Source organism: Microchirus variegatus (genome assembly GCF_963457635.1).
Source record: "Microchirus variegatus genome assembly, chromosome: 17".
Lineage (NCBI taxonomy): Eukaryota > Metazoa > Chordata > Actinopteri > Pleuronectiformes > Soleidae > Microchirus > Microchirus variegatus.
In genome coordinates this window covers 12,745,109-12,807,506 of record NC_139818.1, presented here as the reverse complement: position 1 = coordinate 12,807,506, position 62,398 = coordinate 12,745,109, and the positions used below count along the sequence as shown (strand labels likewise).

The following is a 62,398-nucleotide window of genomic DNA, read 5'->3' as shown; positions in this document are numbered from 1 at the left end:
TGGGTCACTCTCCAACTGCCACTGAGGGTTAGGGACGCCGTCATCTCCTCCCAAGACGAGTCCGCATGACGCGTCAGAGCGGTCTTTAGGCACCAGATGTGCCACAGAAGACGCAGATGTTTGAAAGCAACACCAAAGCCCCATTTCAATCAAGCATTATGCTCCGAGAAAAGTTGTGAAAAGTAACCAAAAAGTGACCCAACACCGTGGTATGGGATGTCAAGGGCAGAGCTGAACAGAGCTGAGTGGAATGAAAGTATCACAACATTTAAATTTTCCTTTAAATGTCATGAGCTTTATGTCAAAAAGTTTCCTTTTTATTTTTTTTCTGCATGTGCAGTTGCTGTCGCAAAAAGCATAACCATGAAAAGCAAGTGTTTTAATGACTTCTACGTCTTTGGAGCCGACATCAGTTCAGCATTACTTTTGAACTCTCTGGGCCTGATGCTATCAGTTTGAGTCGCCGACTATCATGACGTCCCACTCCTCTCTCGGTGCTTTCAGGGTCCACATATTTACGATTAAAAAAGCTATTTTCAAATATTCTACAAGTTCCTATAATCTAATGAATGTAATGCCAATATCCTGATAAAGACAACCCACATGGGGTATTAATATATGTGTTTACTAACCGGGGATGGTTTGAAACAAAGGGAGGGCTGTAACGGCATCACTTTCACCAAATAATGGATAACATTAGAGTCATGTGGTCAATTTCAAGTGTAACCACACCCTCCCTGAACTTGCATGTGAATTTGCATGGCGGTGTGAAGAAGTGTGAAGGTTTTACACAGTATTCAGGTAGGAAAAGTAATCTTTTTTAGTACAGATACTATTGACGTTTGTGGGTATTAGCTGACCTGCCCTGACTGGGATTTGAAACCCAGCCCTCCACACCAAGTTCTGTGGACTATACCACTTAGCTATACCAGTTCATCAGTGCTAATGTCAAGCCATCGTGCTGGTAGGCCAACTGTGAAAGGTTTGGGCAGCCCCTGTCCGAGTGGAAAAGGAACTCGGCATGCGATGTTGACTTCCGCACTCATTGGTACGTCACAAAGCGCTCTACTATTCTTGGCTCCACAGTGCAGCACAGAGTTCCAAATGCTAACTGCTGTTAATGCCCAGTAGACTCTGTGGCTGATGTCATTTCCTGTCCCGTAAGTTTCGTTTGACTTTTTAATTTTTTTAAAGTGATACTACTAAACAGAGCGTTCTGAACAGGGCTGTTTTGGCAGGGTGATTGAACTGCTGTGGTGCTTCATCCTTATGGTATTTTGACCAAAGCATGTCACAGACATGTTCATTAGGACACCAGGGAACTAGGTTAACTTGGAGAAATAGGGTATAATATAACTCCTTTAAGTATCTTCTTACAAAATCATGAACAACCTGTAATAATAATATTAATCTTAACAAATTCATCCCGAAGGCCAGATTTGACCCTCCGTGGGCCTCTAAATTGACCCCAGCCATGAGTGAAGTTCCAAAGCCCAACATGTGGATCACTGAAAAAGCAGGTAACCGAAAGAGGAAGAAAGGAAAAATACTGCAAAAATGTTTGCAAGTGATTTTCCATTTCACAAAGACACACAATAAAGTAACCGTCCTTCAAAAACATAGCATATGGGCTTGAACTTTGCATATAAACAAAACAGTAGGTAATATGAAACTAAATGTTGGCGCTGTCTCTGCTTGGCAGCTCAAATGTGGTCTGGGTGAAAAAGCAATTTAGCAGTACCACCCGCCCACAGAAAACATTTCCAGTCGAGCAAGTGCAGAGCGTGAGGGAGAGCGCAGACTCTTTTTTTTTTTTTTTATACCCTGAGCTTGAAATGAACCTTCACATTCTGCTTTTCGTTTGCTCTGACATTGCATTTGCAGGTAGTGGCCGTGTTGGATGTCACCCACACACACGTTCTTCTTTGTGTTCGATTCATGCCAAAGACAGAACCGCAAACTGTGTGTGAGGTGCAACTGCTGGCATTTTAAAGTGAAGTCAGCGTTAAGTCTGAGGTCTGCACGCACATGAAAAGGACGCATCAAGGTCAAACTAAACTGCTCATGTAAAAAATAATTAATAATACAGCAAAAACATTAATTCTAGGATCTGTGAACACTCCAAACTTACACTGTGCATTGCTTTAAAGTAGACTATTATACCCTATTTCTCCAAGTTAACCAAGTTCCTTAATGTCCTAATGAACATGATTTTGTCAAAATACATTAAAGGTGTATTATGTAATAAATTTAAAGCAACTGGCCATAAAATCCTCCTAAAATGTCACAGAGACTCAGGAATAATGTTCATAACAAACTGAACTCACCAACAAAAATAGTACAACAAAAATATTTGCATTAAAAAAAAATCTTTTGCAGACTGCAAATCATGTTTAGGTTTTGAAATCATGTTTTCGCATGTGGCGCCACCTACGGCCATCTACTAATCATTGCAGTCAGTAGAGTCTCAGCTGCCGAGCAACCATGGGTTGCGAGTCACGTCTGAGCTACAATGGCGGAGAAAATAAAACCTAAAAGACATCTGTATTTTGAATTTTAGTGTACTAACAGTTTTTGGCCACATTCTTACATATGGCGCCTTTAAAATAAGCAAAAAAAGTCCAGGCTTAGGTGTTAAAGGGTTAAATGGAAAATGTCTTTATATCATAATATGATGTAAACTTTGTAAATGAGCATGTACAAGCGGACACCAGTGTGTTTGACAGCTACTCGCAGAGGACGTCTGTGAATTTTCCGGTTTCAAACACCGACGCGGTCGTGGTCAAACCGGGTGAGTGGTCGGTCACCTTTCACAGAAGAAGAAATTCAGAGCGAACGACGAAACAGCTTTACAGCTGAGATGGTCTGTGCTCGCTCAGGCCTTTCGCAGACAGACAGACAGAGGCGGTTTCGTTTACACTGCGTGGTGACATACGACCAGCCCCTTTCACCAGGACTGTACATACGCACGCGCTTTGGGGTATGACATCACTGAGTCATGCTTTGTGTCTGGGGAGCGCAGTCTCTTGAGGCGTCAGTGGACAGTTGAGCAGGGGTCACGTCCCCTCGGGGGGGTGGACAGTGACGGCTGCGACCATGTCAGCGCAGCACAGACTCCTCTGTGTAAGGACTTCTCAGATTGCATTTCAGGACTTGCAGGGGAAGAATAGAAATAAGTTGAGGGCTTTTTTAGAGTCCTCCCATGCCACCGAGTGCTGTCGGCAGTGCTGCCCAGGAGTGTGATGAAATGTGGTGGGAAAACCATGTGCTTTAGTGAGTAAAGTGAGTGTGAGGCCTCCACAAGGGAAGGGAGGGGGGGGGGCTGTCAAAACAAGCGCATGTTTCCACGGATAATGGCACATTCAGAGCCGCAGGTGTGCCGGCGTTGTCTGGTCAGCTGACCCCGCCGTTTCCCGTCAAACAGGAAGAGCCAAACGAGCGGAGACGAGAGTTCAAGGTAGCGCGCGCAGCTGGCAGTCGTTACGGTGAGGCGAAGGCAGGTGTACGCCGACAAGAGCGGCAGTGTGAGCCGAAAAACCCAAACAGATGACATAAATACGTCGTACGCGAATGTTTGCTCAGAGACACACTCCGGGCAGTGTGTGTGTGTGCGTATGTGTGTGTATGTGAAGGGCCAGGATTTTACTTGATAATCAGAACAACAAATAGAGTACATTTGTTTCTTGTGTAAACGAGAGTCAACGCAGCGAAGTATGAATTTAGATCCAAACGAGGAGCTTGGAGATCAGGCGGGACACATTTCGGACACAAAGAGCCACATTCTCCTCTTCCTCCTGACAGACACATGCCGCAGAGTCACGTCACGTCCCGGAGGTGTCGGTCATTACAAGATGAAAATGACATGGGAGTTGTGAGACTGTGTGTAATTGTGTGGCGATAAAAGCCAAGTTTGTCTTTGAAAGCTGTGGCCTTTTACTTCTCGATGAGCTGATTGTAATTTATTGTTTGGTTTAAAAATGTCAGATAAAATACAGATGTTCTCCTCTCCTCTCCCCCCCCCCTCTCCTAAAAGTGTGTCATCTTCCAAAAACACATCTGAAAAACAGAAAAAAAAACACCCCAAAGGCGATTCCGTTCAAAATGATGTGAAACAGAGAAAAGCTTGCGAGGTTTTGTTTGCCAAAGCACAACTACACTGAGCGCTTTGTAGCTGCTGAAGGACCGATCGTCCGTGAACCCGCAGATATTTGGCATTTCCATGTGATAAACGACTTCAGAACTGATTTAAGTCGTTCTGTGTAATTTTCCCCCGCTGACTGACTGAAGCGATTAAGAGGTCAACTGCTTGAGAGACTGAGAAGTGTTTACTCGAGAGGGTACAGCGGACGCATGTCAACAGTTGAGATTAACTATGGACAAATATTACATGATGTCAAAACACGAAAAGTATAAAGGTGACACTTATTTACTATAGGGAAAAAAAAAAAAACCCTGAGTGGAAATTCACAACAACAGCAGCTTGAGTCAGTCAAGGTTTGACAGTGTATTAAGTCAGTCGATAGAATCCTGTGGCAGTGAGGTCATACATGCCCAGACATGTCTCCTGAAAAGAGGTCATCTCTATTATGTGAAAGATAATCTTGTTTCGCAGTCGCGAGGGTGGTCACAGTGAGAAAATCAATGTGCTGCACTCCACGAGGAATATATCAGTGTTTACTGATCAAAAGGGGGGGGGGCATGTCTGTGGAGGCAACACTGCTGATGTCATTTGTAACTTGTGTGAAAAGGGTGGATGACCTCGGGTTGGCCTGAGAGGTGTGGTTAACAACCGACTACTTCTAAGGTGTGTGTGTGCGTGTGTGTGTGAAAAACAACAACCACCTTGTGGAAGCCAAGTGGATTCATGTGGGAGTTGTCAAATGAATGTTTAACAGCTCCATACAAGGCCAATAGGTGATGTTTAAAAAAAAAAGAGAGAGAAAAAAAAGCTACCTTGGTCGCGGTTTGCGCTCTCTGAGTGCTTTTCTAGTTCTGAAAAGTAAACCAAATGTTTTCATACTTCCTCTCTCGCTTGTGCTGAATTTATGCGGCTCTGAGTCCGCAAGTGAGCGGACCCCAGTGTACTTTTGACAAGTATAGATGCCTATCAGCTCCGACGCCACATCAGAAACACGACACAACCAGTGCATCGTCCGTCTCGACAAAAAAAACAAATCAGTTTCTACGTGAAGCGTGTGAATGTCAAACTCGAGAGCTGTGGAGATGACACACAGTGATTTGAAGGGAACACACATGTATTTATATTTATAGTTACTCACTAGCATTTTAGCACGCATTTCCAACTCAGAAAGAGGAATTTGGTACACTCGGCTGTTTCATAATACTTCATAGCATTTCATTACCTTTAATTACCCAATAACATTCAAGCTTGTGTCAGCTAATGGTGAAGTGAACCAGAAAGGCCTCGATGAATCACATGGCAATGGGCTTTTGTTCTTGATGAATCTATTTGGTACACTGAAACCTCAGGGGCAGTGATGGAGAATCATTTGTTTTACGCCCCACTTCCAGAGGCCTCAATAATCCAGTTGGCACACACACACACAAGCCCAATAACCTTTTTTTTTTTTTTTTTTAAAGTCCAATCATTTTATCTAACCACACTGTAGCCACTGAGGTGAACACGCTCCATCTAATTAGCGGGAATCAACAGCGTGACTGTGACAGGACCATCCCCATCGCAGGCAGCACGTACAGTCAAGTAAATAAAGCAGTGTGTATGTGTGATACTTCACTGCAGAGATGGAGAGCTTGTTTTATTTTGTTTACAGACGGGGGGGAGGGGGGGGGTAACATGAGCTCGAGCACCAGCGTAATTCATCACACTCAGCTGAGTTCTGCATTTATCATCTCTGGGACCAGCTCACTTCCCATTTTCAGCGATTTGTTTTCATAAAACAAAAGCTGCTCCAACACTGTGTCCAGTTTCAACCGGAGCCAAGGCCTACAAAGCTTTGAGACCTTGAATCTTGAAAAAAAAAAAAAAAAAAGAGAGAGTCTGTGACAATGGCTGAGCCAATCTGGTGAATGCAGGAAGACAAATGTTTTCAACAGCTCATAGGCAAGTAAAATAGCTTTATTTATATTAGTCACATTGCTGACAACTCCCTGCTACTCTATTAGGACTGTGCATGTGGAGTGAGTGTCAACAGCCTTTTCTACATACAACAGGGTGGATACAATAAAAACAGCATGTTAAATGTTATGGAAAACAGCTTCATTTCACAGTATCGACTGTATGTGTGCAGTCGCTCCAACAGGAATCTCACAGAGCAGCATTGGCAAAGTCTCAGCGACACACAGCTTTACTTTCCCTTACAACTGTCACTCAGCAGCTGGTTACAGACACAGCCATGTCAGCTTGTGGTATCTTATCTATGCCAGTCGTGTACTAACAAACGCGCAGTTGCAGCTCCACAGGGTTCAACTCTATCCCTCTGGGTCACACTTCTGCAAATGTCCGAGGAGTTGGGACAACTACAGCGTCATATACGGTACCATTCAAAAGTGTGGGGTCACCTATACTTTTTTTTTGTGTGATTTCCATTAAAAGTCACACTTTTATTAATCAAAAGCTGTGCTAACATTATTGCACAACGGTTTTCTAATCATCCAATAGCCTTCTAACGCGATTAGCAAACACAATGTACCATTAGAACACTGGAGAGATGGCTGCTGGAAATGGGCTTCTATACACCTGTACACCATGTACATAAACGTAAAAAAACAGACGTTTGCAGCTAGAATAGTCGTTTACCACATTAACAATGTATAAAGTGTATTTCTGATTCATTTAATATTATATTCGTTTGAAAAAAAGTGCTTTTCCTTCAAAAATAAGGACATTTCTAAGTGACCCCAAACTTTTGTTGTCGTGTTTTTGACACACTTTTAATTGCGTAACCTTCACGCCACAAATTCAAACCATGAGAACACAGCACTACCAGTCACAAGCCTGCATCACGCACTGCCACAGTAAGTGGAGCATTCCTGGCGTCCCCTGCCTTGTCCTCAGTGGCCCCTCTGAGCGAGGATCATGTCCACAGCCTGGGCCAGATTGTCCACAGTGCCGTCAGCCGTCACCGTCGGGTGCCTCTCATCGCTGGGCCTGAGGGAGGAAACGGCAGAAAAAAAGGGCCCACACTTAAGGACACGCAACGCAGGAAGAAACAGGAAGAAACAGAGTCTATACAGAAGGGTCAGTAAACACGAAGGGCCCTGCAGTTTGATGCTATCGGCCGCATTCACAATACTGAGCGTCTTCACTGGAACAGAGGAGGACGTGATGGTCTGAGGCGATGCAGGAAAGGCGAAGTATACACAGAAGTACATGACAGCTCACGTTAAAGGGAGGGACTGTAATGATAAATAGTCTCTGTATCCTCTCAGAAGTATTATTATTTTTCATTAAAACTCACTTATGATCAACAGAAATAGACTTAAAACTTTCCCCGGTGAATTATTTGCTGTGATGTTATCTACACACTTCAGAGCAGCTGCTTAACAAAAGCCCCTGCAGGGACGTGATGTTTTCTCTCCTTATCTAAAGCGATCACACACACACACTGTATTATGTAGACGATTATATGAGGACTTTAATGAGAACTGTTACTTGTGAAAACATGATAATTAGGTGGTAAAGGTTAGTATCTTAAGTATCGTTCTCAACAATTGGATGTATAATTCAATAATTCATTAAAATTTATATCTATTCCCATGGATTCTTTGAGGGTCTTCACCTGGTCACAGAAACAACCAACCATTCACACACACATTAAAAACACTATTAACCACCACAGCACAAACCTGCTCCAGGACATAATATAATAGTGGACAATATTAAATGTACACATTATGAAACTACGAGTTTTAGCACGTTTAGCACTTTGTCAGACAACAAACATGGAGGCAACAACGTGGTCCAAGAGCTCCGTGTGAGCTGTGAAGTGTTTTTGCTAAGCGCGTGGACGTGATTTGATTGGCTGAAGCTCGTGCTGCCGCATGGAAAGTTGAACAAAGTCTCAGCTTCTGCCGCACATAATGCAAGCAGAGCATAACAACGGATCCACAAAGCAGTTTGGCAACGCTTGACACAACTCCATTCAATGTGAATTACAAGTGTTTCGGCTGACGCCGCCCTCCACTGACTACGTGTGAGTCGGCCATAGCATTAACGGCATTCAAAAAACCCAAATGAAGGAACATTACCAAGAATCACAGACCAAAAATACAACCAGGAACCACTGACCAAATCCCTAAATATGTTAAATAGAGGAAAGTCTGTTGGAGGTACTGTCCAGTCCTAACCAACCAACTCTTGCTGTTGCTATAGTTTGGCTTTGTGCCCAGTGATGGATACAGATATGGCTGTTTAATCAGCTGGTAAGGGAAATCTGATCTATTTGGTGTGGCACCAGGCCCAGGCCAACACGCAGGACCCTTTTCCTCCCCATTACATCAAAAGAAGGAGACGCCCCCTTCATTCATCTGCAGGACTGCACAGGACTTCTTTTCCTGCTCATTTATGAAGTGGTGCCTATAGATCCTCCCTCTGTGGGCTGCCTTGACCAGGCTCTGTGTGCTGCCTCTGTTCCCCCCCAAGTCACGGGGTTGGTGCTCCAGATGGGGAGGCTTTGTCTGGCTCAGGGTGCGCGGCACACACCACCATTAATCCTGCCCTCTGAGAGCTCGCAGAGGACCGTGGCAAATATTTGTGAGCCGCCCAAGTGTAGCGACAGAAAGAAGAGGCCTGTGGGCAGGGAGGGGCGGTGGAGGAGAGAGGTGCTGAATACTGAAGCTGCACTGAATGCAGGCAAAGCAGTGCCATATGTTTACGCATGTCTGTCAGCCGCCAGTGCTTGGGTTACATGAGCTGGTCTGCTAATGGTTGAGGTGTTATGTCTCCTGTGCTGGATTACTCCCGCACCCTTTTCTGCCCGAGGACTGATTGAGTTCACACAAGCTCACACAGACACGGAACACACACATACACACACACACAAGCGAGTTAGTCACAGGGCTCTTAGGTTTCAAACAGAGCTGCAAACGGCACATCGAACGCATCGTCTCTCCGACCTGATGCACCTGTGAATCTCCTCCTGCCTCAGCACTTTGGATGCGCAGGCATGTGTGCGGCATATTCATTTAGCCGCTTTCCTCCCGTTTCCCATGAATAATGTACGAGTAACCAGGTCAATGTGACCATGCAAAATTCAGCACACCGCAGCTCTGGTTACTGATGAGGTAATAGACAGCTCGCCGCATGTCCTTCAGGTCAACACACTATCGATACACGTGAAGAGATACTGCAGGTTTGGTCCATGAGCCTCATGGACGCTACAGCGCCCTCAGACACAGGGATGAGGTCACTTATGAGGTAGAACGTTGGTAGGAGCCAAAACTTTACTTCAGAACAGCTGCCACCACGTCGTTGAAAGACCTTCAAAAAAAAAAAGTCACCAGGAAAGTTGGTAAATGATCAGAAGGTTTGTGAGTGGGCAGAGAACTTCAGAGGCAGTGGAGAACTTTGGATGGATTACCATAGTAAAGATGTCACCGCGGGAAATCTGGCAACTGTCGATATGCATTTTTTTTTTAGGTTTTTCCAGGTTATAAAAGCTGGACATTTATTACCTCCCCGTGGGAGGTTATGTTTTCAGCTGAGTTTGTTTGTTTCTCTGTGAGAAACATAAGTCAAAATGATGACATTTTTTGGGGGATGTAGGTCACAGCCAAGGAGGAAATGATTAGATTTTATTGGTAATGTGAGACTACAGTGGCGCAGGCCGTCACATATTTAACTCGATAAAACATGGTGAGGCCACACAGTGGGATAGTGGTGAGCGTAGTTGCCGTGTGTGCGTGGGTTTTTTCCGGGTACTTTGGTTTCCTCCCACAGTCCAAAAAAACAGGCAGGGGTTCATTGGACACTCTAAATTACGAGTGTGAGAGCGTATGGTTGTTTGTAGGGATAGACCGATTATCAGTACAGATGTGGCCACAATGGACGCGGTTCTACAGGTCGCGAATAGCCTACTGCTCTCTTCATATTGGTGAAATACCCTGCAATAATGTAGACAATAGCCTACTGGTAACAAAAAATGTTTGTTAATGTATTGACACGCGTCATAGCCTAGCCCGATAGTTTTCATTATATACTATATTAGTTGAACAGTTGAAGATTTTTGAATTCATCTCCGCTTAGCATGCTAAGACCACTACAACGTCTAATGCTAAATCCCCGCTTAGCATGCCAACGTCTGCAACTCCACAAAACATATACTTTTCATAAGGTACGCACACCATCCAGCACATATACACTTCCTACGGGCACTGCACTAGTTTATTAAAATTAAAATTTCAGTTAGATGCTGCCGACCCTGGGAACTCCGTGCACTTGTTGTTTTTGTTTGAACTTAAAACAAAGCTAAGCGAAAGATAAAGCTCAGTTATATTGACATTTTTGAAAACTTTATTTCCTGTAGAAAACTTTAGGGAGCCATTTATTTGTTTAAGTTTTCATTTAACTTTATAAGACATGCTGCTGAGCCTGGCAGCTTCCAGCACGTTTTGTTAGAATTTTAAAACAAAGATTGTCTCAGATAAAAAAAACAAACCTTTACCATGTTGCAAATCTGAAAATGTGTTTAATAAACATGTATAATTCGCAATTTTGACACCAAGATTTTCTCTTCTACTGCAAATGAATATCGGCTCCAGATATCGGTTATCGGCCTCCTTGACTACTAATAATCAATATCGGCCCTGAAAAAAACATATCGGTCTATGTCTAGTTGTGTTGGCCTTGTGATGGACTGACTACTTGTCTCTATCACGCTATGTCAGCAGGGATTGGATAAAGTGGCAGACAAAGAAAGAATGAAAACAAGGTGATACACTTTTATAAGGGACTTGGCTCCTCTGCGTGAAAGTGAATCAGAGTGACTCATGCAGTGAGTGTACTTGTGTGTGTGTGAGAGCATCAGCTGGGCATAAAAGAGAAAAGAGAGCGATGATACAGACGCGAGGCAAAAGAAGTCTTTGTTGTGTTCACAGTCACTACAGCTGACCTCACTGTAAAAAGGCAGCACCACCTTCCCCGTCAGTTAATGCTTAACACTGAGCACATAGAGAAGGACACCAAACTGTCACATACACCTAAATTCAGTTTAAACACTGCGTCTTCTTAACCTCTTCACTTCTGCTGAGCGTGCAGTTTACACTTACACAGCATGCAGGCAAAGCAGCACACATGATGGCAGAGAAGATAAGTCCAGCCCGAGAACAACAGGACATGATACTCAGGACAATGTTTGAAGGCAGTGACAGCAGAGCAAGAAGGACGGGGACATTTTTGGGGGAAATGTGGCTGGAAACTTGTTTCCCAGCAGCTGAATTTCAACACGCAGACACATCTTGTGTTTGCTTTTTTGGAAACTCTGAAGCTTTGAAATAACTCTGCATTCCTGTTGTTGACACTGTTGATCAGTGTATGGGTGTAGCCAAAATACTGCGAAATTCCTCCTGGAAAAATGATTTAAACCCTGAAGTAATTTAAAATTGCTCACTTTTTTTGACAGCCAACACAACAGTAGGTCTGACAATCTGGGTTAATTTCAGGGGACATTGAACAGGTTTCACCATTTTATTTGGGCCTAAATTGCAAGTCAGTGCCCTGGTTGAAGCAGATGTGCTGACGAAAGTCTCCATGACACATGCAAAACAGACAAACTGTGTCAAAAAGAGGACAAGGAGGAAGCGAGAAATGAGCAATGACACCGAGATCATCTTTAAAGCAGCAGTGGGTAACTTTTGGGGATTTCAGCTGTTGATGTTGATAATATTTCGCCTCTCTTTGGTCTCTGTGAACAGAAACGATGCGACGTCATTTGTTTGCCGTGTCAATCTGAAAGCTCTGACTGTAGGCGCTTGTGTGCACACAGTTGCAGAGCAGGGGCAGGTGGGGACAACCTGGAATTTTGGAGCGTTAGACTGTGTAACTAAAACCTTCTTTCTGTTTTGAGTCATCTGGGCTGCAGAAAACAGATCCAGCTGAGAGGCTATTACCATCATCATCATTAGCAATCGGAGTATTCTCATCATTATTATGCTATGATTAAAAATGAAACAATCTACGCTAGTGCATGTATAAATAACCCTGGAGTACTATATGACTCAGAGTGCTTGCTCATTGTGTTAACTGTTCGGTTTCTCCACTCTCTAGAATATTGTGAAAGTTTCTGCCTGGAGATAATGCATGTTGTAATTTAGAACACAAATAAAATCGAGTTGAATCTCACTTTACAAGCGTAATGTTGCACTTGCCTTCATCTGTCTTGACATAAAACAAATCACTTCCTGTGTGCAGCGTGGGAACGTCGTTGGACAACACGAGAGCTCAACACCACCGTGCTGAGAAACACAGAGTGTGGAACTGAAAGGCTTTATCAGCACTGTGTGAACTTGTTTGACAATAGTTTGTGTGATATGTTTATCTATCTAAAAGCTGCACAGCTACAGTTTTAAAGTCATTCTCCCCTCTGCATGAATAAAACTGCAATGTTCACCTGGCTTTAAAAGTTGGGCAAAGATATTTACAAGAGCTGCAACAACGCCGAGAGGAGACGAGTCAGTCTGCCAGTGAGAGACGGAAAAACACTCAGCCCACTTCATTGTGTGGAAGTGCGTTTTTCATACCACACTAGGGAAGGCACCATCAGCCAAAACACTAGCTGTTTTTTTGTTTTTTTTCAAACTAAAGCAGACTATATAACCATGTCCTGGAGCAGAACACAGCCCAAATACAACCACAGCCTTTATGTTCAGCCATGCCTTGTGGGTGACATAAGATACGAACACAAGACAAAGCGTTCTCCCCTCACAAGTGGAGGGTGGAGGAGAAGAAGAAGAAGGTGCGAACCGCATGTGTTTTTTTTACTGCTCCGTGATGTTGCAGGAGTTTTGGCCTTGAGGGTGAGAATGTGATCACAGCTCTGGCTCTAAAGGTCATGGGAGAGATTGATGGCGTATCAGGATCCGTAAAAAGGAGAGCATAAAAATAAAAAAAGTAAGACAACTCAAGCCATCTGAGATGTTCCAGTCTGGTTTTATCATCATCATCATGATCATCTTCCTCTTCAGCTTCTCTTCCCCCCCCCCCGTCTTACTGATCTTCACCGAACTACAAAAAACGCACACATACAGTAACGCGGTTGACACAACAGCAGCTGTTGCCGCTTATAAAAAAAAGGAACGAAAAAGAAAGAAAACAGTCTAACTGAACAGGGGAAACCACCATGTCACATGTGTGCTATGGCAAAAGAAATGACAGATGCTGAGCTGGAGCCTTCACATCCTCTGCTGAGCTCGAGGCCACGTATCAGCCGTTATCTTTTTACCATGCAAACGAGGCTGACTACTGATGAGTCATGATGATGATCGGCAAACAGCTGCAGTGTATATGGTTGTTTGCGCTCGACATGATTCTTTCCAGTGCAGCAGGACACAAAGGGGATTCCCTGGTCGTAGCACAGGTCGAAGAGCAATGAGGCAGGCACAGAAAGAGTGTATACCCGAACTACTGAAAACACCCACTGGAAACTTTCCGTCTTTCCCAACCACAAATACAGCGCAACATGAGCCACGGGCCTCCTTTGCAAAGTGTTTTAGCTGCTTTTACATCTAAATGGTGCAGACAGAGCAGCTCTCCATTTCAAATATTGTATTAGCCATAATCACTCTGCCTGTTCAAGCAGCCATTCATTCCTGTTCCTCATACGAGAGTCACTTACCTGACTTCCCAATTAGTGCTGCAGTATTATGTAGTATTTATCATCTACTAAATGAATCGCCAAGTACATTGATAATCAATTAATCCTTTAAGTGTTTTTAACCAGGTCTCTTGATTTTTCCGTGCTCTCCTATGACGGTAAACATTTTCCACTATTATCTGGATATAATCAAGAAAGTAATTGACAGATTAATTAATAACAAAAATAATCATTAGTTGCAGCCCTATTCTCAATTTTCATCTCTCAAATGAGCTCCTACATCCTTAAGTGTATGTTCTTACTGTGAAAGTGAATTAGATGCCATTTCACACTACAGTTACATGATGTAACTGTGCCATTGCTTTGTTCATTGACCATCAGTACGTAATGCTGTTTCTGCTACTGATTCATCGTCCATGTCAACCATTTATCCATTACATTGGTCTGTTTATTACTTTAAGCTTATTCCGGGGAAACTACTGCTACCTGGAATACAGGAAATGAATGTGGATAAACTGATGGCAGAAGCTGTTATTTAAAAAAACAAACAGTCACTCCTTTTAACCTAACATTACACAAGATTTGGCCAGTTGCTTCTCACATTTAAAGGCGCCACATGTAGGAATGTGGCCAAAAACGGTTACTACACTCAAATTCAAAATACAGAGTTCGTTGAGGTTTCGTTTCCTCCACCATTGCAGCTCAGACATAACTGGCAACCTATGGTTGCTTGGGAGCTGAGACTCTACTGACTGCAATGATTGATAGACGGCGGTAGGTGGCGCCACATGCCAAAACTTAATTTCAAAACATAAACATGATTTGCGGTCTGCAAAAGATTGTTTTTAATGCAAATATTTTGGCTGTACTGTTGTTGTGGGTGAGTTCAGTAATATGAATATTATTCCTGAGCATCTGTGGCATATTATGAGGATTTTATGGCCAGTTGCTTTAGATTTATTACATAATGCACCTTTAAATATAGCATGTGTGCAGAACAGGTACACATTAGGTAGTGTTTTTGATGATTTCTGACAAAAAAGAGCATGTATGGAGTAAAATATTATATCTCTGCTTGTCAGCTCTTTTATCAGCTTTGCAGTGCAAATCCCACAACGTTATACCAGCATAATAAATGTGTTATGTACTGCTTACTTGGGCAACGCTAAAAGAGTTGTATGACACTGGTAGTTAAGAAAATTAAAAGGTAATATTTCACAACTGAAAAGCCATTTCAGTGACGTGATGAGACTATTTATTTGTGGTTGTTTCGCAAGTGTTGTGCTCAATTCGCAGAGCTTCATGTGTCCTTAATCTAGCCACACCCCTCTCTTCTTCAGCATGTTATCATTAGCCGTGCCAGTGATGGCTTGCTGAGCATTCATTTGTGAGCGTGCATCTTCGCATTTCGGGACTGCTGAGTCACCTGCTTCTAATACTGACAATTCAAACATTCTTGTGCAACTGCACACAAACTCTGCTGCTGGGAATAAATATGGCTCAGGAAGAAATCAGGCAAAGCCCCAAGTCCCACCCCCCCCCAGCCAAGGAGCCTAATTGCAAGACGGATTGGATCCCTATTCAAACAGCTAACGACCTGTGTTCATGTATTTAAGAGGCAGTGCTATGTTTCAGTCTGCCATCTGTGAGCTTAAGCTCTCTCACAAATTCTCTCCCACTCTCCGTCCTTTTCTTTCTTTCCTTTTCTTTCCCGTCTCGTGGGAGGAAAAGCACCGTTGAGGGCCTCAGTGGCCGAGGCCCGGCCGGCTCCTTTGTCTCGCTGTGGGAGTATAGACTCACAGAGGGGAAAAAAAAAACCTTTGGTTAATTATTAATATCTCATTGACTTATAACGCACGGCAGGCTTTAGAAGAGCCTGCAGGCAGGGGAAGCTGTCACCCCAGGGTGGTGAGGGATGCCAGGTCAGGCTCAGGCATCCAGTGGAGTCTCATCAAGCTCTTTAACCTCTTCGTGCAGCTACTGACATAGTCATTCAGAGTTTGGGCCCTGCTATGTTATTATCTGTATGGATATACTACAGTATGTTATTAATGGCGCTTTGCCACTATACAGTTGTAGCTCGTTTTTGGGGGGATTTTCCATGAGCGATAACTGGTACCTGGTAACTTTTAAATACCTGCTACTGGCGAGGTTCCAAGCCAGCTGTAACTGAACAATGGCAAACTTTAGATCAGTTAAAAAGACATAAAAATCCTGAAAACGTACCAAGCCAGGTGTTACTGAACAATGGCGAACTGTAGATCAGTTAAAAAGACTTAAAAATCCTGAAAATGTTCCAAGCCATCTGAAACTCCCGAAAAAGTTGCGTTAATGTCCAACATTTAGCAAGGAAATGTCTAAAATCTCAATATTTAACATTTGTCTGGTGCATTTAGCGACAGCACTGCCTAAAGCCGGCGATCGCGAGCCACATCACAACCCGTTCAGCCATATTTTAATTAGTTTTAATTCACTGATTCTAATGATTCAGTTACACCAAATGCAACTGCTCTCACTGTCTGAAGTTTGTGTCGCGTATAAAGTGACGTCGTGGCAGTTTCGTGCAGCCATGTTATGACGACTCTGTCCACGTTTAGGAGATACTATAGTAAGTTGTAGAAAAGCGGCATAAATATACAGTATATCATTTCTGCAACTAGGGGTCTCTTAATCAAAACTTGTTTGGTTCTACTGTACAAAGACAACACAGCGGCGAACTATAAGTACTAAATAGTTCCCTCCTCACTGTGATATTGCTATAGCAGATACGATTTAAAGGTGAAGTAAGTAGTTAATAGTGCCATCTAGAGGAGAGGCTGAAATTTACAACAAAGACCTGCTGCTCTGCTCACCCCCTCCCTTCCCTGAGCGCTACGGTATCCTCAGCCGGTCAAATACCGTCCTCGTTGTCTTTCTCCGTGTCAGCAGATGAGGTTCGTGAGGCGAGGGAGAGGGCGAGCTACCGCGGCCGTAGCAAACAAAGAGGAGAGAGTGGAGACGGGACTTCCGCTACAAATAAAGAGACGCTTGATTTGTTCTCTCGCGTTTGTCCTTACAGGCTCCGGTAGAAACATGGCATCTCGCTGCTAACAGTGGCTATGCAACCGCAGCCCGCGACCATGTTATTTTACATGACTTTTTGAAACACTACGAAAATGAAACAAAAACTATTATACAACGACTAGACAATGCAGGAGCACATAATATGTATAAAAAGTGGATTTTGGGTTATATAAACCCATAAATACTACACAGTGTCCCTTTAAGTGGATGATGTCATTAAAAGGTGACCAAAATGAAATGATCCGTTATCTTCAATAGAAATTTTAGGTAGGAAAAGAACACTACTCAACAAAGTATATAATATCAGTCATGTCATTTCTAGATATTATAATGCTCAAATGTCTTTTCAAACATTCTTATTTTGGTCACCATTGTAACATACTGCAATTGTAATATCATTTTGATCACAGCTGTTGTCCTCCGAGAGTAAAAGGAAACAGCTGAGCCCTGTGCCGCTTACACTGGAAAAGTCTATAAAAAGCACAGACGTATGAAGGTAATATGAGGAAAATTAAGACCAAAGGAGGGAAGAAAAGGCAAAGGAGTGTTTGGTCCGGTGCCAACAGCACAAAAGTGCAGGCTGGATGAAGAACTCATTCCCAGAATTGATTGTGTTTACATTCCCCACTAAGCTGTCATTTCCAATCCATGGAAATTGGATGGAAACATAGATTAGGCACTAAGTTAATTAGCGGGACTGTTGTGTCATGTCATCGTAAATGCTGCCCCTGACAAATAATCTGATGTCATTCAGCCTTTACATAAAATGTACTCGTTCAAGAGACAAAAATGTTCAAGGTGTGAGCGAGCCTGCAAACAGGAAAGATTTCCAACCAATAAAACCAGTTTTTCGTAATATGAAAGACTTAACATTATTATGTTATCTGTTCCAAAATAGGGAAATGGAAATGTGTTTTCTTATATTATCATGTAAATATTATTTAAAAAAAATAGCCAGGCAATATCCTTCATACCTTGAAAACCTTGATTTTGTCATTATGTACAAATATGGTCAATTGACAAACATATTCCTTCTTTTTTGTTAAAAGCTTTAAATATACAGCAACTACATAAATGCTCTTCATGTGCCTTTTGCCATGAAACAAGCAAACAGGACACACAGGTTTTGATTTCAGTTCCTCTTGATGATCTAGAGGACTTGGACACAAAAGTGGTTCCCTGTGGATCCTGTTTTGGTTCAAAGGTCGTGTTGTGCATATAGTGTGATCCACTGGACTGGTGTGAATGGAGTCTGTGAAGGCACATAGGCAAACAGACCTCAACGACACATTTAGAAATGCTGTAGCCTACAGCCTCTGCAAAGAGGAGGGGAACGAAATGACCTCATTTCCTTCCAACAGACACACAAGCACACGCACACAAAGTGTGTGAACAGTGACTGACAAGACAGGACAGGGTGTGAGACTGTGCTGTTGTAGCAGACGCTCTAAAATGCTTACACATTTGTCTTGTGTGGTTCACAAAGGTCAAAACAGAGCAGACGTGCAGAGGAGATGCAACTCAAGCATAACCTGCTCTGGCGCAATGAATCCAGTTCGACAAAAGAGAGTTCCAAAAATAGAAATTAAAGATTTACAAAGAGATTACCTGGGAAATACACAAGCAAGGCCTTGATATGTATTTATACATGTAAAGACTCCCAGTCTGACAGGCACATACCTGAAACCTCACATTATCTAAGCCAGTGAGGCTATAGGACACCAGTGCAAGGCTGAAAGATAAACTGGGCTGAAACAGAGTATGGACCTGAAAGCTAAGGTGCCACCACAGCGGTGCACAGAGGACACAGCTCACCCTGCGTCACAGTTCTGCACAGAACAAAAGCCCAACTATAAATCTAACACTGCTGTGTCGCGTTCATGAAAACTGACATCAGATAGGTCGGTCATGTCCGTGCGGGGGAAACATGATCTTTCTGTAGTTAACCTAGTTCCCTGGTGTCCTAATGAACATGTCTGTGACATGCTTTGGTCAAAATACCATAAGGATGAAGCACCACAGCAGTTTAATCACCCTGGCAAAACAGCCCTGTTCACAACGCTATGTTTAGTAATTAAAAAAAAAAGAAGAAAAAGTAAAACGAAACTTCAGGGACAGGAAATGACATCAGCCACAGAGATTACAGGGAACTAACAGAAGTTACCATTCAGAAAAGTGATCATTTGCAGGCTCTAGCAGACGCATTGCCGTCATATATAACATGTATCCACTGGACCGATAAATCCTCTGAGGCTGGAAGTTTGTGTAGAACTCTGTGCTGCACTGTGGAGCCAAGAATAGAACTTTTCTTGGACTTTGCAGACTTCTGGTTTTTGGATGTCGTTGCCCTAGCCAGCACTCTAGCGAGTGTTATATAGTGGAGCTCCGCGAGACAACAATTCTAGGAATTTAGCGTCTTGTGACGTTCCAGTGAGCGCGGAAGTCAACATCGCGTGTTTTATCCCCTGTACTTAGACTGAGGAGGACTACAAAAACAGGAGTGTGCCATCTTTTGGTAGGGCATCCAGTCCCATATATAAGGATTTAAATGATTAAAAAGTTGATTTTGCGTAATATGGGACCTTCAATTCCTTTGATTTTGTAATCAGCCTGAATGTGGTTTACACAAATAAAATCATACATATTACATGATGCACACAAGATAACAAAGTTTAAAACATACAAAGCAGCAACTGGAATAAGAGGCATCAAATAGCGATTAAAAATCACTGTGACTGACAGTTTTTATTTTTTATCTTTTTTTGTTATCTCATTTAAAGCTGACCTAAACCGGAAGTTCCTATTAACGCTGTTTTTTTGGTGTGTATCGCTGTGTTTATTGTAATCTCGGGGTTCAGCGAGATCTCTGAAAATCCTGTAATAGTTAGGTAAACAGCAGTTCTCCTGAACACCCGATCGTCCTTCTCCGGGCACTAGTCCGGGCACATCCGGTTGCGTACATTGAACCGCAGAAGAAGAATAACGTCCGTTGTGGAGGTGTTTCACGAGCGACAGTGTCTTCTGACTCTGGGGAGTCGTGACAAAGCTATTTTTAAACACTGTTAAAGCAATGTTTTTATAATGAGGAGCAGTGCATCCACTGTTCCAGAGGGGGGAGCTGCGCTTCTGAGAACGGATGTGCTGAATAGTACTGGCCAATCACAAGACTCTGTCTTCTGGGGGTGAAAGTTACGAACAGCGTCAGAAAAGAGGATTTCAATCGGCTCGTTTACAGCAACTAGGAGGTTTTTGACCATAAAAAAAGTTAATATATAAGTATACCTCCATAACTATATGTGCAACAGGACCACTCTGTGACCTTTAAATGTTTTATCCTATTATCTCTTTCTTTGTAAGCACCATAAATCAATTTAATATTTATTTAAGTTATAGATTATGTGTGTATAGATTACATTTATATATGTGTATGTAATGTGCTATACAAATAAAGGTATTATTATTATTAATAAAGGTATCATTAGGTTTCATTGATTTAAACAGAATATCCGTGGAACAGTGCAGACAGCGATGGAAGTCAACTCTCGGAAGAAAGTTAGATTTTATAGCTCTGTTACTTTCAGAGAGTTGTTGAAAAATAGCTCATGGTTATGTTGTTGTTTTTTTCTATTTGGATAGACCAAAAACAGCAGGGGTGGCCGGCCCTATAACAGGAAATGTGTGTCCCTGAATGATTGAAGCATACACTTCACTTTAAGTTTGTTGTGGTCATGGATCGAGAAACAGAAACAAAGGTTTTTAAAGTCTTAAATTTTGCTGGATGAAGTTAAATAAACTTATCTTATGCACTTATTCCTACACCAATTTAGAGTTCATCTTGCTAAGACGAGTCATACATTCCTTTGCCAGTGGGATCTGTAGCTCACTCTTGTGTTCACTCTTGTGTTCACTCAGGTTCCTGGGCCACAATCCTTCCTTCTCTTCACAACTTTACAAGTGGGATTAGACACGTGTCAAAGATTGATTCCTCTGCACCGAACTGGAATTGGATCAGATGGGAATGATTTTGGGCTTCATTAAAGCCATGTGATATGACGAATCTTCTTTCATATGTGAACTGTAGCATGCGATACAAGTGTCTGATGTCTGCGACTTCCCTAGTGCATCAAGCCAAATACCTTTCACACACGCTCTGCGTCCGCCTCAGCCCCTCTGATGACTCTGATTATAAGAGCAGCAGTTACAGCGATAGTTGTACGCATTTGCATAGGGGCCATCTGCTGAGAACAGTGTGTTCTAACTGGTGTTATTCAGTACACAAAACAACACGAGTGCATTAGAATACCAGCTTTGATGATAAGCTGTGCATGTGTGCATGTTACACAGTTCTCGGCGGGTGTAATTTCCTTTATGTATTATCACAGCTTACTAATATGAAAAATTAAGTTGCAAAAATAAGCATCCAACCATGCCAAAGCCAAATTAATGTCATAATATTTAGACTATTAAGTCATTTACAAGCACTAAAGTGGGGGTAGAAAAAAAAAGACATTAATGTCAGTCTCCTCAGGCTAATGTGAAGTTTTGACAGTCATGATACCTCCAGGTTAGCAAAAATATTCCACAGAAGAGTCAACAAACCAGAGGCAACACAGGTGCGAGTGATTCAATCACCATTACGTCCATTACTTCCACAAATACAGTTGATTAGGCAAATTAAAAACGGATCAACTGTTTGCTCGTCTCTGCTTTCACTGTATGTGTGTGTGGGTGTGTAACGAGACATAAAAACTAATTAATGCTTGCAACCCGAGATATTTCTGGAATGTGTTAACACTCAAAAAGCGTAATGGATTATGAAAGGTCTTTGTATTGTTTCTATTCGGCATTAAAATAATGTTCTTGAACACGGTCCAACATGTTTTTCTAAACAACGTGCGAGCATGGAACTAAAACCCACTCATAGCGTGCAGGGGGTGGGGGGGGACACACTGAAGGAAAACAAATCTGTACGGTAATCACATGGCCGTTGAACCCCTGCAATGCTCACTTCCTGTTGTGTCCCTCTGTGCCGGCTGCAGACACACAACCAGGGTGCGGTTTCTCTAAAGTGGTTCACAGTTTTTTATCATCGGGGGCTAATTCTGTCTGGAGAGGTTCAGTCTGGCTCGGTGTGCTCGGAAAAAAACAGCTTCCCAACACTCACATTAGCAGCGAAGCGTTCGGCCACAGGAAGAAGTTTACACTGTAAACCATTTTTTAAGATGATGGCTGCTGTGTGAAAATGTTTGTTGTGTCGTCTCTGCCAGATTCCAAAGGGTTTCCTTTAACTCCCTGGCCCTCGCTCAAAACCACTCCATCAATACTGTGTTGGTATCTGATACACCACAACTGTTTCCTTCTCAGCAGAATTATAAAAACTACCTTGATTATCGCAGTCTGAGAGGTAAAGGCAGCATTCCAAGGTTCAAAGCTTCAGAAACATTCTGTCAGCTGTCGCAGAAGCAATTAAAGTGAGTATAAATAGTGCATGAAGGAACAGCTTGATGGGAACCTGCCTTTAGGAGGCTTCTACGACACGACAGAGCTGAGACAGTTCCTTGATAAGAGAACAGAAACAAAGAACACAGGATGAGTGGAGGCCACAAACCACAGGGGTGAACTGTGCATAAAGGACAACATACAGGAGAGACAGCACCGGGAGAACAGGGACAACATAGTCTTCACCTGAGAACTGTTAGTGTCAGTCACTGGTAATGTATATCACAACAAAAACACGGAGTTAAAAGTGATATTTGTTAAAGGGGACATACCCTATTTCTCCAAGTTAAACAAGTTCCCTGGTGTCCTAATGAACATGTCTGTGACATGCTTTGGTCAAAATACCATAAGGATGAAGCACCACAATCACCCTGCCAAAACAGCCCTGTTCAGAACGCTTGGTTTAGTAGTATCTCTTTAGGTCCACCTTAAAAAAAAAAGTACAATATAACTTAGGGGACAGGAAATGACATCAGCCACAGAGGCTACTTGGAGCTAACAGCAGTTTGGAAAAGTGATAATTTGCAGGCTCTAGAAGGCACATTGCTGTCATATACAACAAGTTTGTGTAGAACTCTGTGCTGCACTGTGGAACCAAGAATAGAACTTTTTGCAGACTTCGTGGACTTCTGGTTTTCGGATACCGTTGCCCTCTCTAGCACTCTCGCGTGTTGGACATACAAAGCGGAGCTCCACGAGACACCAATTCAAGAAATTTAACACATTGTGACGGCCCAGTGAGGGCGGTCAACATCGTGTGTTTTATCTCCTATACTTAGACTGAGTAGGACACAAAAACATGACTGAGTCATGTTTCTTCACACTTTTCCGACTGATAGGGCCTCCAGTGTCCCAAATATAAGGATTTCAATGATTAAAAAGATTTTGCATAATATGTCCCCTTTAAATATGTGCAACAGATAGCGGATACAATGATGACAGCAATCCCCATCAAAAAACAATGCTCATGTGTGTTTTTTTTTCTCCAAAAAATTTGCACAACTGTCCCACTGTCTATTTTAACTACGGTGGCCTTCATATAGCAGAGAGGATGTCATTCTCCTTTGTTTGCATAGTACACACTCTTTGGTTGTTTTTTTCTTTTTATATATATTTGGTCTTCCTGTACAAATATTGTGGCACAAATGACAGTAGAGCAAGGCCCTTGGCTATAGTACATATTAATTCTAATTCTCGGGTTACAGAAACCAAATCTTTTTTTTTTAGTTATACACTTAACCAAATGAACCCAAGGCTATGAAATTCAGCTTCTGATCATAAAATCTCTAAATGTCACACACACACACTGGACCTTTAAGCAACCTTTAGAACCCTCACACACCTGGTGTTGATTTTCTACATGCAGTAGCTGCCGATACTGTTATATACACAATTCTGCATTAAAGTGTTTGAGGTTTGACATGCAGCTGTACTGTTGTGACTACACTCAACGCTACAGAGCCAACAGGAGTTGGAGCAGACTGGTGCAGTGTCGGCAGATTATTCTCATGCAGATGACTAACATCAGCAGTCGGTTCTCACCACTCAGTCTAATTTCCAACCACTTTTTTAGTGGTAGGCCCCTCTTTGCAAACCTGTTCTACATTAAAGAATAAAGGGTTCTCTGGCTCCCCCGAGAATGGTCTGCTAACTTACGCTTGTGATTTAAAAACAAAGAAAGGCTTTACTGCTAGCAGAACACCACCCTGTTTAAATGACCTCTATATTATACCTATACTCTTTACAGCAGTGAGTTGCAGGCTCTGTAATGGCACTTTGTCTTAGACTGAGTCTGCAACCAACACAATGACACACTAAGCACTGTTTTAAGTTTTATAACTTTTAAAAAAAAAAGTAGAGAGAGCACTAATACCTCAAATCCATGAACGTGATTATAGTATGTGCCCAAAGCCTGACAACCTCATTATGAAAGTAATAAATCTGATAAATGAAAACAGCATATTTTCCAACTCTTGGTTGCTATAGGTTGTCACTTACTGAGAATGTGCAATGTAAAACAGCAGGCAGTGAACTACATGCAAAAAATAAGAACAATACAAGGTAAAGAATCCCAGGTCTAATGCAGACTTCCTCGCTGAGAAACAGAAGTCAAAAGTAAGCTGATATGATTAGATTTGGCCATGATTTGTGTCTTCTCCCCTTCCTTCCTTGTCACCGGGCCTGAGGTATTTGAAGAAGTCTCTTTTCCAGGCGTGATGGGAACTGGAGGCCTGCGCAGCATCTGGTTGACTTGGAAACAGCTGTGTTTTCATAGATCTGACTGTGGGTTTATAGCTACTCCCAGCAAGCCTGGGTTCACTGGGCCCGTTTGGCTAAACAATGCTAAATCTCACGTCTCCCCAACTCCCACAGTCCCACAGTAACACTGCTCTAATGTCACTGTTTGTTTTTTTTTGCCTTTTTCGCTCTCACAGAATGTGCGCACTCCAAGTCTGATGAAGTATCTGGGATATTACGAGGTGTCGAGGTGTTTATCAAGAAAATGACAGCTCACTTTAGAGCCACAACTTCTGATTTGACACACTTTTGTGTACTTGTACTTCCTGTAACTGGCTGATGATTAGAGGAATAAATCTATTCACACAAATGTGACCGTTTTGCCTCAAAACATTGAAAGCAATTCTTAATATAGCACAATGGCCCTGTGTGCCAATTTACTATTCATAAAACTGTTTTTTGTTTTTTTTTGCATAATAACCACTGCTTTAATCATGTGTTTTCACAATTCAAACCCCATGCACGTCACAGTCCATAAATCTAGACCACCACAGCAGGAACACAGCACGCCATGTAACTTTACACTGATTCCAAATGTGGTCTTCTGTGGTCCACTACTCCAACTACTAACAAATTGTCTCTCATTCAAACAAACAGAAACAAATCATTTTATCTACTTTATCCAGTGTTCAGTTCAGTCTGTCAGCAAACTGGAGCTGAAGTGAACGAACTGCTGGGAAAGGAAGTGAAGTGTCACATAAACCGAATGGATTCAGCAACAAATACACAAATAACATTCAGCCTTCTATGCAGACAATGTCTCACAAGCATGCATGGACGTGACAGTAACACACAGAAACACTGGGAAGTAGAACAAATGCACACATGTCAATTCAAACAGAGGACAGGTTGTACAGTGTGTGACTGTGCTCTTAGCACAGGATTAAAGCTGACTGATGCTCAAGCAGATTACTCAGCGTTCTCGCATCACATGACCAAAAACCTGCATGCCAATGCACAGCAGTGGAGCAGGTCAGCAGGTACGAGACTCTCCAGACTAATCAGTGTTCTGAGGCCAAACTGACCGACAGAGATAGTCGGACACAATCAATCATGTCTCTGTCCTAATATTGCTCTTAGAAGTCATCACACTTCTGAATGGAGAATGGAAAAAGGACAAAAGCAGCCATTTTGATCCATTAAGCACCATTAAAACCAGTTAAACAGTAGTATCTTCAATGTATACAGCTTCATTTCCTATCACTTGTGTATTTGTAACACATAGAACAATATCAGAAAATGTGATGTAATGCACTACATTCCCAGACCTAAAGTCACAAAGCGTTACTCGTTTAGCAGTTTACACTTGACTGTACACCACTGCAAACAAAAATGTCATTAAAACACAGCGTGGTGGTATTGAAACCAATAAGTTAACCCTTTAACACCTAAGCCTCAAAATGTCCGTCTGGACTTTTTTTTTTTGCTTATTTAACCGTAAAAGGGCCAGAAAATGTCCTGTGAGTAAGTGGTTTTGTCCATTTTCCAGAATTTACAATTTACTATTTCCCAAAGGTACAACTCTGTAGTTGCACATGAGCAACTTCTGTGCAACTTTTCAGTTTTCAGTAATCGCTGGAATTTTTCAGATAGCACAAACTGCTGCGTAATTACGGTGATGTAAAGTTGGCTTGTGCAACCGTGTCTTCTGCGATAGGCTCAGTGTTAAAGGGCTAAGTTTATTGGTAATGTTGCAGCCTCACCTCACCCTTCCATTCCAAGAGCATTTGGAGAACCTATGTAGCCTTCATTTAGAATCAAAACTGCTAAAATGTTTAGTTTGTCCATTATGGGCTATTGTAAATACACAGTGATCCAAAATGGCCGCCTCTGTCGGGCTCATTCTGAGGTAATGAAATTTAACAATTCATACTATCGGGTGATTTTACACACATAAAAAACAAGAAAATGTATGTTATCTTCAGTTTCTGCCAAATTTCAACGAAATGTTGCACTTTAGGTCACAAGTCTTAATGGCTGCTCTATTACTGCTTCACATTAAGGGGTGATGTGTTTAAAATGAAGACCAGAACTAAAATGTAAAATAAAAACAAGTTTCAGTTTTCCACTCTACTTTCTTTAAATATTACACATAAGTGCACATATTAAACTAAGGGTGGGGTCACATTCCACAAGGAAAAAACACCTTTTAAACTATGACTCTGAACTCACATGAAAAGATGATGTAATGTGCAGCTCTGTTACAGCGTCCTCCTCCTACTTCCCATCATGTTTCTGTTTTTTTGCCATGCCATAACTACTACATACATACAGTCCATCTTCTAAAATGATCAGACATATGTTTTTGTAATTACAGTTACGGCATGAGAAAGGCGCCACAGTAAATCCTCGATATTTCGGAATCGTAAATCCTGTGGTGACAAAACAAGTTGTGGCCATTGGACATGTGGAGTGAATCAAGACATTTTGACATATTCTCAATCAAATAAACAAATCTGGAGGACAAGAATGAGGTTGGTTGGTTCACAGGAAGCCTCATGTTACAGAGGACGGTTTATCTCCCAGCGCTGGCGTAAGGGCGCCCTCTTGTGACAATAAGACGAACAGATTTATTTCGCTGAACATGATTACCCCAGCCTCATAGAGCAGTATATTCAAAAATATGGGACACTGTAAAACTATTTCTTGTTTTGATTACTTCACAGGTACTACACCTTTTTTAAAGCAGAAAAACATAATTTGAATGTAGGTATTTCTTTATTTTAGTGCATAAATCATGAAGCTATCTTTTCAAAAAACAAGATAAATGCCAGTTTGACTGAGCAACAACACCAGCAGCAGCCAATAAAGGGTCATGTTTAGTTTGGACTGTGGCAAGGAAACTTAAGTTCACTATGTCACTCGATCACTGACCTGTATTTGCCAGTCCGGACTTGTACACCTTTCATACCACAGTGCTGGGCTCCACCGACATCATTCACTAAATCGTCCCCAATCATTAAAGTCTGCAGGAGAGGAGAACGTTGAATAAGAAAGAGAGTAAAAAAAAAAAATTAACATGAGCACTGAATTAAGCCTAATTGTGCACTTATAGCATAGTTTATATATAACAGAAAAGCAGAGGAAAACAATGACCACCAGCAAAATACTAAAAATATGAACAGAACACAATTCAGACTAAAACATCACAAATGCGACCCAAATAACAGTTATAAATTATATTTAAGCTGAATGTTTTGTTTCATCCAACCGCTTCAATAAACTCTCTGCCTCTAGGTCAATGTTTATTATAAATTCTTGCAATATAACCTTCAAATGCCATAATAAAATAGTCAAATTAATTGTGTCCGTCTCTGAGATATTCCCAGTATCACTGTCAGGAAACCTGATTGAAAAACACTCATTTATGTTACACAAACAACATTCATCAGATAAAACAAGACCCCAGATCTTGAACATCTTTTGTCAGAAAAAAACTTTTAACTGAAAAACCTGTGTAAATATATCTAATGTTGATGTATAAATTAACCTAAAGGCCCAGTGTGTAAGCTTCTGCTGCTGGTTACTTCCATTAGGCAAGACACCTGTCAAAAGTATATATAAAAGGCTCATTTCAAGTCAAAACACTTTAAAAAAGTAATTATACATTTATACAAACATATTTATGGGTAGTTTATTCAATATCTGCCAATAAAACCTTGAAAAAGTTACACACTGGACCTTTAACACTTGTATGCATGGTATTATACAAGATATAATGCAATATATCTTTACATTGTTTAAGAATAATTTATGGAATACTATTCAAAGATATACTTTTTTGGGTTTAGCTTGGCCATTAACCTGAAGTTAATTTGACCTCTGTGATTCCTGCAATGTTTAAAACCCCCTGAAAAAGCACATTTATATTGCCTTCAGTGCCATTAGTTATGCCTTCTACTTAGTTAGTCCTGATCTCATCCTGAGGTTCATCAGCACCTGGCAGATAGATTTCAGTGTGCTGTAACCTTCTCCTCAAGTTTCTTTTTTCTCAAACTGCTCAGCCGTTCTCTCCTCTCACCAGGTTTCCTTATTCCACAGTAGTGAATGATCCACAGATCAGTAACGCAAACAAGAAGGGGAGTAGGGTTCGTTCGGGAGAAAGTCTGAGTTCCAACAAGCTCCTACAAGCTCCTGACTCACAACAGGAGTGTCATCAATACATTGAATTTTCTAACTGTAGCCGAGTTGTTTGCTCTGTGATAGGAATCTGGCTTCTGATGCGAGGAGAGAGGCTGAAGTATCAATAGATTTGTCCCTAGTTTCCCTGTTCTTTAACTGGAGAAACACTGTTCACTGTCCCTCAAAGATTCCGACATACTACTTTTCTGTTAAAGGCACTGTGAGATGTTTATGGGTCGTATGTGACATACGTTTACATTATTTCAAAAAGCAACAAATGATAATATTGTGCACCCTTGTGATTTCACGCACTCTGCGATGTACCCGAGTTTAAAGTAGTCAAAGCTAATACTGTGCACTTTTTTATGCATTTTGAGGTGCACAAAGACAAGTATGACTGCTAGTTCTTTTATTATATTTTTAATGCACTGTTTTAAAAATGTGTCCTCACCTGCTGCAGGAAATGTCTGCCCAGCTAAATTTCTTGGTTTGAAAATGCAGCTCAAATGAGTTTGTAACTGAATAATCCTGATGTATAAACATGAACAGCTTCTTCAAACATACCTCATGAGGCTGAAGGCCCATGTCACCGAGGACACTCTGGAAGAACATTGAGGAAGGCTTTCCAATGACTTCAGCCTCTAAATCACAGGCATACTGAAGAGAATTAAAACAAAGATATCTTGGATTAGTCAGGGTTCTTCACAAGTACAGAAACAACTGCTGTTATTTCTTCTTATTGAACATATCAATGCACAATATGCACCTACAGCACTGTACCTCCAGAGCCTTCATGTAAACCCCAACATCTAGTTTTAAACCATCCGTCTCCTTGTAGTATCTCCTACAAAACGTATGAAAAGAGCACAGATAGTTTGTCCGGCGATGTGAAGATACGGCACAGTTAAAGGGACACAATGAAGGATTTCACCCTTCGAATAATGTCTCCAAGATTATTACTGTGCCACAAAAAGAACTATACAACAATATACTTTACAGCTGTGTTCTTGAATTCATCTCGTCGTCTCGTCCACAAATCAAATGATTCAAACAATGTGCATACAATGAATAATAGGTCATATAATCAGTTTAAAAATGCAAGCTATGCCTTCTTAAGCATTACAGTTTTTATGTATTATTTCTTGTTGTGCTACAGAGTTCACCAATATCACTGGCTTGTCAACAAATGCACGTTACGACAACACATATATTGCGACTTATTGAATGTATTGGGGACACAGAGAGCACATCGTTCATTGTGTTAATTTAACAATGTCTTGATTGTTTGAATTGGTGATATACCGAGGACAAATATTTATTTACCCTCTGCCCAGAGACAACAGCACTGGCTTTTCCAGGCCCATTAGGACCCTGAATGCCTCATTCAAGTTCTGGTAGGTGAAGTTTTCAGCTGCATCTCCAATGACCACACAGTTTGGGTTGGTCTGGTCAACACTGTCAAACTCGGGGAGAACTCCTGCAGAGTGAACACACAGAAGGTGGACAAGGAGAACAGGTTGAGGGAGAGTCACAGGTTTGAGCAATCCACTTCACCTGTCGTCAAAATGTAGGTGTGATTGGTGTTACTTATGCTCACCTGGACAGAGAAAAACTTTTCCATCATTTCAAGGTGAAGTCAGAGAAGGTCTGTACATTCTTGTTTATTTTAGACATAATCCAGTTATGTAATAAATTAGATTTATCTTTACCATTATGCCATAGTGTTTAATTTGTATGTTTATGGTGCTGTACAAAGACCATTCCAAATGAATACGCTGAGAAATACAGGCCAGTCATTATTATTAATTAATTATAAAACAAAGAATGTACTTATGTTTTGTTGTAATAGGTTCCAATATAAGCTATTTGTAGTAATGTAAACCGGTTATTGGACCACTGGACCACCTCTTAGTATTTCCAATATAGTGAAATAATAATGACATGATCGCATTTGCCCTGAAATACAGCTTTATGTTTTTACACCCACTGAGGTGCAGGGTAAAAACCCTGAGGTACTGTCTTAATAGTGTCGTGACTTTTGACAATTGAGACAATCCTTACCATCATAAACCAGCAGGTGAGGCCGTAAACCTCTCTGCTTAAGCACTGCTACTGCTGCAGGCGAAGGAGAGAAGACCTCAGACACAGAAATGTCAAAGCCCAGCCTCTGCAGCTTGGCCACAAACTTCTCTCTGGTGGCCTGGGTCTCGTTGGTGCAGAAGCGAAGCTGCAGATTGGACGTCTTGAGCCTTTATGAGAAGAGGTTCTGAGTGAGGATCACAGCTTTTGGCAGCACAGAGAAACTGACATAGTGACTGTTATGAAAATTGATATATGACATTAGGACCATGTATTATCAAGAATCCTTTGATATATACATGATATATTGTGTAATATACTGTGATTAGGGCTGGCTGGACAATAAATAATTAACACATTACAACGTTATTTTCTACAAAATCAACATAATAAAGTTTTTAACACACATCAATATAATTTTGAGACATGACACATTATTATTTTGAATGATTTTGGTCCTAGCAAGTCAAATGTTTCTGGCTAAACAATTGTTTTGTTGTACATACGTTTTGAACTACAATGAACTGCTGAATCTTTAACTATTCCATATATTTTCAATTATTTATAGATTTATTTCAAACTTTTTCATCATGAGCGTGTTTAATGGCCATATCGCCACGCTCTAACGGAAATACTGGAGCTAGAAGGAGGGGGCGGAGCCTACTGCCAACTAGCGGTGGGAGGCTTAAATACAGCACGAAGTCACTGAGCAAACCACTGTTTTCACAGGGCTTCAAATAATTTAAATTGAATATTTATTGTATCAATTTTATCAAAATTTTAATATAAAGTGTTTTTAAACATGTATAAGAAGACGCTTCAGGAGTGAATAACCAGGCGAACGTACTTTGCTCCACGCAAACACACACACACACACACAGGCTCCACCATGCAACCTGTTAAAATGCTCCAACAACGTTAATTCACTCACCTTTGCACGGCTTCAATGGAGCCGGGTATAGCCACGCCGTCGCCCTCCCCGCTGTCATACAAGACGCCACACAAGTCCAGCACAACACCTTTCAAACTCTTCGCACAGTCTGGCCAGCCTCCGTCAGCCATGGCGACGTGGAACTCAGAGCGCATGCGCGTGACGTAAGCAATAACAGCGCTGTCAAAACTGTAGCCACATTTGTCTCATAGCCTTTGGTTCCACATGAAACATAGAGAAAAGAGTAGTAGAAATGTTGTCTAGTTTTTGTATTCTGTTAAAGGCACTGTGAGATGTGAGACGACTCACACCCATGTTATGATTTAAGTAGATTTGCTGCAGTTATATAAATTGTTTGCACAATAAAATAGCAGTTAAACATGCGTAAAAAAACAGTTTTTCTGAAACAAACCACAAAAGAAACAAATAATGTTTTTCAATTAAATCGGTGATGACGATTAGAGGTTGACTAAAGTAACCCTATGACCAAAGCTGAAATCAGTGCAAGAGATGGCCAAACTATGATGTCTATGATTTTTAGTTTAGTGGATATGATTAGCTAATTTTCTCTTTTACAATCAATCTGGTATAAATATAATGGACGAATAATATGTGATGCTCTACAAGTCACTGGCATGCGCAGACATTTGCACCTACACAACATTGTTTGTTATTGTGAACTATACATCATTCTAGAGGAAAACACACTTATTTTTATTTTGGCATTTTATGAAACATGGTCACCAATATTATTGCGAAGATAATATTGCCCATTCTGACTAAACAGAAACACTTATAAACATAATATTTATAAATAATACTTACATACTTATACATCCCTAAAACTAACTATGAATAGGAAGAATAATCAATAATAAGCAAAATAAAATTAAATATGAAAACATAAAATTAGACATGAGAAAATTAATAGAAACAATTCGGTTGTTGCAAAAAAAAGAATATCTATCATTATCTAGTCATAAAATACTGATGTTTTTCATGACTGATGTTGACATTGTTCACATGCAACAGTGTCCAAAATTGCACCATCACCCGGAGAGGTGTGTCCACGGACAGGGGCGGGGCTGGTGACGCAAACTCTGACGTCACACAACAGCTACACGCTTACAAGGCAGCTAGATAATCCACACCGAACCTTCAGACAGCATTCAGGGGAGCAGTCACGGGGAGAATAACGTCGCTTCGCGTCTGTCTGGTAATGTTCTCATGTCTCATGTGTGTTGTACTTTTATAGAAATAAATACATAAATCAATACAAATCTCTCAGAATGGATGTGCTAGTGTTAGCGCGCTAGTCGGTATAGGAAGCGCTCTCCGTCTCGTGTGGTTAGAATGCTCTTAAATGCGTTTACACTCTTTGGCGAAGAAGGAAACCTGTATTTATGTATACTAACACCGGTTGTATCTCATTTATAAGGCTAATCGCGCACTAACAACCAGAACATGGTATTACATTACCATGTAATAGTTAGATTTGAACGAGCTGCTCTCATATTCATCATCATCCAGCAAAAAACTAGCACGAGAGATCTTAAATTAGCTCCTGGCTGTAAAGTTGGTGGGTGTGAATGGAGGCAGCTCCTCGCCAACCTATCATATCTCGAGAGCAGGTTAAACCGTCAGCATTACCAATTCAGTCACACAGGTTTCATGTCCTTGATGTCATTCAGTCCACGTCCCGTCAGTTTGCTTTTGTGTATTTATTCACCACACAAGGTTATCGACGAGTGCAGCTGGATACCTGGTGTGTACACTTGGCCCTTTTCCACAATTCCAAAAAAGCCTCTTGGGAAGGATATATCAACATCTGATGCAATTTTCTTTAGCTTTTCCAAAGCTCATATATATACACATTAGAAAGAAAACGTTTACACAAATCAACATTTTGAAAGCAGCAAATGTTCAGCATCAAGAGGAGCAGTGATAGACGATCAATAATGAAAGAGGTGGAAAAAAAGAGGAACTAAACGTCTACATGGCCTCACTGGCGTGGCATTATCGTGGTATTATCTTTTGTTGATCCACACAAAGCATGTCTGTGGCTCATGTTTTTTGTTGAATGTGGTAAAAGAATGGCTGTGCAGCAGATCTGTCAAGCTCTGTGAAATTCCAGAGAGCTGCATGTGAATGTTAATCTGATCTGTGTGTGTGTGACCGAAGGCTTTTCTTTAATACACACACCTTCATTGCTAATGTGGGTGTGTTAGGTTAGGAACAGGAAAACTTGTCTCGTAGCCAACTGAGTAATAAAATATAGCACCCATACTTGAGATTCAACTAAAGTAATGGCTTTGAAGATAATTCTTCAAAGCCATTTTAACACATTGCTCTGTTCCTGAAAAATACTTGTAAATATTTACATTTTAAAATACTAAGTTTTTATTTGTGTTGCGCTGATACCAACTGAACTAATGTTTTGGTCCATGATTTAATTCTCAGCTGAATTCAACCATGAACGGAATGATTGTCAAGCTCAGCCGCAACCTGAGCCGCGCCACACCTGCTCTCAGCCGCAGCGTCCACTCGGGTACGTGTCTTGCATCTGGAGCTTCCTTCAAACCGAGGGCTGAAGGCTCGCTCACCTCAGAGGAAATCTACGCTCGCGAGGACAAGTATGGAGCACACAACTACCATCCCCTACCTGTGGCCTTAGAGAGCGGCAAGGGTGAGTTCCCTGTCGTGTGAAGTGATAGTGTTTAAACACATTGCACTGCTCTGTTTTTCCAATAATCTCCCGCAAAGATATTATGACTCAGCTATGAATCACCAACACAGTCTGCATACTTACTACATGCCACACAACTTGAACGATAGGTTGGCCACCAGGTGTGGTTCATCAACCCAACAGAATATGTACATTTTTAACAGAACAATTATCCATGTATGAAAATAAACATTTAGCAAAGAAGTGTCCAAATATGGGGCCATGTAGTTTAAATCCAACATCAGCATATCAAAGTTTTACACAAAATCAGTTTTCTGACTGTAGAAGAGGGCAGTGATGCAACAGCATGGATGCAAGCTGCCGTTAAACTCCACGAAAGATGCAGGAATCACCGGACAATAGATCATAAGCATGTCAAAGAAGCAATCTTTCATTTGCAATCAGAATAACGGTGAAAATGTGTTGCAATGTGTATTATGTCGGCCTTTCACCTGCAGGAGAAAGATTTGATGTATGTGTGTAATTTCACTTCACAAGAGCGTGTGTCCTTTTGTATCAACCTCAGGCATCTACGTGTGGGATGTGGAGGGCAATCGGTATTATGATTTCCTGAGTGCTTACAGCGCTGTGAACCAAGGGCACTGCCACCCAAAGATCATAGCTGCACTCACCGACCAGGCCTCCAAACTCACCCTGACCTCTCGAGCATTCTACAACAACGTGCTCGGAGCCTATGAGGAGTACATCACAAACATGTTTGGCTACGATAAAGTTTTACCCATGAACACGGGTAAGAAGTGCAAACGTGTCATCTTTCTTTTCACTAATCATTATTCAGAATGCCTCATGACATGTGTTTTCTTGCATACAAACAAATCTAAAACAGGTGTTGAAGCCGGAGAGACTGCCTGCAAGCTCGCCCGCAAGTGGGCTTACAATGTCAAAGGGGTTCCCAAAAACAAGGCCAAAATCATTTTTGCAGGTAAGCGGAGATCTTTTATGACTTCCAGGACATCACAGATGTTTGTCCCATTTGTCACACATGAATCATCCATGTTGTGTCATTCTGTCTGATGCACTTCAAAACTGTGCGTTGTTGTCTCAGGAAGTTAGCAAATTTTCTTCCTAGAATTGGTACGCACAGCTGTCACAGGATGGGTTGACCACTGAGTCAACATCCAAAAAAAAGTCATCAGATCAACAGATCACTGTTTGGAAAAAAAAATTGAATGAAGAACAATGTAATAAATGCTTTCTTTTCACACTTGTTGATCAGATGGAAACTTCTGGGGACGCACCATGGCAGCCATCTCTAGCTCTACTGATCCCAGTAGTTATGAAGGTTTTGGTCCCTTCATGCCAGGATTTGAGCTTGTCCCATACAATGACATACCTGCACTGGAGGTACATGGTTTGATTTGATTTCACACAACACACTCGGTACATGCAGTGCACCACTGTACAGCTAGTTTTCAGTTGTGTGGACTGATGGTGATCATGAACTAGAAAAAGTTCTTTAATTTACTGTGATTATATATAATCCACTCAAATTGCATGTTGTGACAATGCATGGTTTTAGTGCAGTAAAAGTTTCCTCATACCTACATTCCATGGTAATGGTAATGTGCAACACGCAGGAGCTCAGGCTGCCGCCACCAAGTTTCAGTGGTCGGGAAAGCTGAATCCTCATTTTGTCCCCAAAGAGAGTCACACCTGGAAGACAAACACAAAAATAAAATACATTTGCTGTTAATGAACTACTTAGTTCAAAAACCATGTTCTTTTTTAAACGATCCCCCCAAAATTGCTGACTCGATGTGGTTATTATCAGCGTAAACAAATTGGACAAACGATTGACTGACGTTTTCACTTTTCTGTCCAAACACAAGAATTGAATGGTTAAAGTGCCACATGTTCAATGATAAGGTTATCTTGATTCAATAATAATGTCTGACTGTTCCTTGTTTCTCCCCTAGAAAGCCCTCCAAGACTCAAATGTGGCAGCTTTCATGGTGGAGCCCATCCAGGGCGAGGCTGGGGTGGTGGTGCCCGATCAGGGCTACCTGACCAAAGTCAGAGAACTTTGTACCAAACACAATGTAAGTTCAGTTTTTCTTTCTGGAGCCCAACATCAGAAGCACAAATGTGATTCAAGAAGCTTCACAACCTGCTCACAAACCAGTTTTGACTGAAATGTGACAAGGTATTAATTAGTTGAAGAAGTATTCAAGCATGTTGTGGATTTAGGTCAAATTACAGGTTCTTTATTTGACTTAACACTTGATCCTGTCTATTTGACAAGCCTTAGACAGTGTTGTGTGTAGTGAATTCATATTGTCGCCTGAGCAAATCAGATATAAAGTATTTTAGAAAGAAATATTGGACTATAGCTATAACTGTGCAAAAAACAACAAACACAAACATGTCAGCCATTTCTTACAGACTCTCTTTCTGTAAGACAGACTAATTAAGAGTAAACCATTTAGATGAATTATCTATTTTCCTATCTGGTTTAAAGAGTAGAAAATATAATATAATATAAAAGACCAGTGCATCATTGATTTAAGTCCCCCATGCCAGAGTTTACAATGACAAAGACTAATTAGGTCCTCTGTGTTCGGTGCAGGTGTTGTGGATTGCAGATGAGGTGCAGACAGGCCTGGCACGCACTGGGCGGCGGCTGGCTGTGGACCACGAGGAAGTCCGTCCGGATTTGGTACTGCTGGGAAAAGCACTTTCTGGAGGAGTTTACCCCGTAAGTGTTTTAGTTCCTCTGAAGTCATGCTTCATATCACAATATAGATTTACTTTTGCTGTTGTGTTCTTTGACACAACTTTGTGGACTTTGGGTTTCAAGATTTTTTTTGGGACAGTAGTATGGATTCTAGTCGTGAAGATGTAGCTAATCGTTGCGTTCAATGATCTGTGTCTCAGGTATCTGCTGTGCTGTGTGACGATGACATCATGCTGACCATCAAGCCCGGGGAGCACGGCTCCACGTATGGAGGCAACCCTGTGGCCTGTCAGGTTGCTATTGCAGCACTTCAGGTCAGCGTTTCAGTGCATTTTTGACTTGTTTACTTATAACAATTTCAAGCTGTTTTTTTCCCCCTTTTTGAAAACCAATGTGACTTTAAAGTGTAATATGCATCTCCGCTTCCTCATCACTGTACACAAATGAAGCTAAAATATCATTTTGGGACAGAAAATTGACAGACCTGGTCTAACTTCCATCCTGAGTGATCTGATCCTAGGGGTCATATTATACCTCATTTCTCCAAGTTAACCTAGTTCCCTTGTGTCTTAATGAACATGTCTGTGACATGCTTTGGTCAAAATACCATAAGGATGAAGCACCACAGCAGTTCAATCACCCTGCCAAAACAGCCCTTAAAAAAAGTCACATTAGCCACAGAGGCTCCTGGGAGCTAACAGCAGTTAGCATTTGGAAAAGTGATCATTTGCAGGCTCTAGCAGGCACATTGCCGTCATATATAACATGTATCCACTGGACAGATAAATCCTCTGAGGCTGGAAGTTTGTGTAGGACACGTGAGACAACAGTTCCAGGAATTTAGTACATTGTGACTTCCCAATTAGTGCAGAAGTCAACATTGCGTGTTTCATCTCCTGTACTTAGACTGAGGAGTACTTTTCTGAGACTGAGGGTGCTTTCACACCTACAGCATTGGCTGTTTGGTTCGTGTGCGTAGGTGTGAAAGTAATCTCGGTCCTTTGGTGCGCACCAAATCAACTGGTCCGAATTTTTCTCACCGACCAAAGCAATTGAACTATAGGTGTGAAAGCGCCCTGAGTCATCTTTTTTCACACTTTGCCGACTGATAGGGCCTCCAAATAGAGTCCCAAATATAAGGATTTAATTGGTTGTTTGTCTCTATGTGGCCCTGTGATGGACTGGCGAACTGTCCAGGGTGTACCCTGCCTATCGCCCAATGTCTGCTGAGATCGGCACAGCACCCCCCGTGACCCTCTGGTGGAGGATAAAGCGGTAGATAATGGATGGATGGATGGATGTCCCCTTTAAGTACAAGGCTGAACACTCCCAGGATGAGCTCTCAGATTCAATCACAGAAACCAGCCTCAGAGGTGGTTTGGGAACATGTGCCAGCAGGAATCTGTGCTGTGCAAAACCGGTGCTAAAGCTTGAGTATTTTTTTTACTGCTTGGGTGGAGAAAAGGAGGGTGGAGTGCAATTACACTGAAACAAAGTTGCCACAGCTTAACACACAACTGCTTTAAAATCATCAAAGGGTTTTTTCACAGCTCCCAGATGTTGAGATTTACATCGACTGTTTCTGCCTCCATAGTCTCAAATAATTCAAATTGTCGACTGAGCAAATCAGATATTAAGTGTTTTAGGAATAAATAATGAACTACACAATGTAAAATGATATATAATATATATCATATAAATTACAAAATGTATCCTCGCACCCAAAAGGAGCATATTTAGGGACATATGTGGCCACATTCTTATAGGCTGGATTAGAGCGTTGGTTGACTTTGTTACACTCATTTCAACATTATGTTTTCATGTCATGGCGTCAGTGTGTGTGTTTGAATAAATAACACCATATCTGAACATAATGTGATCACAATAGACCCATTGGCATTTTAAGTCCTTCCACTAAAATGTACATCAAGACAACAGAGTAGTAACTGAGACTGTTTGGTGTCAACTCTCAATTTGCTTTGAAACCATTTCATGCATCAGTCTTTCAGTGAATGACGGAACATGAAATGAAGCCGAATTACAAAGTCAATACAGCATTAGAAAAAGCATCAAAAAGTTCACCCTCTCGTTTAAAATAAATAAATAAAAAATGTACCCTTCTTCTTTGCAGGTGATGGAGGAGGAAAAACTGTCAGAAAACGCACAAATAATGGGAGAGCTGCTCCGGACCGAGTTGAGAAAACTCCCCAAAGACATTGTGACAGTAGTCAGAGGAAAAGGCCTCCTCAATGCAGTTGTCATCAAGGAGACCAAAGGTACACACGACTGGAACTTTTCTCAAAGCGAATAAAACTTTGTGTGGAAACTTAGGGAAAAGTTTTCTTCAGCTTTATAGATTGACGTTTAAATCATTTAACTGTGAATAATTCACTATCTACAAATGTATCTACTATTTATGTTGAATTACGTACTTTCTCAAACGAACCTAAGTACTAAGCACTAGTTTTGCATGCTATTAGTTTTGAACACATTTGTTTCTAGATAAACGTGTCCTTAAGGCTTCATCTGCATTGTGTGCTGTGACTTAACCACTACCTCCTCTCCCCTCCCCTGCAGACTACGACGCATGGAAGGTGTGCTTACGTCTACGTGACAGCGGACTGCTGGCCAAGCCCACCCATGGTGACATCATCCGCTTTGCCCCTCCCCTCACCATCAAGGAGGACGAGCTGCGCGAATGCATCGACATCATCCAGAGGACCATCTTGTCTTTCTAAACAACCGTGGGATTTCAGCTGCTCCTCCATTCACACGCCTCCTGACCCCCGACTGGTAAAAAGGTCACTCTAAAGCAGGTGTTTTTATTTCTTTGCTTTACTTGTTTTTAGTTACTGAGTTGGAGGCTTTTTACATGACATTGTTCCACTTATGTACAGAAAAACCGCTGTTAAGAGCTAAGTGTCCGCCTATAAAACCTCTCATACTTAGACAAATGACTTGTTACAATCCAAAAGCTGGTTACTTCAGGTGTTTGCTCGTAAAGAATGATGTAAATAGTTTCAAAAAGGCTACATTTATTTTAATTCAACTCTCAAAAGAGGCACAACTAGGTCTCAGCAACTCATGTGTAGGAAGTTGAAAATAAACAGAGGGAAATACGACTCGCTCATATAACACTCATCTACACGACTGTATCTTACTATACACGTGCAGTGGAGGTGATTTTACAGATTAGTTACGCTCTACTGAGATATTCCTGTCGCATAACATGAACCACAAGCAGGGTTTTGCACACATTTATCTCAATTATGATACACACCCTTTTTAAAGATTTTAATTTAACCTATGTTATAACTTTTATTGTGAACAGAATGCTGTCTGGGACCCAGAATCCCTAAAATGGAACTTTTGGTATGTTAATGTTATATAATTTGGTTGATTTTATTTCTGCATTGAATGTGTTGTAAGAGGACATTGAGCATTATGAAGACTCATCATAAAGCAACAAGCGGAGACCGTTTCAGTTTACTTTTCTTTGCCCCCCCCTCATTGTAGTATGTACACATTGATTCAACATTGTGATGAGTGTTGCAACTGCTGTTATTGCAAATGGAACATTTGAATTGTTACATAGCTGGTTGTTGGCTCATGAATAAATATTTGGTGTACTACTGTCTTGCATCTCGTCTTACTGTTACTGTGAGTCTTTAAATCACCCATTAATCCCAGCTGACGAAAAGGCGAAAAGGCAGAGTACATCCAGGACAGGTCACTAGTTCATCACAGGGCCAACACATTCTCTCCCATTCACACCGACGGTCACTCTACAGCAGAGGTGTCCAACTGGCAGCCTTCATGTGAAATTTGTGTCCCATTGTCCTTTTTGCACAACACAAGAAAGAATCCCGACCTTGTTAAAAAATAACTAGGTAACTTTTACTGAGTCACTACTTTTTTACTTTAACTTGAGTACATTTTTAGACTAGTATTTTTACTTTTACTTCAGAAAAATGTTCTCAAAATAGTGGTTCTTTTAATTAGAACTTTTTACGTAGAATATTTCAGTATTCTTTCCCCCTCTGTACAACTGTAATTAAACAAACAATACGGCAACATTGCGTGTCATGCAAAGGCGCCTCCAAATATAATGCATTCTTATTATTCTTATTATTTATTTATTTATTTATTATATATAGATATACATATGTATGTGTGCGTATATATATATACGCACACATATGTATACATAATATAATATAATACCTACATATACATATATATACATATAGACATATATATATATATATATACGTATACATAAATACGTGTGTATATATATATATACATGAATAAATATACACAAATATATGTATATATATATACACACATATATATATATATAGTTTGGTGTTTTAATTACAGTTGTCCCTTTTTGGACATTGAGACAAAAACTCAAACACATCACTTTAAATATGTTTTATACTGTTCAAATTTCTAATTTAACCCACAAAATCTGGCATTGGCGTACGAACTAGTGTTTTTTTCTAAATAAAATTGTTAATACACTGTTAATTGTCAGGATTAACACAAGTAAATTTAAAGCACTTAATCGAAGTGCTTTAAATCCTGATATTTTCCAATCTCGACCCTGTTAATTATTTTTGCAGTGACACATATCTAACACTAGATGGTGCTGTGCCCCCACTGAATTATTAACTTGGTTTAGTTAATGAACACACTGTAGCACATAGCATATAAACACGAAGTGTTATGCAGGTGCTGAATGTATATAGGTTTAAGTAAAAGCACATATGTGTGTATGCAATACTACAGCTGCACAATAGATACACTTTGATTGTACATATTAGGATGCAAAAGTGTATGAACCGTCTTTTCTGCTGGACTCAAGGACTGCGAGACGTGAGGACATTGACAGAGATTTGATATATTTGACACTTGTCCAACCCGAGAGACAAATTGGTTCTTGTGGCCACAGGCTGTATCGACATTTAATGTCTCTGACAGCATCATCAATATGAGCAGCAGTAGCTGCATCACTAATGAAGCAGTAAACACACTGACAAAATCCTGCGTTAATCACGTGACTTATGTGTTTAATTTCATTAATAGATCCGGAATGAATGGTGAAAGGTGAAAAGCTGTTGCCACACGCTCAAACTCGAACCGTGACATTGGTCGACAGTAATGAACAAAACCACAGACAAATCTCTGCCGTTGTGTTTTACCTCTGCTCATTTAAAACCACAGAAAGTTATGTAAAAAAAAAGCTGTAGTGACATATCTCATGCTCTTAGGGATCTATGAAATCCACTCTAATTAATTTAGTGCTTTGCACCTTTAAAAGGCCTCTTCCTGGGCCAACTCGTCTTTATGAGACTTTGTATTGAGTGCATTTTGACACTTTTATTTATCCAGGAGTGGATTTTAATATTTTCCAATAACACATTAGTCTCTCTGTCCATTTTTTTTTAATTATCAGAAATGACCCATTGCTCCCACAGTTGGATCAGTGTCACATGTTTTCTGGTCAAACTGGGGATGGAATGAATTGGAGAGTATATCTTAACTGGCTAAAATAATGTAGTTACAAATAAAATAAAAATAATAATAATATATATATATACACACTTACATTGTCAAAAGATGTGTTGTAATAATAATAAAGTACACATACTTTGTTAGTGTACTTAAGTACAAAATTCCCATATCTGTACTTTGTTATTTGTATTTCCAGCAACTTTTAATTTTATTCCACTACATTTCCTAAACAAGCCAATCAGAGATGGCATGACTTCACCCCATTCCTCTGTCGGCCTCTGCTGGTCATGTTGGCAAGTGCAAGTGGCAGAGCCACCAAAAACAATACTTCACTCAAAGTACACAAGTAATAAATATTGTGTACTTTTACTCCACTACATTTCCTCTAACTATCTTTGTTACTCGTTACTACCAAATAAAATCAGAAGAAGAAGAAGAGTTAGCATTACGGTCTGTATTTATATAGAGCTTTTCTAGTCATGACGAGCTGCTTTACACGATAGTTTTGGCATTCATCCATTCACACACTGCAATATGGGGTTAAGTGTCTTGCTCAAGGACACATGTACACTAGCATAGCCAGGAACTGAACCCACATCCTTCCAGTTGAAAGACAACTCACCCTGCCACTGAGCCACCACAGCGCAATCCTTCCTCCTAACTTTTTTTTTTAATACTTTTACTTTAACTACTGAAATTTAAGTACAGCAAATGTCACATACTTTAGGACTTTTACTTCAGTAATGTTATAAAAAAGTGACTTCAACTGACAATGTAAATTCTTCAAATGACAGTGAGAAAACAATGAGAACATGGTGGAAGTTGCTTGCAATTAATCTACAGATAATTATTACCTGAATTTGCGGCTCTCCTCGACTGTATGACGCTTTAAATAGCAGGTTTCACCTTAATATTAAGCTTTCCCTGGCACACAGTTTCACTACTTCAGTTTCCTCTCAATGCATTATAACTCAGTTTAAGAAAACAGCAGTTTTTCCCAGATTTAAGAATGTTGGTTCCTGAAAATCTTCTGGGTCTCATCAAGACCATTATCATACGTACGATCCAACACTGACAGACAATGAAAAACATTGCCCTCTGTCTACAATTTGTCCATTATAATCAGTGTTATTTGAAACTTGATGAGTCTCTCAGTCGGCCCACCTGCAGTACCATCATAGCCCACCAGGTGGCCGAGGCACACATGTTGGGAATCATTATAGTAGGTATACAGAGAGAGAGAGAGAGAGAAAAATCATCCATCAATCTTCTCCTGCTTTATCCCATTAGGGTCACAGAGGGTGCTGTGCTAATCTCAGCTGACATAGGGCGATAGGTGGGGGACACCATGGACAGTTCACCAGTCCATCACAGGGAAACATGGACAAACAACCATACACTCTCACACACACCCTATGGTCAATTTAGAATGTCCAATTTACTTAATCCTCATATTGCACGTTTTTCAGACTGTGGGAGGAAACCTGAGAACCCTGAGAAAACCCAAAGGTTTTTGCAACAACTATTACACACCAAATACAAACAGTAAACCAATGAAACAGTAAATAAACTGATTAAAACAACTTTTAACTGCTGTTTAGAGTCTCTAATTGTGTAACTGACAAAAAATACTGTATATGCCAAATGTAAGCAGTGGAGCAAAAAAACCAAAACAAACATTCTGAATAAAATCTGAATTATTTACCTCTGGTTACAAGCTCTAATTGTCTCTAACCTTAAGGTCACTGCCTAATGATCTGCTTTTTCTTTCAACATCCATGCTGTCAAAGGAGGTTCAGGCAGAAAGTGCACACAGCCTACAATGTAGGACAGGTCATTATTTCATAATGACCCCCAGAGTTTGCTTGTAAAATATGAGTGGAATCCGGCCTGAAAAAAAGAGGGTTATCTCAGGGTGACACCGAGCAATGTGTCCTGCGTAGGCTTTGATCCTATGCTGTGTGGAGACCTGCACCGCACTCAGCCATGATAGGAAAGCATAATGTATTCCACAAATGAGCTCCAGTTTTGGCAGAGGAGTGACAGGCCACAGACTCTGGGAACAGTGAGGTCCAGGCTTCAGCAGGGGCTTTGACAGCCTCAGCCAAAACCTGGAGACGCTCCTGTAAAAAAAAAAAAAAGAAAAAAAAAAAGCTTCTTGACTTTCCCCACTCACACCCACATGTGAGGTTTTCATGACTTAAGGGGACATTGCATTGACTTGCATTCATTTACTGGAGACTCTGAACTTAACCATAAATACTACTGGCCAAATCCTAACCCTGACCCTAACCTTACCTTAACCCTACTCTCAAGCTAACTGTAAAACATTTTTTCACCTTAAAATATAGTAATTTACATTATGGGGACTTGCTTTTTGTCCCCATAATGTAATACCCCATAATGTAATGCATTCCCTAGCCTTACCCATCACAAGTAAGTGCCTAACACTAACCTTGACCCTAAACCCAAAAACAGTTCTTCACCCTAGGAGGCCATTTTAAGATTCCCATACTCATTCTCAAAGATATCCATACAAAAACACAAACACACACTTTATACCAGAAAGGTCCTTAAGTCATAAAAATATGTGCATTCTCATATTTCTATCATTTGTATTACTTGCATTGCATCAAATGCTAGCTCGAAACTCAACCACCACCCCAGAAATGTGGTTCTGCCATATTAGAACCAGGTTTTTTGGTCTCTATGAGGACTACTGGTCCTGACGAGGTCAATGTTTATGTCAGAAAAAAGTCCAAGAACACACACACACACACACACACACACACACACACACACACACACACACACACACACACACACACACACACACACACACACACACACACACACACACACACACACACACACACACATCCTTGTCTTTGTTGCATTGTGGGGACACAAGACCAGACCGTGTATTCTGGGAACCACCTTTTCTGGTGGTAGTACAGCACTGAAAAAAATCAGGCATCATCTATAAATGGACAGAAACACAGATGTCACTTCAAATTATCAATTAGACAAAGAAGAGTTCCCACACCAGACTACAAACGGCTTTCTGGGGACTTGTCAGGTTTTTAGTAATATGTGAGGTCCACGCATACACACTGTCTGGTTTTTCCACCTTCCCGGGTACCAGTTAACACACTCTCAGGTTAAACTTACTTTAGAGTACCACTTAACACACTCTCAGATTAAACTTACTTTAGGGTACCACTTAACACACTCTCAGATTAAACTTACTTTAGGGTACCACTTAACACACTCTCAGGTTAAACTTACTTCGGGGTACCAGTTAACACACTCTCAGGTTAAACTTACTTCGGGGTACCAGTTAACACACTCTCAGGTTAAACTTAATTTGGGGTACCAATTAACACACTCTCAGGTTAAACTTACTTTAGAGTACCACTTAACACACTCTCAGGTTAAACTTACTTTAGGGTACCCCTTAACACACTCTCAGGTTAAACTTACTTCGGGGTACCAGTTAACACACTCAGGTTAAACTTACTTTGGGGTACCACTTAACACACTCTCAGGTTAAACTTACTTCGGGGTACCAGTTAACACACTCTCAGGTTTAACTTACTTTGGGGTACCACTTAACACACTCTCAGGTTAAACTTACTTCGGGGTACCAGTTAACACACTCTCAGGTTAAACTTACTTTGGGGTACCACTTAACACACTCTCAGGTTAAACTTACTTTGGGGTACCAGTTAACACACTCTCAGGTTAAACTTACTTCGGGGTACCAATTAACACACTCTCAGGTTAAACTTACTTTAGGGTACCAGTTAACACACTCTCAGGTTAAACTTACTTTGGGGTACCACTTAACACACTCTCAGGTTAAACTTACTTTGGGGTACCAATTAACACACTCTCAGGTTAAACTTACTTCGGGGTACCACCTAAAACCTTTGACTGTCAAGGTCACATCACTGAATATATTGACTGTTTAAAATAGAAATGCAAGGCTGTAGCTGTACAATGCTGTATTTTTTTTTATTTCTTTGGTTTAATTGAACAAAAGTTGCTCCAAATGAGAGACTTGGGCCACTGGATTCAGTTCAAAACTTTTAAGTGAACTATAAATTAACCAAAAATATTTTTGTACATTACTTCAAGTAATGTATCAGGAAAAGTAACAACCATAAATGCCAAAAAGTCACTGGCATCCTTTCAAATGCAACAATTCTGTTTTTGGTGCTGTTGGTTGGACAAAAAAATGCAACATAAAGGTCACATTGGACTCTGAAAACATGCAATTTTCAAACATTTTTGTGTCACATTGTCAACTAAAAATATCTGAAGCATAACTGACCGGTTAGATTGAGTAAGGTCTTGGGGATTGTGACAACAAATGCAACAGTTGTCAACATATATTAACTAACCACTTTAAACTTTGCTCTTGAGAGCTGCGATTCGATTCTTAATATAGAATTTTATGCCCAACCAATTTCTGTTTTTGAGTGCTGCTTTTTCCAGTTGAATGCACTTATCACAGTCGCTTTTCCCTGGAACACGACATGAAGTGATGAAGGACATCATGTGCTTCTCAACCGCAAGGATCTCCTCTTTCTCCCACATTCTTCTCTTGACAGGCTGGCGACCTGTCAAACAATTAACACAAATAAATATTTCTGTGTTTCTCAATGGAAATGCTATGGAAAGATTATTTTAGGAACAAGGCTCTAATATATGCTACAAATAGTGCAATTGAATGCACTTTGAGACCAGAGAAACTGAATGGCCTATCAGGTCACAAAGAGACTCCTAAGGAGCAGGACCATGTAAAGTGTTACATGACATAAACATAAGTAACGGAATATGTAAATCAACTCTACAGACTCTGTTTTGACAGTACAAGTTCTAGATCATGTGTGCATGGACTGTGTGGGCATTTCCAGACACACCTGCAAGACACAGCATGTGCCAAAGGACTTGGTCATGGTGATAACTCATTTTCGTCTCAGTCACATTACTTGCCTCAAAGCTCTCGCCAAATGGAAAAGACAGCTTCTCGAGATAATATTGTTATATTAACACAAACATGCAGCCAACGCATGTGAAGTGTCACTTATATTAAATATTGGAATTTTGAGTGTGTGTGAGACAATTTATTATTAATAATAATAATAATAATAATAATAATAATAATAATAATGCATTATATTTAAGGCGCCTTTCAAGACACTCAAGGTCGCAATTAAAGTCAGATTATGTAAATTACCATCAATATTGCTGCTTTTCTTCTGCAAAACAAGTAATGTAGATCATAAACCTATATAATATCCGTTACAATCATGTGCTGACTCAGTGGTGGGCTACAATAAAAACCTGGTATAAAGAATAGAAGCAAAGATACTTCACATTTAGTTGTCTAACAGTCTATATCAGTCTAACAGTCTGGTATAGTTAACATTAAACTGCATTGTACTGGATGTGGTGGAAGAAGTTTTGGAGTACAATCTCAAATATTTCAAAATTAAACATCAGAAATTCCTTTTCAGAATAGACTGGAAACCATTAATGGTGCAAGGGGGGAAATAAGAGGATGTCAAATTAAAACTCAGAGTTGGAAAGATTTCTTAAGATGCAACATGTAATATAAAAAAGGTATTAACATTATGCACAACGAGTTATAACACTTGTGGGACATAGTGTGTATGTCTTCACAATAACAATACAGTAGTAGGTTTTCAAATGAAAATGAAAACGTTTTATCTTCCCAAATTGTTGAGCTCAGTGTAACACATTGTCACAGTGCAGCACCAGAAAATGCATCGACACATACAGTAACAAAGTTTGAGCTTGAAAGTGTACCTTTTTCTCTTGTCGATGACTGGCGGTGAGGGGCTTGCAGAGGTGTCATGGTGCTCTGCTGTGGTGCTGCATCCCTATGACTCACAGCTCGTGTTGTGGTCTTGTTCTTTTTAGTCTCTTTCTCTGTGGTCTTGTCCTCTTCTCTCTGAGTGGATGTGACCTCACTCTCTGAAAAATAGGAGAAAAATTACAAATTAGAAGCACTCGGAGAGCGCAGATCTCCGCCAAGGCAGCGTCTACGGATCACGCCCAACATTTTATTGTTCCTGGTCCCACTACGGACATTTCCTGAAAATTTCAGCCATATCCGTCCTCGACTTTTCCAGTTATCTTGCTAACAGACAGACCGACAAACAAACGCCGGCAAAAACATATACCTCCTAGTGATCAAAAAAATATATATTATGAAGTATTCTCTGGTACCAGAACAGATCCAGAGCAGATTTGGTGAACTGACATGGACTAAATCAAATCTGAACCTCTGTTTAATGTATTCTATGTTTTATACTGTAACTTTGGACAAATTTTATCCAGCAGCAAGTATCATTTTCAGAGCAGTGTTATTAACAATAAGCTAGTAGTTTCTTATGTTTAGCTGGTGCTGACTGCACTTCCACTGGTTGAAACGGCAAACATCTCCGGTGGCAAGTCATATCAGCAGTCACTAATTAATGGTAATCGCTTGAATAACTCGATAACATGCCTAAATTCAATGTGTTTGTTGCTCTCTGCTGTCTGTACTAAGCCAAAGCCGTACAAGCCGATTGTAAGGTAAAAACCTCCATTTTGTAACACTGCTGTACAATCACAGTGTTTCTGTAGTTCCAAGAGCTCCAACAGAATGTAATCCAGGACCTCCAGTATTTGAATCAAATAACTCCGTCAACATTTAGGTAAATATAAGAATCAAACTTTACTTTGTATCAACAGATAACAGATAATATTAAAGGACTCTCATCAGGATCAGAGCAACAAAACTTGATTGATACATCCCTACAGTAAATGGACATATTTGAATACATAAGCATAATTACATTTAACATGATATGAAAACAGTTACCTTGTGAGTCTGACTCGTACACCACCTCAGCATCACTGTCCATGTGCACGTTCTCTGTGAGATAGTGACGGATTGGAAGGTAAGAGAATGACCATTAGTGCAATTCAAAGACTGCAATTCATTTAATTCTGGCATGTTCCAATTATTCCCTAGTGAAAAACATTTTAGATATTGGAGATGATGTTTAATTAATATAAACAATTTTTTTATGAACCTGTGATGAAAGATAAATAACTAGTACCCTCAGGATCAATGATGATGTCATCCAGGGTCTTGCCCTTGAATTCTGCCAGGCGTCCTTGGTCCAGAGCCATGAGAACTTTGCTTATTTTAGCAAGTTGGAGGGTGCCCTCAGGAAGTCTGTAGAACTGCCGATGCACTCTTATATCATGGCCAAGAAAATCAGCCAACTGATCCAGCTCTGTATTACTGAGGTTGAGAACTTGAGACAGAGTTCCAGTTTGTTTGCGGAGTTTTGTAGAGGTGAGACTTTCAGGACTTTTTGCACCACAGACCTTGGCGAAGTGTCGAAGGCAATCAGACCCACGGTAGCAGGAAAAAGCATACGGTCTTGCAAATAAGTATATGTTCTCCTGAGGAACACAACATTCCTGCCGTTTGCTAACCAGCAGATCCAATGCTTGTTGCATTGCTGGGGTCAAAAGCACAGGAACTTTTCTTCCCCTTTTTCCTCTTATCTCTATCCTCCTGAAGTGTTGACAGAGTTTCTTTTCAAGGTCTGAGAGGGAAACATTCACGTCTTCATTAGGGTCTGATGGATTTTGAGACAAATATGCAGAGAGGGGCATTTTTGACACCTCCCCTGCTCTTCGTCGGTTGAACAAAATGACTTGTGTCAAAGCGATCTTTGCAAGCTGTCCCCATGTCAGGGCGGATGTCTCTGTGGACAACTTGCTGTGAATATGTTGTTGTTGCACATCTAGATACGAATGGAGAGTCTGGACATCTTTTGTGAATGGAAGCAACAGGGGGGAATTCCACTTACTTTCCTGAAGTGTTCTCAGTGATGCAGCGGATATCAGCTCATTCCATCTGCTTTCATATACACTGCGGAATACACGAGCATCTTTTGCTGCACTGTAGTCGTTCTGTACATTTGCACGGCTTTCAACAAGCATTGAAATCTTCGTCAAGCTATGCCCAAGTTTGAGAGCAAGACTTGGGCACTTGTATCCATTGGTTTCACTGTCATAGCCTGCTACCTGTTTCACTGCTTGCACAACATGCATGAAATTTGCAGGTTTGATGTGTTCTTCAATGGTCTTCAAAGGAGTCATTTTCCTTGAGCATATCAGAAGCCTTCCCAGCTCTCTTAGTTTCTGCCGAATGTATTCATGCTTTCCAACATCATATCCCAGTCGGTTATACAGATGCTCAGCATACTCCATGACACAAGCATCTGATTTCACTGCAGAAGAAGTTTCATCTTGAATCATGTTGCTTAACAGCTTCCAAAGTTCTTCTTTGACACCAGGTGGTGGAGGTGCAGCAAATGCACAGAGGGCCTGGACACGGGTTTTGCCAGGTTTTTGTGGACCACCAGGCTTGAACTTGCAGATTGACATGTGCCGCCAAAGAATTTTCTTTGTGAAATAGCCTTGACAATATACACAATGCAGGAAATTCTGTGATTGAGAATCCTGATTTGGTTGCTTGCGAGGAACAAGATCTCCAACACCAGCATTTAATACATCAACATTGTGCGCAAAGTTGCCCCTATTTCTCAAATGTTCCAAATGCATTCGTCTTTCTTTGGAGCCTTTTTGGAAGGACAAAGCCTGTGCAACCTCTGGCTTGTTGTCATGAGCACGCTCCAAATGCCTTGCCATTTTTACAACTCCCATCTTACAGTACAAACAATATTGCTTTTTGTTGAACATTCTTGACCCATTGTCCTTTTTACAGACAGCAGCAATGATAAGTGGACCACCAGCTGCACTGTCAATTGGGGAAGAGGCACTGTCAGGAATATTTTGCTCATGGTCTGGTGTCGAGTTTTCGAACAGGGCTCCAGCGTCTCCCCTTCCACTCTGTATGGAGGTGTGACTGCTACTGGTTTGTGCTCTAGGACAGGATACATTTCTTAAAGGTCGCTTTATACGTTTCATCCCAGAGATGCTCCCTTTTCTTGTCAGTGAGCGTCCTCTGTTCAGCACCTGCTTAGAGAAGTCATCTCTGACATCATTCATCAGCTTTAGGTCAAGGTCTTCGAGCATGCTCATTTTCTGGTCACCTGGCTCAATGACTTCGCTTGTGTCTGTACCATCAGAACAATCCGCGCTAGTGTCAGGAATATATTCCTCTTCACTGTCACATGAGTTGGGGTCAAAAAGCTCATCTGAATCGAAATAAATCCGGTTGTTCATCTTTAAAAAAGAAAATGTAAATTTATCCTAATTAAACATTTGCTTTGCACACTTTAATATCTGCAACGCAATGTTAAGCACACACATGCATCTTTGATCTGTATTGTGTGTGTTGCTTACCTGTATGCTTTTGGTCCTCCTCAGCCTTGGGACAGGATCTTGGTCCTGTTCAGAGAGGCTTAGTTCAGAGTCAGGAGCTGGATATGAAGTCTAGAGTGTCCAAAACAAATGTATGTCATTTTTATTTGGACCAATGAATGAAAATGAAAAAATGATGATTAACACAATACATGAAAATGCTTTATCACAATACCTGACAGCTGGAACGATGAGATTCATCACAATCTGTGTAGTTTACTGAGAGATGATTCAATTTAACTTTTTTCTTTGATGGATGGGGTTCTGGTTCATCTGTGACCTACAAAAAAATTAAAAAACATTTTGAACAAATAATATACATATGATAAGACATGAAAAGAAATGTACATGTGCACAGAAACATGAATTCAAACAACACTGGAATCGAGGGAAAGTTTAAAGTAAAAAATTCAGTAAGGGTCATTAAAATCACTTCAATTTGTAGCCAGGACATCACTTTTGATGCAAATTGAAAGTACTATTTACAGGAAACTGCAAACTCACATTTTAGCAGTCATTACTTCAATTATCCATATGAGAAAATAATTCAAACATGATTTGTCATATTTAAATGGTCAAATATTGTGAGATTAATGTATTTCGTGATTAATAAATGTAATTATTAGAGAAAGATTAAAGTAACCTCAGTTGTTCAAAAAAATTATTTTGGCTCTGATACCTGTCATAAATATGTAGTCTGCTGTAGCACTAGTAATGTAACTGTTACAGTTGAACAAGTAAAGACGAAGTCTAGCAGGAGGAAATTGACCTGTGACGACCAGCTGGTATGACTGGTTGGAAACCAACTAAGCTCTCTTTGAATGGCATGTGTCATACATGGTGTTTCTTTACTTTTATGGACAGGAAAGACAACATAAATGTAATTTAATGTGTACTATATCTTTCAGTTACCGTGGACCCCACAAAGACATGAGACCAGACAGGTGTGTGTAAGAGTTCGAGAGTTTCAGCTAGAGTCTGGTCATCTAAAAGCACCCTGTCTGGACCCCATTATACCACAAAAACCAGAATGTGCTTGGCATGTTATGTCAGGACTTTAGAGTAATGTTGATCAAAACAAGACCAACATGTATATTAAGTATTAATACTACAACAAGTAATCAAACAGGAAAGGCTAAAATATGAACCAGTCATGCAAAGAAATTCTAACAAAAAGGTGTACCTGGTTGTGGAGGAATGAAGCTATCTGAGGTTCCTGCTCTGTGGTTCTGGAGGTCTCAGCCTCAGAAAACTCAGTGACAGCAGATTGTTCTCTGACCTGAAGAATGAGACCAACATCATTACTGAGTAGCTGTTCTGCAGTGACATTAATAACCAGTAGTAGATTATAAGCTAAAAACAGTCATAAGCCATGTTGTTTGTGTTACATGTATGAAACTCATTTGGTCATTGCCCTTCCAAGCTTTGTAGAAGTCTAATACACAAAGTTTTTATTCGTCAAAACCTGTTAATACCCTGTGTTTCCATGCACAATCATTACCAACGTATTTCTTTACGTTTATGGACAGGAAAGACAACATAAATGTAATTTAATGTGTACTATATCTTTCAGTTACCGTGGACCCCACAAAGACATGAGACCAGACAGGTGTGTGTAAGAGTTCGAGTGTTTCAGCTAGAGTCTGGTCATCTAAAAGCACCCTGTCTGGACCCCATTATACCACAAAAACCAGAATGTGCTCGGCAGGATATGTCATGACTTTAGAGTAATGTCGATTTAAACAAGACCAACTTGTACTTTCAAGTATTAATACTACAACAAGTAATCAAACAGGAAAGGCTAAAATATGAACCAGTCATGCAAAGAAATGCTAACAAAAAGGTGTACCTGGTTGTGGAGGAATGAAGCTATCTGAGGTTCCTGCTCTGTGGTTCTGGAGGTCTCAGCCTCAGAAAACTCAGGGACGGCAGATTGTTCTCTGACCTGAAGAATGAGACAAACATCATTACTGAGTAGCTGTTCTGCAGTGACATTATTTCAGTTCAACAACAACTATAAGCAGATTAAAAAGACAAATAGAAGTGAGTGAGGAGGTGTTATTGAAACGTTTCCTTTATCTGACTCAAAATCATTGTGACTTTTGATTGGTTCAAGTTGGCTCTGATATCTGTCATAAATATGTAGTCTGCTGTAGCACTAGTAATGTAACTGTTACAGTTGAACAAGTAAAGACGAAGTCTAGCAGGAGGAAATTGACCTGTGACGACCAGCTGGCATGACTGGTTGGAAACCAACTAAGCTCTTGTTGAATGGCATGTGTCATACATGGTGTTTCTTTAGGTTTATGGACAGGAAAGACAACATAAATGTAATTTAATGTGTACTATATCTTTCAGTTACCGTGGACCCCACAAAGACATGAGACCAGACAGGTGTGTGTAAGAGTTCGAGTGTTTCAGCTAGAGTCTGGTCATCTAAAAGCACCCTGTCTGGACCCCATTATACCACAAAAACCAGAATGTGCTTGGCATGTTATGTCATGACTTTAGAGTAATGTTGATCAAAACAAGACCAACATGTATATTAAGTATTAATACTATAACAAGTAATCAAACAGGAAAGGCTAAAATATGAACCAGTCATTCAAAGAAATTCTAACAAAAAGGTGTACCTGGTTGTGGAGGAATGAAGCTATCTGAGGTTCCTGCTCTGTGGTTCTGGAGGTCTCAGCCTCAGAAAACTCAGTGACAGCAGATTGTTCTCTGACCTGAAGAATGAGACCAACATCATTACTGAGTAGCTGTTCTGCAGTGACATTAATAACCAGTAGTAGATTATAAGCTAAAAACAGTCATAAGCCATGTTGTTTGTGTTACATGTATGAAACTCATTTGGTCATTGCCCTTCCTAGCTTTGTAGAAGTCTATTACACAAAGTTTTTATTCGGCAAAACCTGTTAATACCCTGTGTTTCCATGCACAATCATTACCAATGTATTTCTTTAGGTTTATGGACAGGAAAGACAATATAAATGTAATTTAATGTGTATTATATCTTTCAGTTACCGTGGACCCCACAAAGACATGAGACCAGACAGGTGTGTGTAAGAGTTCGAGAGTTTCAGCTAGAGTCTGGTCATCTAAAAGCACCCTGTCTGGACCCCATTATACCACAAAAACCAGAATGTGCTTGGCATGTTATGTCAGGACTTTAGAGTAATGTTGATCAAAACAAGACCAACATGTATATTAAGTATTAATACTACAACAAGTAATCAAACAGGAAAGGCTAAAATATGAACCAGTCATGCAAAGAAATTCTAACAAAAAGGTGTACCTGGTTGTGGAGGAATGAAGCTATCTGAGGTTCCTGCTCTGTGGTTCTGGAGGTCTCAGTCTCAGAAAACTCAGTGACAGCAGATTGTTCTCTGACCTGAAGAATGAGACCAACATCATTACTGAGTAGCTGTTCTGCAGTGACATTATTTCAGTTCAACAACAACTATAAGCAGATTAAAAAGACAAATAGAAGTGAGTGAGGAGGTGTTATTGAAAGTTTCCTTTATCTGACTCAAAATCATTGTGACTTTTGATTGGTTCAAGTTGGCTCTGATATCTGTCATAAATATGTAGTCTGCTGTAGCACTAGTAATGTAACTGTTACAGTTGAACAAGTAAAGACGAAGTCTAGCAGGAGGAAATTGACCTGTGACGACCAGCTGGCATGACTGGTTGGAAACCAACTAAGCTCTCTTTGAATGGCATGTGTCATACATGGTGTTTCTTTACGTTTATGGACAGGAAAGACAACATAAATGTAATTTAATGTGTACTATATCTTTCAGTTACCGTGGACCCTTCAAAGACATGAGACCAGACAGGTGTGTGTAAGAGTTCGAGTGTTTCAGCTAGAGTCTGGTCATCTAAAAGCACCCTGTCTGGACCCCATTATACCACAAAAACCAGAATGTGCTTGGCATGTTATGTCATGACTTTAGAGTAATGTTGATCAAAACAAGACCAACATGTATATTAAGTATTAACACTACAACAAGTAATCAAACAGGAAAGGCTAAAATATGAACCAGTCATGAAAGGAAATTTTAACAAAAAGGTGTACCTGGTTGTGGAGGAATGAAGCTATCTGAGGTTCCTGCTCTGTGGTTCTGGAGGTCTCAGCCTCAGAAAACTCAGTGACAGCAGATTGTTCTCTGACCTGAAGAATGAGACCAACATCATTACTGAGTAGCTGTTCTGCAGTGACATTAATAACCAGTAGTAGATTATAAGCTAAAAACAGTCATAAGCCATGTTGTTTGTGTTACATGTATGAAATTCATTTGGTCATTGCCCTTCCTAGCTTTGTAGAAGTCTATTACACAAAGTTTTTATTCGTCAAAACCTGTTAATACCCTGTGTTTCCATGCACAATCATTACCAACGTATTTCTTTAGGTTTATGGACAGGAAAGACAATATAAATGTAATTTAATGTGTACTATATCTTTCAGTTACCGTGGACCCCACAAAGACATGAGACCAGACAGGTGTGTGTAAGAGTTCGAGTGTTTCAGCTAGAGTCTGGTCATCTAAAAGCACCCTGTCTGGACCCCATTATACCACAAAAACCAGAATGTGCTTGGCAGGATATGTCATGACTTTAGAGTAATGTCGATTTAAACAAGACCAACTTGTACTTTCAAGTATTAATACTACAACAAGTAATCAAACAGGAAAGGCTAAAATATGAACCAGTCATGCAAAGAAATTCTAACAAAAAGGTGTACCTGGTTGTGGAGGAATGAAGCTATCTGAGGTTCCTGCTCTGTGGTTCTGGAGGTCTCAGCCTCAGAAAACTCTGTGACGACAGATTGTTCTCTGACCTGAAGAATGAGACAAACATCATTACTGAGTAGCTGTTCTGCAGTGACATTATTTCAGTTCAACAACAACTATAAGCAGATTAAAAAGACAAATAGAAGTGAGTGAGGAGGTGTTATTGAAACGTTTCCTTTATCTGACTCAAAATCATTGTGACTTTTGATTGGTTCAAGTTGGCTCTGATATCTGTCATAAATATGTAGTCTGCTGTAGCACTAGTAATGTAACTGTTACAGTTGAACAAGTAAAGACGAAGTCTAGCAGGAGGAAATTGACCTGTGACGACCAGCTGGTATGACTGGTTGGAAACCAACTAAGCTCTCTTTGAATGGCATGTGTCATACATGGTGTTTCTTTACGTTTATGGACAGGAAAGACAACATAAATGTAATTTAATGTGTACTATATCTTTCAGTTACCGTGGACCCCTCAAAGACATGAGACCAGACAGGTGTGTGTAAGAGTTCGAGTGTTTCAGCTAGAGTCTGGTCATCTAAAAGCACCCTGTCTGGACCCCATTATACCACAAAAACCAGAATGTGCTTGGCATGTTATGTCATGACTTTAGAGTAATGTTGATCAAAACAAGACCAACATGTATATTAAGTATTAATACTACAACAAGTAATCAAACAGGAAAGGCTAAAATATGAACCAGTCATGCAAAGAAATTCTAACAAAAAGGTGTACCTGGTTGTGGAGGAATGAAGCTATCTGAGGTTCCTGCTCTGTGGTTCTGGAGGTCTCAGCCTCAGAAAACTCAGTGACAGCAGATTGTTCTCTGACCTGAAGAATGAGACAAACATCATTACTGAGTAGCTGTTCTGCAGTGACATTAATAACCAGTAGTAGACTATAAGCTAAAAACAGTCATAAGCCATGTTGTTTGTGTTACATGTATGAAACTCATTTGGTCATTGCCCTTCCTAGCTTTGTAGAAGTCTATTACACAAAGTTTTTATTCGGCAAAACCTGTTAATACCCTGTGTTTCCATGCACAATCATTACCAACATATTTCTTTAAGTTTATGGACAGGAAAGACAACATAAATGTAATTTAATGTGTATTATATCTTTCAGTTACCGTGGACCCCACAAAGACATGAGACCAGACAGGTGTGTGTAAGAGTTCGAGTGTTTCAGCTAGAGTCTGGTCATCTAAAAGCACCCTGTCTGGACCCCATTATACCACAAAAACCAGAATGTGCTCGGCAGGATATGTCATGACTTTAGAGAAATGTCGATTTAAACAAGACCAACTTGTACTTTCAAGTATTAATACTACAACAAGTAATCAAACAGGTAAGGCTGAAATATGAACCAGTCATGCAAAGAAATGCTAACAAAAAGGTGTACCTGGTTGTGGAGGAATGAAGCTATCTGAGGTTCCTGCTCTGTGGTTCTGGAGGTCTCAGTCTCAGAAAACTCTGTGACGACAGATTGTTCTCTGACCTGAAGAATGAGACAAACATCATTACTGAGTAGCTGTTCTGCAGTGACATTATTTCAGTTCAACAACAACTATAAGCAGATTAAAAAGACAAATAGAAGTGAGTGAGGAGGTGTTATTGAAACGTTTCCTTTATCTGACTCAAAATCATTGTGACTTTTGATTGGTTCAAGTTGGCTCTGATATCTGTCATAAATATGTAGTCTGCTGTAGCACTAGTAATGTAACTGTTACAGTTGAACAAGTAAAGACGAAGTCTAGCAGGAGGAAATTGACCTGTGACGACCAGCTGGCATGACTGGTTGGAAACCAACTAAGCTCTCTTTGAATGGCATGTGTCATACATGGTGTTTCTTTAGGTATACGGACAGGAAAGACAATATAAATGTAATTTAATGTGTATTATATCTTTCAGTTACCGCGGACCCCACAAAGACATGAGACCAGACAGGTGTGTGTAAGAGTTCGAGTGTTTCAGCTAGAGTCTGGTCATCTAAAAGCACCCTGTCTGGACCCCATTATACCACAAAAACCAGAATGTGCTCGGCAGGATATGTCATGACTTTAGAGTAATGTCGATTTAAACAAGACCAACTTGTACTTTCAAGTATTAATACTACAACAAGTAATCAAACAGGAAAGGCTAAAATATGAACCAGTCATGCAAAGAAATGCTAACAAAAAGGTGTACCTGGTTGTGGAGGAATGAAGCTATCTGAGGTTCCTGCTCTGTGGTTCTGGAGGTCTCAGCCTCAGAAAACTCAGGGACGGCAGATTGTTCTCTGACCTGAAGAATGAGACAAACATCATTACTGAGTAGCTGTTCTGCAGTGACATTATTTCAGTTCAACAACTATAAGCAGATTAAAAAGACAAATAGAAGTGAGCGAGTAGGTGTTATTGAAAAGTTTCCTTTATCTGACTCAAAATCACTGTGACTTTTGATTGGTTCAAGTTGGCTCTGATATCTGTCATAAATATGTAGTCTGCTGTAGCACTAGTAATGTAACTGTTACAGTTGAACAAGTAAAGATGAAGTCTAGCAGGAGGAAATTGACCTGTGACGACCAGCTGGCATGACTGGTTGGAAACCAACTAAGCTCTCTTTGAATGGCATGTGTCATACATGGTGTTTCTTTAGGTTTATGGACAGGAAAGACAACATAAATGTAATTTAATGTGAATTATATCTTTCAGTTACCGTGGACCCCACAAAGACATGAGACCAGACAGGTGTGTGTAAGAGTTCGAGTGTTTCAGCTAGAGTCTGGTCATCTAAAAGCACCCTGTCTGGACCCCATTATACCACAAAAACCAGAATGTGCTTGGCATGTTATGTCATGACTTTAGAGTAATGTTGATCAAAACAAGACCAACTTGTACTTTCAAGTATTAATACTACAACAAGTAATCAAACAGGAAAGGCTAAAATATGAACCAGTCATGCAAAGAAATTCTAACAAAAAGGTGTACCTGGTTGTGGAGGAATGAAGCTATCTGAGGTTCCTGCTCTGTGGTTCTGGAGGTCTCAGCCTCAGAAAACTCAGTGACAGCAGATTGTTCTCTGACCTGAAGAATGAGACAAACATCATTACTGAGTAGCTGTTCTGCAGTGACATTATTTCAGTTCAACAACAACTATAAGCAGATTAAAAAGACAAATAGAAGTGAGTGAGGAGGTGTTATTGAAATGTTTCCTTTATCTGACTCAAAATCATTGTGACTTTTGATTGTTTCAAGTTGGCTCTGAAATCTGTCATAAATATGTAGTCTGCTGTTGCACTAGTAATGTAACTGTTACAGTTGAACAAGTAAAGACGAAGTCTAGCAGGAGGAAATTGACCTGTGACGACCAGCTGGCATGACTGGTTGGAAACCAACTAAGCTCTTGTTGAATGGCATGTGTCATACATGGTGTTTCTTTAGGTTTATGGACAGGAAAGACAAAATAAATGTAATTTAATATGTACTATATCTTTCAGTTACCGCGGACCCCACAAAGACATGAGACCAGACCTGAGTAGTTGTTCTGCGGTGACATTAATAACCAGTAGTATAATATATATAACCAATGTATAATCAAAAAAGTGTACAGGATTATGTGTTTACAACAGAGTGCAAAGCTAGGGATATACCAATCAGAAATGGATATCGGTCCGATATCAGCCAAAAACCGAGTTTCGGATTATATCGGACTGCCTCTAAAATCTCCGATATAAACGCTCCAATATAACAGTCCATTCCCCTCCAGCGCTTCTACCCAGCAGAGCCTGTTGTGATCACTTGGGCCCTGCAACCTGTGAAACATCCCTATGCAAAGCTAGCCTGAACGCATTAAAACTACAAATAATCACTGGCCAAATACCAATATTGTGTTTGCTCTGAGAAAAGACAAAATTTCACCATCATATTTAAGCCAATGTGCACAGTCTTTCTTCAACTGCACATTTTACACTCTGATAGTCAGCAACTTAGTTTGACAAACCTGTTTCCTCCAAGGCCAATCAGTTCCTCCATAGTCATATGTTATTTCTTCTCCAGCATTAATGTCCCTCAGAGCAAACAAACAGAGGTGCGGCTTGCCCTCTGATATAATCTTCCTCATCTTGCAGTTTGGATGGTTGTGGTCATCATTGACTAGTCTTCCGAGACTGCCATCTTCTAGAGCTGCATCAATACTTCAAAAAAAAAAGAAGGAAATCACTGATTAGGATTCAGAAAGTGACAACATTGATTGTATTTCTCAATTTTTAACATCACTCCTTAAAAGATAAACTTAAGATAAGACTATCTAATCTTTCTTTGAGCAACACAACTTGGAATTGTAGGTTTTTTACAAATTCTTTTTATTACCTGATTATGCAAAACAGGCTACATTTCTGACGGTTACAGTTGCTAACTCAGTGACTGATGACTTAATATCACACATTCTTTTGAGATTTGACAAAAAGCTAAAAATTCAGTCTTAGCCTTACCACCATGTTCTTTCTTGCCAGTAGAAATCAAACATGAAGACAGCACATTGACCATGATATACCCTCCTCCTTCTTTGAGATTCTTCAGAATTTATTAATTCTCCTCTGTACTCCACCACAAAGTCTCCTTTTTGGAAATGCGCTTTGGCAAACACTCCCCGACCTAGTGCAAACATATAGATACCATTATGCTGTTGAATGCTTTACTTTTTTAATGTGTCTTCCTGTAAATGGGGTGGTCAAAATATGAGTAACAGCTCTCAGTATAACCCAGTATAGTGCAACAGCTCCACAAATTACTGCCTTCAAAATTAAAATTAAAATAAATCAACAGCTCTCTCAAACAAATTCAGCAAAAACTAAACATTATGATGCCCATGAAGGGAGGATTCATTGCAGACCTGGGGCCTGTTTCACAAAGCAGGTTCAACAAACTCTGAGTCTAACCCTGAACTCTGAGTTGATCTACTCTGAGAAAGGAAACTCTGAGTTTTTGGTTTCAGAACAGCTGATTAGAGTTAGTTTGTTCAACTCGGAGTAGTTTCACCTCGAGTTAAGCACGTGCACCACAAGTATAAAAAGACAGCATGAATGGAGCCCCGTTTCAACGAGTCACCATGACAACCGGGAATCGGAGGGTGACGTTATTCACCCACTTGAGTTGGAAATATTAATGCGCTCATACGGTGAGTTTGAGAAACTTTTTTGAAGGAAGTGTAACAGCAGCAAAAGAGAGGGAGACGGTGTGGTTTAAATGTCGTCCTTTGCACAATCACAATAATATTACGTGGGGGAAACTGCTTGAGTTGTAGACTATTAATTTATTTATTTAGGTGTAATCCCGCGGGGGAGAAGTGCACTTGGCAGCAGTTTAAGATGAAACATAAAAACATTGTTCAAACAGGTAAGACCTCAGTATAATCTCATGGGATTAACCTCATTTTGATCATGTTTTACATTGTGTTTATAAGTAAATATTAAGTGGCT

General features: G+C 40.4%; 2 protein-coding genes across 2 annotated transcripts; one reads left to right on the top strand and one right to left on the bottom strand.

Annotated features, from left to right (window-relative positions):
• Positions 1-6,090: 6,090 nt before the first annotated feature.
• Positions 6,091-31,914, bottom strand: lhpp (phospholysine phosphohistidine inorganic pyrophosphate phosphatase). Its single transcript, XM_083904034.1, has 7 exons — positions 31,783-31,914; positions 30,834-31,021; positions 30,096-30,249; positions 29,553-29,616; positions 29,337-29,429; positions 27,525-27,616; positions 6,091-7,129 (listed from the first exon to the last, which is right to left on the bottom strand). The coding sequence occupies exons 1-7, from the start codon at positions 31,911-31,913 to the stop codon at positions 7,033-7,035; spliced, it is 819 nt and encodes a 272-aa protein (XP_083760160.1). The 5' UTR covers position 31,914; the 3' UTR covers positions 6,091-7,032.
• A 979-nt stretch (positions 31,915-32,893) lies between these two features.
• On the top strand, positions 32,894-40,844 carry oat (ornithine aminotransferase). Its single transcript, XM_083904236.1, has 10 exons — positions 32,894-32,998; positions 34,243-34,468; positions 35,034-35,258; positions 35,355-35,450; positions 35,745-35,872; positions 36,445-36,567; positions 37,095-37,223; positions 37,403-37,516; positions 39,334-39,478; positions 39,780-40,844. The coding sequence occupies exons 2-10, from the start codon at positions 34,255-34,257 to the stop codon at positions 39,938-39,940; spliced, it is 1,335 nt and encodes a 444-aa protein (XP_083760362.1). The 5' UTR covers positions 32,894-32,998; positions 34,243-34,254; the 3' UTR covers positions 39,941-40,844.
• Positions 40,845-62,398: the final 21,554 nt, after the last annotated feature.

Bases quoted from the DNA above. Each gene is read 5' to 3' on its own strand.
- lhpp (XM_083904034.1), bottom strand. From the start codon at position 31,913: ATGGCTGACGGAGGCTGGCCAGACTGTGCGAAGAGTTTGAAAGGTGTT. The intron at 29,617-30,095 runs GTAAATAAATAT...TACGTTTTGTAG, and splicing joins CTGTTGTCTCTGGGCAGAGG to GAGATACTACAAGGAGACGG. The intron at 7,130-27,524 runs GTCAGTGATCGA...TTCCTCCCTCAG, and splicing joins GTCCGGACTGGCAAATACAG to GCCCAGCGATGAGAGGCACC.
- oat (XM_083904236.1), top strand. From the start codon at position 34,255: ATGAACGGAATGATTGTCAAGCTCAGCCGCAACCTGAGCCGCGCCACA. The intron at 36,568-37,094 runs GTAAGTTCAGTT...TGTTCGGTGCAG, and splicing joins AACTTTGTACCAAACACAAT to GTGTTGTGGATTGCAGATGA. The intron at 39,479-39,779 runs GTACACACGACT...CCTCCCCTGCAG, and splicing joins TGTCATCAAGGAGACCAAAG to ACTACGACGCATGGAAGGTG.